Below are 72,089 nucleotides of genomic sequence, written 5' to 3' on the forward strand. Positions count from 1 at the left end.
ACATCTTCCACAATTCCCATATTTTTGCTCCATAAAAACACCATATAACCAAACCACTATAGCCTTTATAGTGCTCGAGAATTCTTTTTCTTCTATTTTCTCTATAAAGCCTCAAACATTATAAGCCATTATAAACCCTATATAGATGAAACACTAAACCCTATCTAACCTCTATATAGCCAAAATTACCCAAGTATAAGCTCTTAGTATTGCTGTTGAAGATAGGCACTATTGTGAAGGATCAAGACTTTGAAGTATTAATCTTTTAGTTCTAGGGTAAATGTACGACTTTTATGAGGGTTAAAGTTATTAGAAGTTCACTTTTATGATAATTCTTTAATCTTAAATCATTTATGTTATATATAAGGTTTTGGGAGAGATCTATTAGCACAAGCAATCTCTTTTTCTTCTCTTATTCCACACTCAAGGTAAGAAATATTAGATAGTTTTAGTTATGACATTTAAGTGATTTGTATGACCTTAACATTTAAGGTACAAGAAGATTAGTGGGGCTGGACCTTGTAAGTGTTCAGAATTGTGTGACGGACCTAAGTGATGTCCGGTAGGCTCAGTTGCCAAAAACTTGTATGATGGGCCTAAGTGATGTCTGGGGCTTGAATGCCAACCTTTATAAGCACTTATTCTTTCTCTTGCCTGATTTGTTATTATGACCTATGTATGACCAATATAATATGTTAATGATTTAGAGTTTGATTATGACTTATGTATGACCAATAGAATATGTTTATGATTTAGAGTTTGATTATGACCTATGAATGACCAATAGAATATGTTTATGAGTTAGAGTTTGTTTATGACCTAGAATGTATTATGATCTTATATGATTAGAATACATTAGTGTTGTTATGAAATCTTGTATGAACTTATGATATGTTTGTTATGACTATGTGCTTATATGATTTCTTGTATGCATTTTCTTTACTGGCTTAGAAGCTCAATCCTTACGATATTATTGTGCAGATAATTGAGGTTAGAATGGTCGGTTGCGAGTGGGACCTTAAGAGCTTAGTGATGTATTCGTGAGGACCATGTTGCCGCTGGAATGATCAAGGGCCTATGACATTATTTATAAAAGCATTTTCTTTTAAGTATTTTTATTTCTTTAAATTTGTATGTTGCTTAGTTAATTGTTAAAGACCTTATTTATTTTGTAAAAACATGGGATCCCTTTGCTTTATAGTATTTTCTTAAATAAAAGAGCAACATTTATGTTTACGATTCAATGTTGTGTTCTCGATAATATTATGAGAAATTAAGGCGTTACAATTTTACAAATACAGGGTCCAAAAAGTCATTTGTCAAAGCACAATGTCCAAATGGGTAATTTGACAAAATATAGGGTCCAAAAAGATATAAACCCTAAATATAATTATTTTATGAGTAATATTTTACTGTATTATTGCCAATGGTATATTGTCAATATTGGATTTCTCATAACATTAATTTCTATGATCGTCAAGTAAGAATTTTTATTATTCAAATACCTTTCAAATATTATGTTCTTCATGGTTATTTTTTTATCGAAACATTGGGATGTGAATGTTTTGACTGTGTTATCTTATGAAACAAAATATATTTAGGTTATCAAAACATATAGGGGATTCTCAATACCTTACCATTTTCTTATCGAATTTTCTTTTATTTAATTTCAAAATCTATTTTCATTCACAAAAAAAAATTATTTCTTTTATTATTGTCATGTTATTTATATCTTAACCGTTTGTTTGTTATCTTTGTTTCTTTGTCTCCTTGTGAAATCGACCGCCCTAGTTACACTACAACAACCTTTTTGTAAAGACAAGTTTGGGCATAAACTGTTAGAATATTTTATATGGACTAACATAATTAAGTGTTGTTCACACAGTGTCGGTATTAGCATGTAATGATAACTATATAATCGGTAATGCATGATATTACCATCAGGCCATAATGGGATGGACATAACGTACTAACATGCTCAGGGCCCATGGACACGCTCTAAAACGTCTTTGGTCAGCCCATTGGGCCAAGACAACTGATTCTCTCACATTGGGCATGTAAGCCCAATTGGCCCATAATTCCTTATATAAAGGGTTGTGCTCTTGATTGATTAAGGTAGAATGAGTGTGGCTATGGTGTAGAGAGAATGATAAAGTAGTGTTCATTACTCCCAAGCTCTCCTTTTCTCTATATGTGTAGATCAAAGAAGTGTAATCAACATGATTATTAGAGATCAAGGCGATAATTGGAGATACGTATATTATTATATTAATGCCCTAAATAAAATGTTTGATCATGGAAATTCATGAGCATGATTTGATATTGATTATTGTTTATTTAATGCTCATTGTGTATTAAGTATAACAATTGGTATCAAAGCCTGGACATTTGATTTTAGGGCTTATTAGAATAATTTTTTTTTTTCAAATCTGATTTACATAAAAAAAATTCGAAATTATATATTATTGGTAGATAAAATCATATTGGAGGATGAGTATTGAGTTTATCAATATTTTAGATTGTATTTTCCGTTTCGTTTACGTTGAAAACACCCAAAACTTCAAGCTTTTTCAAAGCTTGTTAATGGCCGAAAATGACTATTAGATCTACGGGTTTCGGATGTTTATAAGTTTGAATGGGTACTGGAAATAGAAAGAGCATGATAAATGGAGAAAAACCCCTCAAAGGACATTAAAATCGGAGCTCTGGTGGCTAAAATCCAACGGGGTCAGAATTTGGGTTCGAAACGGGTCGAACAGACCCGTCGGAGGTTGAAGACAACCTCAAAACGACGTGTCGTCGTTTTTCTAATTTAGTGTCGTTTTTTTGTTTTTTGTCATTTTCTGAAGTGTTGTCGTTTTTTATGATTTATGTCGTTGTCTGAAAAACTACATGTAGTTTTCTGATAAACTACATGTCGTTTTTGGGCATTTTTCAGCAAAAAAATTTTTTTAACTTTTTGGGCGCGTGAAGATTCCATTTTGGACCAAATTTTCACAATTTTGCTCATTTTAATTTTTCTCATTTAATTGTGTGATTATATTTTGGGTTTGGTCAATTTAAATTGTTAATTGACGCATAATCACATAATTAATTTGAATTAATTTTTTTTTCTCTCACAATTTTATTTTTTATTTATTTCATTGGATGAAGACATAATTATATTCATGCTATAAAAATTATTTGATAGATGATTGACATTTTTTATAATATAATTATGTTAGTGAATAATTAATTGAGTGCTTATGTACTCACCTATCGTGAGTCTAAGCATGTCAATTTTGTTATTCATAAAATTGTGAGAATTGTGATAAATTTATCGTTAATTAATTTAATCTCATACAAGGCCCTTTTTTTATTTGTTTATCATTCCATAATTTTGTTATATATATGCCTTTCGTGATTTTGATAATTTTGTGTGAATTTCATTGTTGTTATTATTATGAATTCTTTCGGGGCATATACTATGGAAAATGTGTAACAAGATATTGGTCATGGTTTGTGCATTTATTATAAAAATTATTGTCAATATTTAATTACTATTTTTGGTAATAAAATTTGCTAGAAATACAAAAATGCGCAATCGGCCTTATTAGATAATTATGAGATTAAATTTTTTCATTGAATGTGTTGTGCTTACCTGTCCTAAGTTTTCACATGTCAATTGTCGAAAATTGTGATTCATGTTAAATACTTTTTTCCCGTATCAATCACAATTAAAAACTAAGATCCATACATGCAATTTAGTCATCTTGTCGATGATTTTACTGTAAAGTAGGATGCTTAGATGGTGAAGGAAACACATTAGATGTCATGAACCACACAATCTTTTCTACCCTATCGGTAGTGGATTAGCTGAATTTGGTTATGATATTTAAAGTAGTTGTCCTTACCTGCGTAAGAGTCATATGTTTTATTTGAACGACTCTAACATGACATGATCGTTTCCGTTGATAGATCATTGAGAAAGCTAAGAAAACGAGCAGATTGCATAATCCTTGTTTTCACATAGTGGCACTGCTCTAAGATATTTTTTTAGTATTAAGCAATCCTAAAACCTCTACCGCTTAGTTATCGGATGGGACTATAATATGTCTTGTCACATCGATCTCTCATTAGAAAATTGGACTAGGCCTCGAAATTGATAAATCTTGAAATCATTTGAATTCAAAGATGCCAAGTTACTGCATGCTCAGTGGGAGTATTGCGATGGGTGTCAGTTGGTTTTAGTAAGGTATATATGTGTCGATCGATCCCTATTGACAAATTTTATGAGGGTGGAATCACTTAGGAATTTTCTTGGGCATCTAAAGTGATATTCCTACGTTTGCTACACAATGTTGAGTTCAGGAGACTAGTACGTTGGTTTTGTGCCTTGAGATAGTTTCGGTGGAACTAATGAATCAATTATTACAATACTTTTATGCTTAAGGATCAAGATAAGGCATAGATCATAAGTTGATAAGTTTTGGATCAATATTGCAATGGATGTATGATTGTCATTGTCTATTCCGAAGATATGATTGTGTTAATTGTGAATGTTTGTAAATATAGTGAATTCAAGATAATGGGTTAATGCATATGTACTCGATATCATATCGTTGTTGCTAGTAAAATTGAGGATAGCTAAGCTATATTTAGGCAACAATTTTGGATTGATTTAAGTCTGAACAAAGTTTTCAGTATAGTGACTTTGATAACTTAGTTACAATTTTGGATGAGAAATGGAAAGAATAGAGGATATAAGTTTTTTGACTTATTCAATCTCAGTACACATATTCATCGCTAATGACTATCATAAGTATTTATCTCAGTCCACAATGATTAATCTATAATGCATACAAATTTTGAGAGATATCGAGTATTTATCACTCTTTTGTTAAGTCTCTCATGCATTATTATCTTGAGCACAGTCTTCTCAAAGTTTTGACTCATCAAAGTTTAAAAGCTTTTATGTTTTAGAAAGCTTTATAGTGGAAAACACCTAAGGGATTAAACCATGCATGCATAATGATATGCAGTCACTTTTTTATGTGTATTGTTTCTCGAAGTGACAAGGACACAACAAGACTGGTAGACAGTCTTAATTGTTGTACTCCATGCATCTTGGTTTGATGGTTGTTATTATATTTGAATGTCTCTCAGGCCAAATTATGTGTAGTATACATATCCTATCGATATGATATCATACATAATTTATTTGATTGTCTATTGCATGCTGGAGATTAATATGGTGTTTGTTGATTATATTGGTCCAAGTGGGAGAGATATTTGAATCTTGTATGGACAAATATAATCACAAACATAATTCCATATTCACAATCATGTTAGTTGTTTTTCGAAAGAGACAATGTGAGATAAGTCTTTCGCTGCAACACTCAAGATACTAAGACTCAATGGATCATATCGTTTTATTCTGAATAGCCTCATGAATGTTGTGATTGAATAAGAATTTACATCTAAGGCTATTTCAGAAGTTCTAATATTATGAGGCAATATAGGACATTGCATTTGAGAATCTTGGATTTTAATCATATGAGAGAAGATGAACATTTAAGTGTTTTATTGAAAATATCAAGTTTAATATGTATGGCTCTTCTAGCTATTATTTTTTATAAGTATATAAAGTTATCTATGTTGGAGTTTTAAGCTGGGATTAGACATGGGTTAAAATTTTATTTAGGGAATAATTGGATTTATCCTTCATTTTGTTGCTTCCGCTGTTATTATTGATGACCTACAATTGGCCAGATTATTGTAAGAAACTCCATATGCGAACAAATAAAGATAAAGGATCGAGACAGTTTGATAAACCTGTGATTCCATACACGAGATAAGTTTAATTACATATACCTCTAAATTTCTAATCGATAGTCATTGGTAGTTCTTAATCCTTATTTGGAGAATTGATATGGTTATTTCATGATTTCCAAGCTATGATCAAGCGTGAAAGTTTAGGCTTAATCCCATAATAATTGGGAGATTTTCTTGATGGTGGTTCATTTTAAGAATAAGTTGTTTGATGGTTAAAGCAAGGTGAATTAAAGCCTATAGCTAGTCTCCACTATAACAGTGAATTTGTTCATTACTATTATTGAGTTGTAAAGTGGTGACTATTTGGAAATCAATATATAAGGATGCAAGAACTAAATTCTTGTTTAAAGGACACCCGAGTTCAATGCATTAAATCCATTTTGAGGCAGAACATTAAGATAGTGATTACTGTAATTCTCAAAATAGTCAATTCAAAACATTATCGTTAGTCAACACTATATGAGAGATCAGTGGGAGCAATGATATGTTTATATTGTCACTTGATATAGTACATTGCTCATATCTTATGATTTTGATCTATTTTGGAGACAAATTAAGCCGTTATTTGATAATATCTGTCAAATGAAGAATTCTTGATAAACCTTGTATGGTCTAAAAATTTAGATTCTTCGTGATGAGATCAACGGTAGACTGAATTGTCTCATATTTTGCATTGACTAACTATTGTAGTGATTAATGTTTCGATTTCATTGAGAATCTTTAAATAGTCTAAACTGTGATGTGTTATGAACGGCCTAAAGTCCATGATATTAGTAATGACGAGAGATCAAATTTGAGATTATCTCACATATATGCTTATTGAAGGCAGCCTAGGGCTTACTCAAGTATACACATTCCTATCGTGATATCTGTTACAGGCATGCTGGATTGGTACTTGAGTTGTCATCCTTATGGTACCAAGGATGTGTTAGCAATCGGCAAACCAGCATTGTGACATATAGTAGTTGGTTTAGTGATATCGATTGGAAAGGCTGCATGGATGATAAAATCCACTTATAAGCATTCATGATTCTAGGAGGAGCTATTTTGTAATTAAATGTCATATGAACACCTACAACTTCCTCTCTCATACAAAGTGAGTATAATGGTAAGGGAAGTTATATGTGATTAGGTGTTGCATGGACATTGACAGCATCCTCGTATGTGAAGGTAGAGTGTGTGGCGTGTTACGAGGACATTGATTGTACATTACAATTGCGATATTTCGTTTCAGTGTTAAGAGTAGTTGACTCTATTGTAAACTTACTGAACTTATGTGATAAATATCGCAATGATATCTATCTCTCGGAACTTGGGGAGTAATATTGCTCCATTAATGATGATGACGTTCCATATGTAGTGAGAAAGTTGTGGAGTCCTCTATTAGTATCATAACACGCACTTACAAACAACATGCTAATGACTACACTGACACGAGTTACCTGAACGTATGTACTAAGAAGTCATTTCTTGTTTGGATTGTTGGGAGCCAAAGATGTATTTGATCAGTGGGAGTCATTGTTTTTCATGTATGATCGACATGTTAAGGATTGATATTGGTTGTTGAATATATACATATTCTGGATAACTCTTTGATGTTGTGTGTACACACTTGTTGATGCAAGCCAGTGGCTTAGTCTCGGTGCTATGTTCGAGTGGATCCAAATCAGTAGTTATCATCATGTTTTATGAATCTCAGATGTCTCATTATGTATTATATTTGTGTCTTGTCGATACAATATGGTGCATAATTAGTTTATAGACATTATTGTTTCTTGAGATTTCTGTGTATTGATACTGTTGCTTAGTGAGCACATATTGGTGTAATTATATAGTCAAAGTGGGAGAATGTTAGAATATTTTATATGGACTAACATAACTAAGTGTTGCTCACACAGTGTCGGTATTAGCATGTAATGATAACTATATAATCGGTAATGCATGATATTACCATCAGGCCATAATGGGATGGACATAACGTACTAACATGCTCGGGGCCCATGGACACGCTCTAAAACGTCTTTGGTCAGCCCATTGGGCCAAGACAACTGATTCTCTCACATTGGCATGTAAGCCCAATTGGCCCATAATTCCTTATATAAAGGGCTGTGCTCTTGATTGATTAAGGTAGAATGAGTGTGGCTATGGTGTAGAGAGAATGATAGAGTAGTGTTCATTACTCTCAAGCTCTCCTTTTCTCTATATGTGTAGATCAAAGAAGTGTAATCAACATGATTATTAGAGATCAAGGCGATAATTGGAGGTACGTATATTATTATATTAATGCCCTAAATAAAATGTTTGATCATGGAAATTCATGAGCATGATTTGATATTGATTATTGTTTATTTAATGCTCATTGTGTATTAAATATAACATAAACATCGTGGACGATACTTTCTTGAAAACAACATGGACAAAATGTTATGCACAGTTACCCTAGATACAAACAACAACTTGCATCTACTTGCTTTTGGGATAATTGATAGCGAAAATCACGACTCTTAGACATGAGAAAACTAAAGGAAGTAATTATGAGACACTCTTGAAGAAATTCAAAATAGAAGATATTCCAAAAGTTTTTATTCTTTTTTTTTTTATGGAATTTGATAGTATTACAAATTTATCAAAAAAGAAGAAGGACAAATAGACCCCTTCAAATTGTGTCTTGTGAACTTTTTGACATTGCATAAATTCCCATTGAATCCTTTAAAACAATTAAAATTCTGTTAATTTTTTTAATAAATCTCTAACAAAGCATTATTTTTAAAGGATATATGAAATTAGTTATCATTGATATAATCAATTTGAGCAGCCATCACTGTTGCAATGTATGCAAGAGTTTTGTTTAATTTTTTATTTGTCACATTATTTGTAAATGATAATGTATGTAAGTAGCTATCACTATTAAAATGTATGCGAGCAGCCATAACAAATATTCTTTCAATTTTCGAATGGAACAAAACAAGAGGGTTTTTTTTTTAATTGTTTCAAATAATTCCCAGAAAATTTGGGGCACAGCTCAGGGTCAATATTTCAAGGGCAAAAAAGTTATTTGTCAAAAAAAAAATTCAAAAATCATTAAAATTAATCAAAAAAAATTTATACAATCATCAATTTTTATCGAATTTATTAGATGATCTTAAAAAATTATCAAAAATGAGAAAGATGCAAGTGAAAGAAGACATGGAGTAAATTATCTAAATTACTGAACACAATTAATTAAATAAGTTATCTATATAAGTGCAAAAAAACTGAAATATTTAATGAAACAAATCTCAATTATTGATCAGTATGTCGAATTAAAGTCAAGGCTTTCAAAATCCAGGACAAAAAAAAAATTAATCATTTCGATCCTTGATTGTGCATAAGGAGTAGAATGAGGAAAAAATCTTGAATTGGATCATCTCAAAAGATGGTAGTAGTGATGATCTTAATGGTTTATGAATTTGGGATATTAATATTTTGTATTAATTTGGTTTAGAAAATAGATAAGAATGGATGTGTATAGAGAAAAAAAGTTTGTGTGAAAAGTAGTAGTGTAGTGTATATGATGAAAAGTAGTGGCTAGAACAAGTGGTAATTGTTGATATGATGTGTAAATGTAGTTGATAATGAAAATGTGGTATTTTGGTTATGTACATATAGAGAATGAGAGAAACCAGTACAGTTAATTACACTACATGTGGTGTTTTTTTTTTTTGCAATTTAATTATTTATATGAGAATTTAATTTTGTTAAGGTTTGTATGGCTTTTATTTATTTTTTTCAAATATATGTTCTAGGAACTTTTTTTGTTGGGGGAATTTTATTTTATTTTTTTATGGAATTTAATAGTATTACAAATTTATCCAAAAAGAACGACAAATAGACCCCTTCAAATTGTGCCATGTGAACTTTTTGGCATTGCATAAATTCCCATTGAATCATTTGAAATAATTAAAATAGACCCTTATGTCATCTTCCATTAAAAAAAACTGAATGAATCTCTAACAAGGCATTATTTTGTAAGGATATATGCGATTAGTTATCATTGTTGTAATGAATTTGAGCAGCTATTACTGCTACAATGTATGCGAGAGTTTCGTTTAATTTTTTAATTGTGACATATTTTTAAGGGAAAATGTATGTAAGTAGCTATTACTACTAAAATGTATGCGAGCAGCCATAACAAATATTCTTTTAACTTTTGAATGGAACATATCAAGAGGGTGTATTTCAATTGTTTCAAATAATTCCAAAAAGTTTGGGGCACAACTCAGAGGGTCAATATTTTAAGGACAAAAAAATTATTTGTCCAAAAATAATTCGATAATCATTAAAATTCATCAATATTTTTATATATATAATCAATTTTTATTGAATTTTTTAGATGATCTTCAAAATTTATCAAAAATGATAAAGACACAAGTGAAAGAAGACGTAGAGTAAATTATCTAAATTACTGAACACAAGTAATTAAATAAGTTATCTATATCAGTGCATAAAAACTGAAATATTTAATGAAACAAATCTCAATTATTGATCAGTATGCAAATTAAAGTGAAGACTTTCAAAATCTTGGACAAAATAAAAATAAAAAAGACTAATCATTTCGATCTATAGTTGTGCATAAGAATGAGTAGAATGAGGAATAGCAAAATCTTGAATTGGATCATCTCAAAAAATGGTAGTAGTGATGATCTTAATGGTTTATGAATTTGGGATATTAATATTTTGTATTAATTTGGTTTAAAAAATAGATAGGAATGGATGGGTGTAGAGAAGAAAAGTTTGTGTTGTAAAGTAGTAGTGTAATGTATATGATGAGAAGTAGTAGCAAGAACAAGTGGTAAGTGTTGATATGATGTGTAAATGTAGTTGATAATGAAAATGAGGTATTTTGGTTATGTACAAATAGAGAATGAGAGAGACTAGTACAGTTAATTACACTACATATGTTTTTTTTTTCAACTTAATTATTTATATGAGAATTTCATTTTGTTAATGTTTGTAGTTTTTTTATTTATCTTTTCAAATATATGTTCCAGGAGTTTTTTTTTTTTTTTTTTTTTGAGAATTTTTTATGGAATTTGATAGTATTACAAATTTATCAAAAAAGATGAAGGACAAGTAGACCTCTTCAAATTATGCCATGTGAATTTTTTCGGCATTGCATAAATTCCCATTGAATCATTTGAAACAATTAAAATAGACCCTTTTGCTATCTTCTGTTACAAAAAATTGAATGAATCTATAACAAGGCATTATTTTTTAAGGATATATGGAATTAGTTATCATTGTTGTAATGAATTTGAGCAGCCATCACTGCTGCAATGTATGCTAGAGTTTCATTTAATTTTTGAATTGTGACATTATTTTTCAAGGATAATGCAAGTATCTATCACTACTAAAATATATGTGAGCAACTATAACAAAGATTCTTTTAATTTTTAAAAGGAACATGTTGACGCGGTTTTTTCGTCAATAGTAGATTTAGAAATCTAATAAAAGTATTAGTGCTTATTTGTAAACTGTAATGAACTTATATGAACTCTTTTGTACACACACAAATTTACGTGGTTCAGTGGTTAAAATTCACCTAATCCACGAGACAATATTATTTATCTTCTCTCACAATTTCTACAAAGTTTCAATATTACTAAAAATGCAGTCCCATTTCCTATCCATTATTCCTGATATTTATAGTAAAATTTCCTGAACATGTTTGGGTAACCGTGTGCATAAATATTGTATTAATATAGATAATTATCATTTACATAGGGATATGATTTCTTAATCAGAATATACTTTTATTATCTCGGACAATAAATGATAAATGTGCAATACAACCTGGGCATTAATGAGCGTATAGAGTGCCTCCGAGTCTCTCGGGATCCTTCAGTATGCATCATGACCAGGTTTCCACAAGCTGAACATATTCAGAGTGCCCTAAAGGGGATCCAGCCACTACATGTCTCGAACTGGACCGTCATCCTAAGAGGCGACCTACCAATTACCTGAATGTCGTGCTATCAAGTCCTAACTCGAGCTGATCACATCATCATTAGCTAGATGTTCTACTCATCTGCTTTTCCCATATGTTCATCTGCCAATTGTATCCCTGGCTGGGTGATTAAACTCATGCTAATTTTTAGGGTACAACATTTTCCCCAAGCTCCTGCTCGTGCTTGACGTCATCACTTTCTGACATGCACAGTAGGGGCTTTTAGGCTTCGGTTATGTAAAATCGTGCATGCCTACTACTCGAGTGTTGAACACGTGGCCGTCTGTAATTGGCGTCTGTTCGGGTTTCGAGGACTGTGACAACTGTCCTGTCAACTTTTTATCGTCGCATGGGTCATTTAATATTGGCCTTTGGATCTCGGCTAACCCAATCGGATGGTCCGAATTAATTCCCAATGTTTACGTATAAATAGGGAGATCAGACCTGAACCTTACAACCTTTGCATTCAAGAACTTTCCTTTTAGAAAGAAAAATCCCAAAACCTTTTCCATAAACCTTCATCGCCCTTCAGTTTCTCAGTAGCTCTCAAGCTTCTGCCTATGGACGCATCAATCATTCTCATCGAACAAACGTATAAACTGTAAGTATTTCCTCATCTGACTTGAATCTTTCATTTCTTTATTTTCCAATGAGCTTTTTACTTCGAAAAACATTTTTTGTTTAGTATCGTTTTGTGTTCTAGCCATGTCTGAGTTTAAATAGGGTTTGGTTTAGACTAAAAGAACGATACTAGACTTGTTTAGAAATAAGGTATATGAAAACTAGGTAAATTTTCTGGGTTTTGCAAGGAAAATATCATTGATGAATAGATTAGGATACATGTTTGGATGTAGAAGCTAAGAGGTTTTTAGGTTTGGTCCTGGGTAGCTTAAGGGTCACGATTCCTTAAGTGGTTTTTCATTAAACCGCTTTCAAAAGAAAAGTAGTGAGCCTGACGAGTCTGACACACGAATCCCGAAGTATCAAGGAATTCCTAAATTCATAGCACGTGGCCTAGGACTACGCGTGGAACCACGCGTTGATGCTAGGACACATCTTAGCTCGTGTAAATTTTGATTTGTCAAAAGTAAACCAATCAAACCCTCAGGTCACTGTACCTTTTTCACCGTAGCTAGTAATTTCCTTAGGTCGCCACTAATAGGCCGCTTTGTCGTCAGGCGAGCTAAATCATGGCCCCACCAAAGAAAAACATCGCGAGCTCCTCTACTCAGAACAAGAATAAAGACAAGCAAATCATGTCCAAATCTCCGATTCCTCGATTCGGCCCAATGGTGGAGAAGAAACTTGTTGTCGACCCCAATGCTTTTTTCAAGGCCGAGCACATCGTGTCTCGAATAACGTCGCAGGGGAAAATGAATAAAATACTGCTGAGCCATGGGATCGAGATGGGAATTGATGGCCTCCTTGCCTGACCTGCATTGGAAGGAGAGAGGAGCTGCGCCCCCCTTCAAGATGACTTTGGGACTTGGAGTGATGAGCACCTGAAGGCAGGTGCTTTCCTCTAATTAGATCAGTACTTCATAGATTTTGTGAACTACATCGAACTGGCTCCGTTCCAGCTCCCCCCGAACTCGTATCAACTTTTGGCGGGGTTGGAAAATCTATTTCTGAGGCATGAGTTGGAGGTCCCAACCCTGGCAGATATTATGTACTTCTTCTACCTCAAGGCCAGTCCTGATCAGTAGGGGTGAGGTGATGACTTTTACTACCTCACTTGCTTCCCCAACTCAGATTCGTCATTGACCTCCCCAGCCACCCAAATGACTATAAAGACCAGTTCTTTATGTCAAATGGGTTCAAGAATTGCGATCACCGATACTTCAACCGCCCTCGTAAGTCTTCTAACTTTATGAATTTTGTACGCGAACTCTCTTATCATTTTCATTGTTTTTTGTTTAATCCTTCTAACTGAGTTCGTTCCTTGTGTAGCTATATTCAAGAGGACAGAGCAGTCTGAGACCCTTGGGGGTCAATACGAGACATTGTCTCGTCTTCCTTCGAAGGAGAGGGACTTTCGTCATGTAGTGAATGGTGCTACCATGGTGGCTTGCAACCCGATCAGCAAAGGCCAGACACCTCCCATTCTTCCTGAGCTCCCCCCTCCTCAAGAAGTTTTGCCCGCCATTGAAGACACCGAGGAGGAGGAGGATGTAGAACCGCTAGTGCGCAAGAGGAGAGTTCCTGAAGATTATCAAGGTCCTGATCCAGGGCAAAGCTGAATCTGGGGCAGCAGCTGGCACTTCCAGCCAAGATAACCCCTATAGAAAACTAGATAGGGCTACTGCCAGTTTTAGGCTAATTCGCTTCAACCCCCAACTCGTTAGTCGCCATCCTACTAACCCAGACCTGAACACAACACTTTGTCAGTGTGTGGATCATCTGGTGATATGCTACCACTATAGCTACCCCAGATGCACCATTGTGGTTGAAAACACCCTCCACTTTAGGTCCTCCATTTTTGAGAAATATGGGGCAAATCGTAGGATATGGCCTTCTTTACGTCGGGGTGTATTCGCCCCCGACTTTATGCAGTCTGTAGATGAGTATAGCTCAGAAGAAGACCTCGAACCCCTTAGGACCCAGGATGTAATAATTCTAGACTCTCCCCCACCTCTGATAGTCCATGAGTTAGAGGTTATACCTAGCTCAGTTCATAACCCTGAGCTTATTGTAGTAGATTCCTCCCCTAACTCGGAGGGTAGGGTTCTTGCTCTTGTTCCTCTCTTTGCATTACTTTGACTAATTATCCCTTGTATCTGAATCTTCTGCTCGTTCCTTTTCAAGTGCCTTCAAAGCTGGCGGGGCTGGAGCTGGGCCTGTGGTGAAAAGGCCTAGATTGTTAAAGAAACATGCCTATGAGATTGGCACTTCCACCGAGTCTCCAATCAAAGACAAAGGTGTCAGCTCCACCCGAGAGCAGCAACAACAAACTCAACCCCAGCTCCGGTGACAATAGTCACAGTTCTCGAGTCTCCTCCTCCTCTCCCTTGACATGTACCTTCTTCGATTCCTCAAGTGATCCAAGGCGAAGATCCCTCCATTCAGATCCCAGTAAAACTACTCGAGCTGACGAGGATCCCCGAAGCATTTCAGGGGACGGTATTTGAGATGGCAATCCATATGGTGGGCCATGCATATAGAGCCAATGTCAAGGATCTGAGGGCCATGGAGGAGCGTACTCCCAAAGATGTACTTGAGTCTGCCGTGGGCATGAACCTCACCGTGAGCCCCTTCTATTCTTCTAGCATTCCTTTTCCTTTCCTTCTCTTTTTTTTTTAACCTTGACTTGCCTTTTCCCTTTGCAGTCCGTCCTGGGTCAACTCCACGGAATTGTTCGGGTTCGAGCTAGGAGTAATGAGCTCCAAGCCACCCTGTCACCTCCCAAGAGAGCGAGGGGTCTGAAAAGGCTGCCCTAACTGCTTCCCAGGAAAGCGAGCGAATTTCCAAGAATCAGGTCGTGGAAGTGAGTCGTCGACTGGACAAGCAACAGGCTGAGAATGATGGCCTCAAAAAGAAGCTTGGTGAGGTCGAGGCCAAAGCCAAGGAGGAGGCCGAGAGGGTGAGGTCAGAGATTGTGGAGTCGTCGAATCAAATGGAGGAGATGCTTTACCAATGTTGGGCTTTCAACCAGGACAGAAACTTCACTTTCATGCAGTCATGGTTTTGGGAACCTTATCTTGCCAAATTCAAGATTTGATTCTCACAAGAACCCTCTGAGACCGCCAAGGCTTCTGATACTGCTGAAGGGGATGGTGACATCCTCCGAGCGAGTCGATGGAGCTCATTGATCTTTTTTCTTTATTTTACATTTTGTAACTAAGTCCCTATGGACTAAAACAATCGCCTTCGGGCTCAGATCGAGGTTTTTTCTTTCCTCGAGATAACTATATGCTTTTGAGTACATATTTAATTTGTGATCTATTCATGTTCCCCTTGGTCTATTATTTTCTCATGTTTTGAATTCTCAGATTCTTGTACAATTGAAATCTTAGGGCTTGTCTTTAGATCGGGAAAGATTTTTGATGGCTCGACTAACTAATTTCAGTTTATATCTTAGTTGTGTCCAAGATTTTTCCCACCTAATTTTGTTATACCTGTTAGGAATCAAGCCTCAGACCTGGTCGTATCCAGGGGTTTTAGTAGGCTTAATAGCATTGTACCTGTTAGGAATCAGGCCTCAGACCTGGTTATATCCAGGGGTTTTAGTCTGCTTAATAGCATTATACCTGTTAGGAATCAGGCCTCGGACCTGATTATATCTAAGGGTTTTGTTTTAGAAATTTCTCAATCTTAGTTCGTGTTCGGAAATTGAAAATCTGAGCATTAAAAATCCTCCGAATAATCAATTTTTCCAAACTCTAAGTTTCAGATTCCATCCGAATACGCTGAACTCTTTTAAAAGCTCTCTTCGGTTATGTGCCCCCCAAGCAACCATAACTTATAAGTGTTCTAGGTTGCTTTTACAAAGTGAGCCCGCGATAATAAAACAATAAAATTGATTACGTAATAATCCAATTGTTATTTAAATGAAATGGATTTTATAGATAAGCCTTACATAAACAGTAATTCCAAAAACATTAACAACAAAATTATTGATAGTACTTTTTGAGGTGTAGGGAATTCTAGGTCCATGGAACTATTTCTCCACTTAATCGGGCTAACTTAAAGGTCCCTTCGCGCAAGATCTCCACAATCTGGTATAATCCTTCCCAGTTCAGCCCTAACACACCGTTCTTGGGATCTTTACTTGCCAAAAACACCCTTCGGAGAACCAAATCACCTAGTTCGAGTCTGCATCCTTTTACCTTTGAATTGAAATAATGAGTGATTTTCTGCTGATAATGGGCGAGCTGTTATTGTGATGCTTCTCGTTTTTCCTCGATTAGATCAAGGGATGCACTGAGTAGCTCGTGCTTCTGATCTCTGTCAAGGGTCTTTTTTCTGTGGGTCGTCACCAGCACCTCAATCAGGAGCATAGCCTGGCATCCAAAGGTCAGAGAAAAAGGGGTATGTCCCGTGGAGGTTCAATGTGAGGTTCTATAAGCCCAGAGTACTTGCGGGAGCTGCTCTGGCCATAGTCCCTTAGCTTCATCTAATCGCTTCTTTAAGCTCGCATTTAGGGTCTTGTTTACGGCCTTAACCTGCCCATTAGCTTGCGGGTATGCTACTGAAAAAAAACTCTTGGTTATGCCGTATTTTTCACACAAGTTTGTGAAAAGATCACAATCAAACTGAGTCCTGTTGTCAAACAGGATCTTTTTTGGGAGCCCAAATCGACATATGATATTTTTTACGAAAAAATCCAGGACTCTCTTCAAGGTGATGGTTGCTAGAGGGTCAACCTCCACCCACTTCATGAAGTAATTGATGGCGACAATAGCATAACGAACACCTCCTTTTCCTATTGGCAAAGAACCAATCAAGTCAATTCCCCATACTGCAAACGACTAAGGGGATGAGATCATGGTTAGCTCAATGGGAGCTTCTCGGGCAACTATGGCGAAGCATTGGCATTTGTCACATTTCTGCACATACGATATCGAGTCCTTTGTCAGCGTGGGCCAAAAATAGCTTTGTCCCAGTACTTTCAAAGCTAGGTTTTGCCTCCCAGCATGGTCTCCGCAGAAGCCTTCGTGTATTTCTTGCAAGATAGTTTGCGCTTCCTCGAGCAGAACACACCGTAGGAGAGGTAGCGAATGCCCTCATCGATATAGAATCCCTTCAAACATAAGATATTGCGGAGCTTAATACAGCAACTTTCTTGCACCCTTTTGATCGTCAGGTAACTTTCTGGTTGTGAGATACTCCACTATGGGGGTTATCCACGTCGTTTTATGTCAATCATTCCAACCTCAATCGTTTCTGCTATTATGCTCGGCATTTCCAAGAATTCCACCAAAACTACATTCAGTGTATCCTCCTCTTTAGTGGTAGCAAGTCAAGCCAAAGCATCAGCATTGGAATTCTACTCGCGGGGTACTTGTTCAACGAAGCTAAACTCAAATTCAGACAACTCGCCCTTAACCTTGGCTAAGTAGGCTGCCATCTTGATACCGCGAGTTTGGTATTCTCCCAATATCTGATTGACTATGAGCTGGGAATCACTATAACATTGGATCGCCTTTACTTTTAGCTCTTTTGCCACCCTTAGCCCTGTCAATAAGGCCTCATATTCGACTTCATTGTTGGATGCTTCGAATCTGAACCTTAGAGTTGTATGGAATCGATGCCTTCAGGTGAGATTAAAATTATCCCAACTCCTGATCCGTTTTCATTAGAGGATCCATCAACGAAGATTTTCTACAATTCCTGCACCAATTCTCTTATTGGCTCGTACTGAAAACCTATGGACTCAGCCACAAAGTCAGCGAGGGCTTGACTCTTGATTGATGTGCGTAGCATATATAATATTTCGAACTGGTTGAGTTCGATGGCCCATTTTAGTAGATGCCCCAACATTTCATGATTTTGGAAAACCTACCAAAAAGGTTGGTCGGTTAAGACACGGATAGTGTGGGACTGAAAATACGATCTGAGCTTCCTTGAAGCCAAAATAAGACAAAACGTGAGCTTTTCTATTAATGGATACTAGGATTCAACTCCGAGAAGTGTTTTACTTACATAATACACTGGTTTTTGCGCCCGATTTTTCTCTCAAACTAACACAACACTGACCGCATTCTCCATCATGTCCAGATACAGAAACAAACATTCCCCAAATGCTGGTTTTGATAGTACGGGGGGTTCAACCAGGTGAGCTTTCACGTCGTGAAATGCATGCTCACATTCTTCGGCCCACTCAAACTTCCTATTTCCTTTGAGCAAGTTGTAAAATGGGAGACACTTGTCAGTGGATTTTGAAACAAAGCGGTTTAAGGCCGCTATAACGCCCTACTAATTAGGATTTGTTACCATGTGTGTTTAAATTAGTGTGAGACTCGCTAAACGAATCATTTGGACTAAAATATGTGATTAAGCCACTAAGGGTTCATGTAATAAAAATTTTGGTCAACGAATAAACATTTCCATTAAAAGAAAAATTTAGTCTTTACATAGGACCCCAAAATACAAGTTTAAAAATTTGTTTACAACTCAGGGACTACAAAATAAGCCGACCTAAGTGGCAAAACAGTGTCCAACCCTAGTTCCCTTACGACACCTCGATCGTGGCGGTCAAGCAGACTGCATATGTACACATTGCCCTTAACGCTCTCCAACTCATGGCTGGCCAAGGTTCTCCTTACCCTTACCTGCACCACAAAGCACCCGTGAGCCAAAAGACGCAGCAAGAAAACACATTAGCAAATTCAGATAGTCCACAGAATATAACAGCATGCTCAATAGTAATAACTAGAACCAAGCATACACACTGTACAAGTAAGTGACCATAGGGTCACGCAAGTGCGTGTCGCACTCCCTTTCATTCCTATGGAATCTGAGCCAGTCAAGTGCATAATGCCCTCCCATTCATTCCATCTGAGCCAGTCAAGTGCATAACTCACTCCCGGGGTGGCCTAGCCATAATGGCCCGCACTTAACGCGCATAATACCCATCACAGCTCATAAGTCGAGCCTTGCAAACCCTCGACTCATAAGTTGAGCCTTGTGAACCCTCGACTTATAACTCGGCCTTGTAAACCCTCGACTTATAAGATGAGTCATGAAATCCCTCGACTTATAAGTTGACCTTGTAAACCCTCGACTTATAAGTCGGCCCTTGTAAACCCCTTGACTTATAAGTCGAGCCATTTTTAATCCCTCGGCTTATAAGTTGGGCCCCTTTTATTCAAGTATACCCTTGACTAACAGGCCAAGCTTTTGGGCATGATATACAGACTTCCGACTTATTAGTCGGGCCTCCCAATCGGGGACAGACATACATATACCACATTTATCAAACACAAATACAACACATTACAACGTACATACACTAGTATACACATGCATAATTATAATTATGTTCATTAGTTGGGCTTGAGCCCTAATCATGTTTACATTTAACAATTGGGTCAAGTCCCAATCATATTACATTCAACAGTTGGGCCAAGCCCCAATCAATTACATTTAACAGTTGGGTCGATCCCCAATCATATTACATTTAATAGCTAGGTCGAGCCCTAATCATAATACATTTGATAGCTGGGTTGATCCCTAATCATAATACATTCAACAATGGAACCAAGCCCTAATCACGTATCTCACGCATCGGGTGCAATTTTCTTACCTTTGGTCCAAGGATAAGTAAATAAGAAAGCAAGCACGACCCCCGAGAACCTCTCCTGAGCATTAGCGATAACCTAGTCACAACCCATAGAGAATATCCTATCAACATTAGATTCCATAATAGAACCCCGGGACCAATCCCGTGCTCTCGGGACCTCTGATTCCCCCACGCGGGGTGGTGAAATCGCCCCCCGAGCCCTTGGGAAAAAACCCTAAAAATTGGATTTTGGGGATCTTGAAATTTGGTCTAGCGCTGCAACGCAACCCCCCCAAGCATCGCGACACACAGCTAGGGCTCCCTGCCCTGGAACACCCCTGCATCGCGGCTCGAAAGAACAGCGTCGCAGCACTTCTTCGCAGACCTAGAAAAACTGGGTTTTTTCTACGTTTTCTCCAAACCCAAACCTTCCAAAATCACCCCAAGGTTTCCCCAAAGTCCCTTGGGTTTGGATTTGAGTTGGTTATTGGGATGTTTGGGATGCATATGTTGCATTTTCTCCAAACCTAAACCTTCCAAAATCACCCCAAAGTCCCAATTGAGTCCCAAAAGCATTATTACACAACATATGCATCCCAAACATCCCAATAACCAACTCAAATCCAAACTCAAACTCAAGCCACTGTACTTATATTGATTCTGGTAGGGAAAGATGCCGAGACATTCTAAGCATTTGAGAGAACGACAAGAGGTTGATGTCCACCTAGACGGAGATCAGCTGAAAGCTTCCATGAGGAACCATCCACCTCCCAAAAATGTGGATGCACCCAAGGAGCCTATGGCTCTTGAAGACGAAAGGGAGACTTCAGCTATCCAGCTTGATGGAGACTGTCCATGGCCAATATCCTCCCCTACAGGTGGAGTGAGAGTGTTTCCTCCCCCAAGGCCACCATCGATGCCGAACTCTGGCCGACTGAATCCGGGTCCTTCAATGTGCAGGCCCGATAAGAGTCCCCGAGTACATTCCATAAGCTCTAGCTCTTGGACTCGATTCTATAAGGATGAGATACGTGAGTTACACCGAAAGAACCAAAGGCATAGAAACCACCTTAGAAAACATGCAAGAGGTGTTAAATGGCATGTTACAGAAAAAATAAAGCATGCCTCTTCCTAAGAGAAAGGAGAAAGGCCATGAGAGGGGAGAGACCACAGTCCCTATGGACGACAGGAGGACTCGAATCTTTACTAGCAATACCCTTTAGCCAAAGTTGCATGAGCATCCCGGACAGGTGAAGCAGCCTAAGAGGCCAGGGTGGAAGAACGATGCTAACCCTCAGAACGAAGTTAAGGTCAGTTCAAGGGAAATACCCCTAGACTTGAGGGAGCTCAACAGGAGAAATTCGGGCAAGAGGACCACACCTCCTGTGGCTCCCCCAGAAGACAAAAGGAAAGGAAAGGCTAACCCATCCGACTTGAGGGACTCCTTTAACAAAAGGAGATAAGGCTTAGACACCGAGATGAGGAGCCTACGGAGCAAGATAATCACCGCATCTAGGGGGGCACGCTTTCGATGATGAGTTTGATTACGAGTCACCCTTCACTAGAGAAATCTAAGTCGTGCGACTCCCAGCCAACTTCAAAGAGCCCCACATGACCCCCTACAAGGGCAATACGGTTCCAAAGTACCATCTTTATGTGTTCAATTACCTAATGAAGTTAAGGGGAATTAATAGTAGAGCTAGATGCCTCTGCTTCGCTATTACATTGAAGAGACCTACATACAAGTGGTTCAATACCCCTCGGCCAAGGTCCATCAGGTCCTGGCAACAACTTTCCGACGAATTTCTCCAGCAACATCACGCGATGCGTGATTACACCATGTCAGGCACCAACCTTGCTAACGTAAAACAAGGAAAGGATGAGAGCCTAAAGAGCTATATCCATAGGTTCAATATGGAGGCAGCTAAAGTAGGAAGCCTGACCCGAGAGGAGTTAAAAATGGCCATTACAGTCAGAGTGCGCTTAGGCAGTAAGCTGTGGGATAACATGCTAAAGAATGAGGTCACTGGCCTAGACGACTTCTACGAACGGGCACAAAAATACATCAGTGTTGATGATGGTCACAAGAGTCTTAATGCTGGAAAAAGCGAGCCATCCCTAAAACCCTCAACCCATGAAGGCCTAAATAGCGCAAAGAGAAAGAAAGCCTACAAAGAGCTGAGAGACAATCATTTGAGGAAACCCAAACATGTGGATGAACATAGGCAGACCCAACACACCTTTTATACTGATCTAACACATACTAGGGAACATATCTTCGTCACAAATAAGAATCAGGTCCCCTTCGGAAGACCCCTACCAATCAAGAGAGATCGATCGAAGAGAGATCCCGGTAAGTATTGTCAGTATCATAAGGACATTGGCCACACCACGGCAGAGTGTAACCATTTGAAAGTGGAAATTGAGGAGCTCATACGCAGGGGGCACCTGGGTAGGTATGTTACAAAAGAGAACCCAAGACCAGAGGGTAGGTCGGCTTCACCACGAGCCCACGAACGAGCCCCAGAGGTACAAGGGGAAGTAAGAAAGGTTTTTGGAGATCCAACATTCAAAGGAGAGTCAGGAAGAGGAAGAAGTACATATGCCAAAGAATTTTTCGCCTACAGCAACCCCTTGGTGCTAACCGTCCATATAGCCAATACAAAGGTGCACCATGTCCTCATGGATAATGGAAGTTTAGTGGATATCTTATATCAACTCGCTTTAGAGAAGATGGGCTTGGGAATCAAGAACTGTAGACCTTGCCACACCTCCTTATATGGATTCACTGGGAGCTCGATACAACCCTTAGGAACAATTGGGTTAGCTCTCATCGTGGGGGAACAACCCAAACAAACCACCGTCATCTCAAACTTCATTGTAGTAGATTGTGCTTCAACTTTCAACGCAGTATTGGGGAGACCCTCCCAGAGAATTGAAAGCGGTGACCTCAATCTACCACCTGTCTGTTATATTCCCAACTCCTGGAGGAATAGCAAGCATAAAGGAAAATAGAAGAAGGCAAAAGAATGTTATAACACCTCTCTCCGCGCCAAGACACTGGGACTGATGGCGATGGTCATCCATAGGAAACCAAACCCACAAGAATTAGACCCTCGAGTTACTGAGGAGATCAGAATCGAAATGGATAAGAGAGAGATAGGTGAGCTATGCCTAAAATATAAAAAATTAGAGGAGACCGTGCGAAAAATGCTAGAAGTTCTCTACTGCATGGCACAAGAAAAATATGATGTACCTTCCACCATGAATATAGGAGAAGAATAGGGAAAGAAGGAAACGACCTTCCCCATTGACGGTGGAAAAATCCAACTTCTAAGGAGTAGTTCCCCATGTCTAAAGCACCATGAAGGTTCCTTGCCACAGGTGCGGTCAAGAAGTGGGGGCACACGCATGATATGAATACCGCCTCCTCGAGGAAGAAGCTGGGGGACGAAAGAGGCATGTCCCAACAAAGATAAGATGGAGTGAAAGGAAAGAAGGTCCTCACAAATTCTTTCATGAAGGAGAGAAAGACCCAAGCTCCGTCCGCCTGCGACCTTCTGAACTCGATAAACAGAAGGAGGAAAGAGCTAGGCAACACGATGAAGAACCTTAGAAACCAGATAGCAGCTGCGCAAAAAAGGAAGCTGAAAGCCAATAAGTCCATGGAAAATCTCCACTTTTGAAGGAGATCCAAGAAGAACCTCTCCCATCTCACGTCAAAAAATCGCGCACGACATCTCGAGGAGAGAAATGCCTCCCGCAACAATGCGCCTTCCCTGACTATGCGACACCCGCTAGGAACCACGTCAATGTGAAGCAAGGCGAAAATGAAAGCCTGAGAAAGTATATATAGTGTTTCAACGCAAAGGTAGCCAAAGTGGGAAGGTTATCTAAGGACGAGTTGAGAATGGCCATCACCGCAGGGGTACATCCGAAGAGCGAAATGTGGGGAAGTATGCTCAAGAGAGAAATAGAGGACATAGGTGACTTCTATGAAAGAGCTTTAGAATGCATCCGAGCAGAGGATGAATGTGACCAGCTAAGGATACGCGCCTGAGAGGGAATATCGGGTAAAGCTCCACTTTTTGTACAATGAATCAAAGAGGTTACCCTAGTTAACTTCCCAACGTAGTTTTAAGTCCTCCCATCAGAGGCAGCTATGAATTAAAGGGGTCACTGATGGACCCAAAACGGGTATGTTCAAAAATTTATACTCGCAAGCGCACGAATCGTATTCATAGAATAGTTTTCGTGTAAGCACGAGATCGAACCCAAAGGAGTTGTCTAAAATAAAAAAAGAAAACTATTTTAAATCAAAAGTAATAAATTCTAACCTAGTTCCAAAGATTGATGAGTTTTAATATTATGAACATAAAATAAAAGATTGAAAAATAAAGCTATTTAAGAGAATGAAAATAAACCAATAATGATTTGACAATAAGTGTTAAAAGAAAAGATTACTAAGATACTAGAATCCACAAAATGTAAGTTTAATAATATTTATTAGTATATTGATTCCCAAGTTTTAGTGATAGTTAAAATAATTTAAACTATCCTTTTTCAAAAAGATTTATAATTTTAAACACAATTTCTTATAAAAAGATAGGATTTTTCTTCACTTTTCAAAATTATAATTTCAAAGCATTTAGTGTAAATCAATCTAATGAAATAACAAATAAATCAATTAACATTATTTATAAGGCAAAACATAATATTTTTGTTCTAAGCATGGATGTGTACAATTTAATGACACATCTTACACAAAGAATATTATGTTTATGCACTAATGAAGAACAAAGTGTAAATATGTTCTAACAATCTAAAATACAAGATATTTAAGATGAAAGAAATATATGAAGAAGAAAAATCCATAGACTTTGTTGCATTACAAGGGAAATCAACATACAACATAAATATTACCTAGTTACAAGTTGCTTCATCATGATCTTAATAATCTTATGAAAAAGATTAGAAGCACATAACTAGAGTAGAAATTACAAAATAAATGACATACATACTTGCAAAATGCTCTTGAAAAACCCAAATGGAAGAGAGAATGGTAGAGAGAAAATGGGAGAAAAAGATAGTAACCAAAAACATTAAGCACCTCAAAAAATGGTCTTCAAAACCCTTATTTATAGCAAAAATGACATTATTAAAATAATCAATTTAAATTAAGTAAATTGATTAAAATAATAATAATATGGTAAATAGGGGTAAATTGTAGGAGTGATGATGATTTTGGGGTAAAAGTGTGTAGACAAGTGGGTAAAAAGGTGGCATTTTAGACAAGGGGACAATAAGCAAATTTATGGGCTCAAGAGGTGGTGTACGGTACACCAGGCGGCTGGGGCAGTGAAGCTTGCTGGCGGGCCTGGAGTTCAATGCTTCATGTGGTTGGGCTTGGGCCAATGCTGAGAGGAGGTGGCTGTGAGGAAATGGGCCTGGCATGATTGGGCTTCTTGATTGATGCAGAGAAGAGGAGACCATGGCTGCTTGGTCACGTGGAAGCTTGCTGGGAGTGGGAAGGATATGTGACTTGGTGGAAGTCATATATGCTGAATGGGGAAGTATCACACGTGAGCTCAACGTGGTGGAGCATGAGGGAGAGAAGCTAGGAGGTGCTGATGGAGGGAGCTTCTAGAGTGGGCTTGGGCCTTGGGCCAGGCTTGGGTTGGCTAAGCAAACTTCAAAAATGCCATTATCCATCTCTTTGTTTTTTTCCACAAAAATGCCACAAATGAAATAATTCTCCTACAAAATAAATTATAAACTAAATTAAAATTAAATATTTTCATTAATAAAATATACCATATAACTCCCATGAAAACATTAATTAAAATTTAATTTACATAACATTCACTTTTCAATAAAATCAAATTTTTAACATTCAAACTAACAATACTAATTTTAACTAATTCAATTACAACATAACACAATAAAATATCTATAAAAACATATAAAAATCTAGAAAATTACAATAAGACTAATAAATGCAAAATTACTTAAAAACTTAATAAATCAATTAATAACTCAAGAACTGAGCAACAATTAGCACATAAAAAGTGGTAAAATAACTCTATTTTGTAGAGTTATCACACCCCCAAACTTAAAGTTTTGCTAGTCCTCAAGTAAAAGAAAAATTAAAATACACCTATTTTTTTTTTTATTGGTGATATAAAAATGATTTTCTCAAAAATTGCACAATGAAAATAAATCTCAGAAATTATTATGAATAAAAGTTAAGCTTATGTAATTAATTAAATTGTCAATTTTGCTTTTAGAAAATAGGTTTTCATTAAAATTATTTTTCACTTAAACTTATAGGAAATAAGAGTGTTTATGAAAAATGTAATTTTTGTTACAAGCAAAATTGACCCTATAATTAAAAACAAAGCTTAAAAATTATTCATATTTTTAAGAGAATTAATTTCACACTCAATCAGAATTTTTATCATTGAAAATGAAAACTATCACCAAATTTTTTTTTTTTTTTAAATATATATATATTTTGAATTTTTATGAAAATGAACAAATAAAAAAAAATTAACAAAACAACAACATATAAATATATATATATTTTTTCAAACAAACATAAATAACATAAATAAAACACAATAAAACTCGATACCCCCAAACTTAATTTAAGCATTGTCCTCAATGTGTCAAAATATAAATATAAATTAAAATTGACAAGAGTGTAAAGTTTAGAATGGTCGTACCTCGATATTGTGCATTGCGAAAAGAGAACAAGATACAACGAACAAAAATTAAATTACACATAAAACAATAATACAAATAAAACACAAGTTATCAAGATCACACAGGAATCAAAGAACATGGTAAACAGGGTCCTCAAGGAGTATCTCATCCACTTCATCAGATTTTAATTCTAAAAATGGTTTTAATTTTTGTCCATTAACTTTAAATATATCACCATTTTTAGGATTTTCAATTTCAATAGCTCCACGTGGAAAAACAATACGAACAATGTAAGGACCGGACCACCTAGAGCGTAACTTTCCCGGGAATAAATGCAAACGAGAGTTGTATAAAAGGACTTTCTGACCTGGATAAAAATCTTTTCTCAAAATATTTTTATCATGGTAAAATTTCATGCGATCCTTATACTTTTTTGAATAGTCATATGCATCATTCCTAATTTCGTCTAGTTCATTTAGTTGAAGTTTTCGTTTCTCACCTGCCTTGTCTAAAGAAAAGTTTAACTGCTTAATTGCCCAAAATGCTCTATGTTCTAACTCAACAGGTAAGTGGCACGCCTTCCCATTCACAAGTCTGTAGGGTGACATGCCAATGGGTGTTTTGTACGCGGTACGATACGCCCATAATGCATCAGTGAGTCTTAAGGACCAATCTTTCCTAGTTGGGTTCACAGTTTTTTCTAAAATGTGCTTAACTTCCCTATTAGACACTTCAACTTGACCACTAGTTTGTGGGTGATATGGTGTTGAGACTTTATGTGTAATGCCATATTATTTCATCAAATGTTCAAATGGCCTATTACAAAAGTGTGTACCATTATCACTAATTATAGCACGTGGTGAACCAAAACGGGAAAATATATTTTCTTTCAAAAAACGAAGCACAACTTTGTGGTCATTAGTGTGGCATGCAATAGCTTCAACCCATTTAGACACATAATCAACTCCAACAAGAATATAAAGATTACCAAAAGAGTTAGGAAATGGTCCCATAAAATCAATGCCCCAAACATCAAATATGTCAATAATAAGAATAGGATTTAAAGGCATCATGTTTCTTTTAGTTAAACTTCCTAACTTTTGGCAACGTTCACAAGCTTTACAATAAACATATGTATCATGAAAGATAGTAGGCCAATAACAACCACATTGTAAAACTTTAGCAGCTGTTTTCTTACCACTAAAATGTCCTCCACATGCATGATCATGACAAAAAGATATGATTTTAGATTGATCACAGTTTGGAATGCATCTTCTAATTATTTGATCAGGGCAGTATTTAAACAAGTAAGGATCATCCCAAATAAAGTTTTTCACCTCAGAATAAAATTTAGATTTATCATGCTTAGACCAATGAGATGGTATTTCTTTAGTGACCAAATAATTAACAATATCAGCATACCAAGGCAATGAAGAAATATGCATCAATTGTTCATCAGGAAAAGTTTCAGTGATAGAAGTGGGATCATGTATAGTTTCAACAACTAGTCTAGATAAATGATCAGCAACAACATTTTCAAATCCTTTTTTATCACGTATTTCTAAGTTGAATTCTTGTAAAAGCAGGATCCAACGGATCAAACGAGACTTAGCATCTTTTTTTGATAAGAGATATTTTAATGCAGCATGATCAGAGTAGACAATAATTTTAGACCCTAACAGATAAGATCTAAATTTCTCCAATGCAAAAACAACAGCAAGCAATTCTTTTTCGGTTGTGGAGTAATTTAATTGAGCATCATTCAAAGTTTTGCTAGCATAGTAAATTACATGAGGTATTTTTTCAAGTCTTTGCCCTAAGATAGCACCTATAGCATAATCAGAAGCATCACACATTATTTCAAAAGGTATTTTCCAATCAGGAGGTCGAATAATGGGTGCAGTAGTCAACAAATTTTTTAATTTTTCAAAGGCAACATGGAAATTATTATCAAAGACAAAAGCATTTTCTTTTCCAAGTAAATGGCATAAAGGCCGAGAAATTTTGCTAAAGTCTTTTATAAATCTTCTATAAAAACCGGCATGGCCTAAGAATGATCTAATTTCTTTCACAATTTTAGGTGGGGGAAGTTTTGAAATAAGATCAACTTTAGCTTTATCAACTTCTATTCCATCAGATGTGATTACATGACCTAAAACAATTCCTTTTTTAACCATAAAATGACATTTTTCCCAGTTAAGCACAAGGTTTTTCTCTTTGCAACGAATTAAAACAAGTGAAAGATGGTCCAAACATTCATCAAAAGAGGAACCAAACACAGAAAAATCATCCATAAATACTTCAAGAAATCTTTCAACCATGTCAGAAAAAATTGAAATCATACACCTTTGAAAGGTCGCAGGTGCATTGCATAATCCAAAGGGCATGCGACGATATGCAAAAGTTCCAAAAGGGCATGTAAAAGTAGTCTTTTCTTGATCTTCTGGGGCGATGGGGATTTGGTTATACCCCGAATACCCATCAAGAAAGCAATAATATGCATGGCCAGCTAATCGTTCAAGCATTTGATCAATAAAAGGTAATGGAAAATGGTCTTTTCTAGTAACGTTATTCAGCTTTCTATAATCTATGCACACTCTCCACCTTGTTTGTACTCTAGTAGGGATTAATTCATTTTTCTCATTTTCAACAACTGTGATCCCAGACTTCTTAGGCACAACTTGAACTGGACTAACCCATTGACTATCAGAAATAGGGTAAATGATACCTACGTCTAACAATTTTATGACCTCTTCTCTAACTACTTCTTTCATATTTGGATTTAATCTTCTTTGACATTCCCGAGAGGTTTTAGCATTCTCTTCTAGATGGATTCTATGCATACATATGGATGGGCTAATTCCTTTAATGTCTCCAATGGTCCAACCTATGGGTTCTTTATGTTTTCTAAGGACATCTAACAACTTATTTTCTTGTTCTTTATCTAAAGCAGATGCTATGATAACAGGTAAGGTTTCAGATTCTCCTAGAAAAGCATATTTTAAATTTTCTGGTAAAGGTTTAAGGTCTAACTTTGGAGGCTCAGAAATTGATTGAACATGATCTAAGGGTGAAAAAGTTTCAACTTTGGTTTCATTTAAGGGCATAGGCTCTAGCAAAGCATTCACATCATCATTAAAGTCATCAACATGCAAGTTCATACCAAAGTATTTTTCACAAAAATCAAATAGGTCATTTCCATTATCTTCACAAATACTATCTATCATGTTAACTTCATGAACTTCTTCACACTCAACAGATTTAACCACATTAAAAACATTCAATTCAACAGTCATATTTCCAAAAGATAATTTCAAAACACCATTACGACAATTTATGATTGCATTAGATGTAGCTAAGAATGGTCTACCTAAAATGATAGGAATTTGAGCATGCATATTTTCCACAGGTTGAGTATCAAGAACAATGAAGTCAACAGGAAAATAAAATTTATCAACTTTTATCAAAACATCCTCTATAATGCCTCTAGGAATTTTCACAGAACGATCGGCTAATTGAAGAGTTATAGAGGTAGGTTTTAGCTCACCAAGACCAAGTTGCTTATAAACAGAATAAGGCAATAAATTCACACTAGCACCCAAATCAAGTAAAGCTTTGTTAATAAAATGATCACCAATAATGCATGAAATTGTGGGACACCCAGGATCTTTATATTTAACAAGACTCTTATATTGGATAATGGAACTAGCTTGTTCAGTTAAAAACGCCTTTTTAGGAACATTAGTGTTTCTTTTAACAGTACAAAGATCCTTTAAAAATTTAGAGTAGGCAGGAATTTGTTTAATGGCATCTAAGAAAGGGATATTGATACTAACTTGTTTAAAAACTTCTAAGATGTCATTGTATTGGCCGCCTTTTTTAATTGGAAGTAATCTTTGTGGGAATGGGGCTTTTGGAATGAAAGGATGGATTGGAGTTTCCTTGTTTGAAAAGTCATTGGCATTAGAACTAGAAGGCTGACTCTTTTCTTTTTCTTTTTCGTTTTCAACCTCGGGTATGTAATCGGGTTTGACAATTTTCTTTCCAGACCTAAGAGTTGAAATTGATTTGACTTCTCCATTATGACTAGACTTTCCTATCTCATATTGACCTTTTGGATTAGGGATAGGTTGACTAGGGAATGTTCCTTTCTCTCTATCAGCTAAAGCAGTGGCGAGTTGTCCTACTTGTGTCTCGAGTTTGGTAATTGATTGAGATTGATTTTGTAGGATTTGTTGAGTGGATTGCATAAATTGTTGTAAAGTATCTTCTAAGGAAGGTTTTCTTTGTTGCGGATATGGTTGATTTTGTGGGGCATGAGCTTGGTTTTGTGTGTTGTATTGGTGCCCTTGATTCATTTGGGGTTGGTTTTGTCTCCATGAAAAGTTTGGATGGTTTCTCCAATTTGGATTGTAGGTGGACGAAAATGGGCTATCATTTGGTTTCCCATAAGAATGAAGAGCATTGGCTTCCTCAGAAAAGGCTTCTTGGTAGGAAGGGCATGATTGGGCATTATGGCAAGGACTAGAACATATAGAACAAACATCTTTTCTAAGTTGAATTGGAGAGTTTATAGTTTGGCTTATGGCTAAAGCTTCTACTTTTCTCGCTAATTTGTCTAAGGATGTTCTTAATTCTAATTCTTCTTTTACTTCATACCTTCCTCCTCTTTTTGGTGAATTAGTTGACCTAGACCTAGGATCAAAATAATTCCATTGTTGTGAATTGACAGATAAATCTTCAAGGGCGTCCCACGCCTCTTGTCCTTGAAATTTTAAAAAATTTCCAGTATGCATAGATTGAATCATTTGACGATTAGAGGGAGTCAAACCATCATAAAAATATTTTACAAGTCTCCATTTTTCAAAACCATGATGAGGACATTTTAATAATAAATCTTTAAATCTTTCCCAACATTCATAAAACTCTTCATTATCTTTTTGAAAAAACTCGGAGATTTCTCTCCTTAGACTATCAGTTTTAGACATAGGAAAAAATTTCAGTAAGAATTTATTATAAAGTTGATCCCATGTAGTTATAGACCCCGTGGGAAGGGAATTTAACCAAACTTTTGATTTGTCTTTTAATGAAAAAGGAAACAATCTTAGTTTGACTGACTCATCAGAAAAATTTTGAAATTTAAATGTTGAGCAAATTTCTAAGAAATCTTTGAAATGCATGTAAGGATCCTCTCTATCTAACCCATAAAAAGATGGCAATAATTGAATGATTGCGGGTTTAAGCTCAAAATGAGTAGCAGAAGTAGTAGGTAAAACAATGCATGAAGGAGCATTAGATGAAATAGGTGCAAAATATTCAAGCAAAGTTTTTTCAGGCACAACATTTTCATCAATAGGATTAGCAATAGGTTCCATGATGCTCAAATTTTTACTAACACTTTCAAGTTCAAACAAAGATAAACGTCTTTTTACTAATCGTTTTTTAGAGTTACGTTCCCAATGATGCATACAATTTTCACAAACAAGGCAACAAGGAAAATCTCAAACAAGCAATTTTCTGATGTGGAAGATCAGTTAAAACCGCAACCACAGAGCATACTTAGAATTTTTAGAGATTTCACAACAATATAATTCTTATGGTTTACTTGTCCCCAGGCCTATTTGATTCCACTTACTCGCGCACTACTAACAACTCCCCGAGGTTAATTAGTAGAGGCGGATGGGAATTTTGTTCAAATTTCCTTTAAGCAAAAATTGCTTATGGTGAAAGGACAAGATTTAGGTTTCTCTTTTTTTTTTTTCAAGTATTTTTCACAATATTACACTAAAATATTTAAAGAAGACAAAGAAAAATAAGGCAAAAATTAAATAAGACTAAAATTTAGGCAAGAGTAGGGAGGCATAGCATGCCATCAACCATAACAAAATTAAGGTAAAAACTAGGAGGCACAAGTGCCATCAACTTAAACATAAGATAGAGGGCTAGGAGGCAAAATTGCCATCAACTAGTAATTTGCGGAAATTAAATAAAATAAAAATTACAATAATATAAATAAAGAAAATTACAACAAATGTTAGGAGGCACAAGTGCCGTCAACTAACAAAGATATAAAAGAAATAAAATTACAACAAAATTATACCAAAATTAGGAGGCACAAGTGCCATCGACTATAAAAATTAAAAGGATAGATAGGAGGCACAAGTGCCGTCAACTAAAAAAACAATAAATATAGAAATAGAAGTATATTTTTTTTTTGTATGGGTGGTTGAACCGTCCCAAATTTCTTTTTATCTTTTTTTTTTTAGTTTTTTATAGATATATATTTTTTTCGTTTTTATTTTTATTTTTTAAGTGCAAAAATTAAAATAACTAGTAGAAGAATTTACTAACCTTGAGATAATTTTCGTTTCTTTTCTCTTGCAACTCCCCGGCAACGACGCCAAAAACTTGATTGACCCAAAACGGGTATGTTTAAAAATTTATACTCACAAGTGCACGAATCGTATTCATAGAATAGTTTTCGTGTAAGCACGAGATCGAACCCAAAGGAGTTGTCTAAAATAAAAAAAGAAAACTATTTTAAATCAAAAGTAATAAATTCTAACCTAGTTCCAAAGATTGATGAGTTTTAATATTATGAACATAAAATAAAAGATTGAAAAATAAAGCTATTTAAGAGAATGAAAATAAACCAATAATGATTTGACAATAAGTGTTAAAAGAAAAGATTACTAAGATACTAGAATCCACAAAATGTAAGTTTAATAATATTTATTAGTATATTGATTCCCAAGTTTTAGTGATAGTTAAAATAATTTAAACTATCCTTTTTCAAAAAGATTTATAATTTTAAACACAATTTCTTATAAAAAGATAGGATTTTTCTTCACTTTTCAAAATTATAATTTCAAAGCATTTAGTGTAAATCAATCTAATGAAATAACAAATAAATCAATGAACATTATTTATAAGGCAAAACATAATATTTTTGTTCTAAGCATGGATGTGTACAATTTAATGACACATCTTACACAAAGAATATTATGTTTATGCACTAATGAAGAACAAAGTGTAAATATGTTCTAACAATCTAAAATACAAGATATTTAAGATGAAAGAAATATATGAAGAAGAAAAATCCATAGACTTTGTTGCATTACAAGGGAAATCAACATACAACATAAATATTACCTAGTTACAAGTTGCTTCATCATGATCTTAATAATCTTATGAAAAAAATTAGAAGCACATAACTAGAGTAGAAATTACAAAATAAATGACATACATACTTGCAAAATGCTCTTGAAAAACCCAAATGGAAGAGAGAATGGTAGAGAGAAAATGGGAGAAAAAGATGGTAACCAAAAACATTAAGCACCCCAAAAAATGGTCTTCAAAACCCTTATTTATAGCAAAAATGACATTATTAAAATAATCAATTTAAATTAAGTAAATTGATTAAAATAATAATAATATGGTAAATAGGGGTAAATTGTAGGAGTGATGATGATTTTGGGGTAAAAGTGTGTAGACAAGTGGGTAAAAAGGTGGCATTTTAGACAAGGGGACAATAAGCAAATTTATGGGCTCAAGAGGTGGTGTACGGTACACCAGGCGGCTGGGGCAGTGAAGCTTGCTGGCGGGCCTGGAGTTCAATGCTTCACGTGGTTGGGCTTGGGCTAATGCTGAGAGGAGGTGGCTGTGAGGAAATGGGCCTGGCATGATTGGGCTTCTTGATTGATGCAGAGAAGAGGAGACCATGGCTGCTTGGTCACGTGGAAGCTTGCTGGGAGTGGGAAGGATATGTGACTTGGTGGAAGTCATATATGCTGAATGGGGAAGTATCACACGTGAGCTCAACGTGGTGGAGCATGAGGGAGAGAAGCTAGGAGGTGCTGATGGAGGGAGCTTCTAGCGTGGGCTTGGGCCTTGGGCCAGGCTTGGGTTGGCTAAGCAAACTTCAAAAATGCCATTATCCATCTCTTTGTTTTTTTCCACAAAAATGCCACAAATGAAATAATTCTCCTACAAAATAAATTATAAACTAAATTAAAATTAAATATTTTCATTAATAAAATATACCATATAACTCCCATGAAAACATTAATTAAAATTTAATTTACATAACATTCACTTTTCAATAAAATCAAATTTTTAACATTCAAACTAACAATACTAATTTTAACTAATTCAATTACAACATAACACAATAAAATATCTATAAAAACATATAAAAATATAGAAAATTACAATAAGACTAATAAATGTAAAATTACTTAAAAACTTAATAAATCAATTAATAACTCAAGAACTGAGCAACAATTAGCTCATAAAAAGTGGTAAAATAACTCTATTTTGCAGAGTTATCAGTCACCTAGTTGCCCTGGTACGAAGTAGACACATTGTTGCCATGAATACTTATGTACTCTACTCATTCTTAATGAATATATTTCTTATTGGCGCGTCACACTCCTCATTTACGCGAGCATATATCTGCCTATTGTATACCCATTGCCAATTGAAATTATCAAAGTACATGAGAAAAATGATCAAAGTGTCCGACGAGATGAATCTCGCCAACCGCTTGGGGGGCAGAGTGTTGGAGATGTGCCTTGAAAGCATATGTAGTAAACATTGTTTTCATGAAATAAATAAATAAATTGAATTTGTTATGCATATATTTTATAGACTATATTATTCTATGATAATATTATGTAAATATCAGGAAAATTCCTAAGTTCATGTATGTAATCTCAAACACGTATTAGTACGAGAGGATTGTGTTTGAGATAAATGAACTTGAATAGTTCGTAGTAAAATAAAGTTATGGAATCTTTAGATTAATTACTGCAAGTACGGTCCACTAGTATTATGAATACATGTGATCAAGATCCGGATCACTAGTGTGGTAGGACACTTTAGTGGAGGTGCTTTATATATTAGAGAATATATAGAACTGGACCAGATATGTTTATTAATACTTAGTTAAATACCGTTTCGAAGTATTAATTAAATATATCAACTGATGATCATATACAAATAGATCTTAATCCTGAGGTTACTATGAACTCCTGTTTATGTTATATGAGTTCTTTGATTCACTTGTTAGGGTCTGTCAGAATGATCAGGCTAAAAACTTTTGTTTTGGGAACTCATTAATATAGATGGCTGGGGACATAGTATACAGATATGGAATCTATACCTTCTCGCAAGAGATTGAATGATGGTTCTCTTAAGGGTTGACTTTTGGGACTGAAAGGTTATTGAGCTCAAATTCATAATTTAGTTATGAATTAACCTTCACTAGTAGAGTCAATGGTACTTAAGGAAACAAGAGATAATTAAAAGGGTAAAACGTTAATTTTCTTCCCGATTAATTATGAACCATTATTAGAGGGTCAAGTTGTATGCAATGATTATATCAATGGACGCTTTATGATTATAAAGTACTCAGTAAATGAAATGTCTATAATTACAAGAGTGTAGTCTCATATTTATAGTGGAATAATCATGAGATTAATAAATTAAGATTATTTAATTAAAGAGTTTAATTAATAATCTCAAATTTATTGGAGCTTGGAATTATAGGTCCATAGGTCCCCATAGCGGCTCTATCAACACTGTTCAAGGTAAGAGTTGATATGAAGGGAAAATAGTTTAAAGACATATTTAAGAAGAAACTTGTTCTTCAGGCCAAATATGCAATTATATGATAATAGTGATTAATTAATTAATTACAAATTAGTTGTAGTTAACAAAATTAATTAATATTTAATTATTGTATAATTTTCGAAATTATACTAAATAATTAAATTTAATTTCGAAATTTAATTAAATAATTAATTAATTGTAATTTTTGAAATTATGATTAATTAAATATTTATTTTTGAAAATTTTGGATTTAATTAATTGGTAGAATTAATTAAATATCTTTATTTGAGTGGGAGAAAATAATCTGATAAGTTCTAATTGGATTTGAATTTAAAAGATTGATATTTATTCAAATAATTAATTATATTTGATAATTAATTAAAAAGATAGTTCATTTGAATTCAAATTTGAATTAGCTATCAGGTTGTTAGATCTTATCTGACAAAGAAATTTGAATAAATAATTAAATAAAATTTGTAAAACAAATATCCCTAGAAATTAGGAAGCTACACGTTCACACACAGTCCAGGACTGTGTGTGGCGTGTAGCACCAGTGTTTTTCAGGGATGGGATTTTCAATTTTATTTATTTAATTAATTAATTAATGGATAATTCGAAAATTGGTTTTTGGATTTTTTCATTAATGGAATAATTAATTAATTAAAAAGTAAATTGTAAAATGGTTACAGATTTATTTTTAAATTTTGAATATTTTCTGTTAAGTAAGACTGGTCAGATTATTATTCAAAATAAGAGAAGTGAGTGTGAGACAACTCAGAACATTCGCTATGTGAAAAATAGAACGATAGTTTTCTCTCTCCCTGAAAATAAAGAACCAATTCTCAGGCCTATTCTCTTGATCTCATGAGTTGAGTAGATCAAGAAGAATCACAAATAAACTATCCTTCATTCTCTAAGTGCCCACACATTTCTTGAGGTGTAGAGAACGCTTTGGAAGATCTTGGTGTGAGTACGTGGGAGCGGCTTGGATAGGAAGATCGTTCTAAATACGAAAAGATAGCAAGGACACTTGATAGGCTTCAAGAGGTATGATTTCTATTAGTATCTTGTTTATGATTAATGTATGTATATTAATGGATCCGCATATTTAAAGGTAGTTTAAATATGTTACAAAAATTTTGTTGTACATTGGGCCAACCACACCACATTTCCGCTGCGTATTAGGAAACTCGTTCCTAACACAGAGTATATAGCAAAAAATAACTAAATAAATAAAATAAAGAAAAAAACCTTGCAAGGCACCTCTTGAGTTCATGAGGGTTAGAAACCCTTATAGATATCAAGGGAGCCAAAAGGTCATATAGGGATAACCTCACAGCAAAGGCTAGACACCTCCGCGAGGGGTATGGTCTCAATGAGGACATCTGCTGATAAACCTAGAGCACCTCTTGAATTCATAGGATTAGCTACCCTTATGGATGTCAAGGGAACCAAAAGGTTCTACAAGGACAACCTCATGATAGGCTAACACCTCCACCAGGGGTAAGACCTCAAGGGGGACATCCACCAATAAACCTAGAGCGGCCACCAAGCCGTCTAGCCGAAAAGTGTCCGACAAGAGACGCTTGTGAAAAAAAATCAAAAGGTTTCACAAGGATAACCCCCTAATAAAGGCTGATACCTCCACGAGGAGAAAGGCCTCAGGTAGAGCATCCACCAATAAGCCTAGAGTGGCCACCAAGCCATCTAGCCAAAAAGGGTCCTAAAAGAGACCCTTGTAAAAATAGTACTATGCATAATGACGAGAAGGACGCTCCTCGCAATAAATAACAAGCGCGCGCGAAAATATATAAAAGGATAGCAAGAACCCAAAGAGTCAACATATCCTTACTAATACATTCAAGATGCACCGAAGAGACTATTACTACCGGTCCAGATAAAACATCAGCAAGCTATCACAAAAAAGAGACCTATCGAACCCATTTTGCTCCTGCATATAGAAGCGGGCTCAAAAGGACCTCGACACCATCGGAGCATAGTAAGTGTAGCATCATAATAAGTCTACAAGGGCACCTAAAGACCTCCTCATAGACTAGGGAGCAAGTGTGGATGCCAAAAATCCACAAGGAAAAATATATGATCCCATGCTAAAATAAGTAAGGGTCTGTAAGAATTGACCCACCAAGCAACATGTGGACGCCAAAAAATTCCCACTCTTAAAAGACCTTCATTGCATGTCCCCCAAGGCATCAGATAAGCATAGGAAACAAAAGATTACAATCTGGCATCAAGCGCACCCCGTCCGAGGTCACCTGACACCTTACTCAAAGTGTCATGCGTCATCAACAAGCCAGCTCGCACCAAGGAAAAGTAGCACCAAAGGAGATGGCCTCTCGCATGGGTTGTGGCCTCAAATTGATGGTAGCACCTCGCGCCTAAAGGGGCCTCGCGCTAGGAGGGTGCCTCACGCTTGGAAGGACCTTGCGCCTGGGAAGGGCCTTGTGCCTGGAGTGGCCTCGCGCCAGGAGGGTGCCTCATCCCTGGAGGAGCCTTACGCCTGAGAGGGCACCTCGCGCCTGGAAGGGTGCTTCGCGCCACGAGTGTCTTGTGCATGGGGACTGAAGTGAGACCCTCGTCGCAGGAATCATGTCTCATAGCATACGTCGCAGGCCTCGTTGAAGAGGCCTTATATCCCTCCCTAAGATAAGCACCACCAACAGGGCACCTCCTTCCTTGTGGATCTCACAAGATGCAGAGTCAAGGACCTCTTGAACATGCATTCGAGGAAGGTTAGAGAAGACCTCATGACAATTCAGTATTAAGTCAAAAGAGGTGGGAACAACGAAGTGTGTCATCCATGATAACATATAAGAAGTCCAATACTTGAAGCTCATAGGAGCAATGTATCTTGGGAGGGTGAGAACCTCCTTATGACTCAAAGAGCTCGTACAGGTATGGACACAACATCCACGCCAGACAAGTAGTGGTAGTACAACAATGGTGCATAGTAAGGACTCCCCAAGCACTCCTATGAGGTTTGTACCCGGCAAGTAGTGGAGGTACGACATGGTACCATGGCAGGAGTACTTTTGCAGACCCTTGACACATAATGGAGCCGACCACCACTCCTCCAACACCACTACCACCTGCAGCCTATATATGCAGCTCCTGGACTCTTCGGGACCACAATGTACCAAGAGTCATTAGAGCTCACCTATAAATATGACCTCATTTCATCATTGAAGGGGATTGGCAAATTTTTGTAACCCCAAATCATTAAAAGAGAAATACACAAGTTTTCCTCCATTGTTTTTCTATAACTTTTGTATATGTTCTTCTAAGTTCACTTGAGTTTTCCAACCTAAGTTCGTTGACGAGTTTTTACCGTCAACAGCGGTGATCCATGTCCTGTCATTGGGCAGCCATCTTGGCTACTGCGATGGTGTTCATAGCGCACAAGCGTGCAATCTCTTCTTTTAGGGTGGCGACGTCCCCCTGAACTGCTTCAGGCTCTTGGGGGACGTGGTTGCCATTGCCCTCTTCTAAGTTCTCACGATGGTCTTCCTTAACGTTCCTCAGAGGAGGAGGAGTTGGTGGGGTCGTAAAGGCCATTTTCTTTGGTTGTACTGTGTAGGTGCCATGACCACCGAGGGAGTGGGTAACCTTGGGTGGTAGGTGACGAGATCTCACTCTGAGACTCACACTCTCAATGAAAGCACCAAAATGTTGACTCTTTTTTTTGTCAACTTACACGGAGCAATGAATGAAGAGTTGTTTTGTGTGTAAAATCTGGAGTGGAATCTTGGCTGTGAATAGTGAACCAAAGAATGAGAAATAAATGTGGTAATAAATGAAAGAAACAAAGGTTTATAATGGTTTGACTTTAAAAAGATGATGATGAACTTTGAACCCTCAAGAACAAGTACACCAAGTTTGATCTTGTTCTTTGGGCGGTTACAGCAATGGAGAGTGAGAGCTCTATTGAAGAAGATGAATAGTTACTGACTTAATGAGCCAACTAGCTAGATTCGGCCAAATCCATATTGATTTGACTCAATCCCCTTCTTGCATCTTGATTTGCACTATTTATAGCCGCGGAGAAGAGAAGAGCTGACGATGAACTTATTTCCCGATCAGGCTAATTTTTGGTACACTTGGATGAATGCAGGTTTCTATCTCACCAAAAATGGTATTCCAACGTGTCTTGTTCATTTAAAGGTTGAAGGTGCACTCTTGTGCTGGAGTAGACTTGTTGGTGAGATCCATTTTCGCCTAAGAGCTGAGGGAATAACGGGGGTCATCCTTCCTAGGTGAGTAACGGTGACTGTGGTGTCTTCCCACTTCACCACTTGTTTTGACACGTCATCAGCCTCGCAAGCCGCTACATGGTAATGCCAAAATTTGGGTATAACACATACTCTCGGGCTTCTTTTCTTGCGTTGCCTGCATGAGCCCTTGTTGTACCAAAACATCTTTCGCCATGCTCTGCCATATACTAAAATTGTTCTTTCCATCAAAAGCTCAATCTCAAATTTTGTGGAAGACATCATCTTTGACATATTTGGGGAAGATCTGAACCTTGACTTTGGTACCTCTTGTTGGGAAAAAAAAAAGACAAACTTCCCAAGCGTAGCAGAAACAATGAAGAAGCAAATAAATTTACTCAGTTTGGTAAAATTACCAAACCCACAAAGAGAGATCTATTTCACTTCAAACTTCAATATTACATACTCAAACTCTCTCAATCTCTCTACCAAAAACCCAATATACCCTTTGCTTCTCACTCGCACACTCTCTACACTTCAAACTCACTCTCACTTCTCTTCGAAAACCACTCTCTTCTAAACTAACTGTCTCACATACACAAAATACATTTATAGAGTTGTAAAACCTGGGCACCAAGACAACTTGCCCAACAAGACACTCATTTTACACAAATTAATAATTACCTAAAATTAGCTACTCCATAATGAACTTAACTTGGATCCTACATAAATCTTGATAATAGTTAAACTTTGTAACTCTCTTTAAAACTAAAAGAGAGAAAAATGGTGTTTGGGAAAACTTTATGCCCTATCCCATAAGCATAAAGTACTGAGTATCATATTAATAAATTGAATCTCATTACACGAGTAATACAAAGCTAACATTCTAACAGTATGCCAGCTGGCTAACAACCATATAACTAACCAACGCCTATTGTGTTACCTGACATAACAACATTACAACTGCCTGAACTATCACTAACAAACTCTTGATACTCAATAATAGTTGACTGACTGACTGACTGCATACATGGTGTCTGGTCTTGTAACAGTTGAATAAAGTAAACTGCCAATTAAACTTTGAAATTTTAATTCATCTGCTTTTGGTGAGTCGTTTTCTTTCTTGAATGCTTTATTGTTGTCTAATGGAGTTGGTAATGTCTTACAACCTTCCATTTTGAATTTCTTCAAGCGTGTCTCCTACTCTTTGTATCAGACAGACAGGCATGCTAACATTACTTGTAAATTGAAGTTTGTCTTTTCAAATGCCTACCATAGTGCTTGCTACTATCACATCAGTATGAGTATGAGTATGGTTGCAAAATTCAAGACTGATCACTGTCACCAAGAAATGTAGTTAGTGGCCTATGCTTTCTTGAAGTCTAAGTTTCATTGTCACTTTGACAAAATCAAGGGTAAAGATATGGACGTCAGTATAATATAATGACATGAGGATCTATATGGAGTAACTCATATTTTTATAAGTGGTTTAATATTTTCAAACACTTTCTATATAAGACACTATACTTTAATACATGTTAAGACGATAGCTATATTGGCTCACTAATCTCAAACCGCAGAATTAGGTCAATGTGGAGGAGTAGATAGCTTTCAAGGAGGTGCTAAGAGTACCATACCAAAGTTCTTTCATTAGATGTAGTGTACTAAAAGCTTAATTATCTTTCGTGACACTGCCGCATAAATCCATTTACAGCGAATGAATTTCAATATTTTCCCATCCTTAGAAACAAGTATTGGTGTAGAATTCTTTGCCACATTTACTACTTATACTAGGATAATCCATCATTTTTGGTCAGAAACTATTAGTTGTATTGTATTGTATTTTTACTTCACTTCACTTGGGACTTTACTTAGATTGTATTCATTTTCACATTATAATAAGAAAATAGACCCAGTTTGGTCTCATCAAATGGGAAGTTTGGTCTCATCAAATGGGAAGTGGACTTTATATATGCATGGGTTTCCATAGAAACTGAGGTAAATTTATGTGTAAATTATTTTATACGTTTTAGATTTCATTCCTAAGATTTTCTGAAACATGTTTATTTGTCTTCTCTTCTAAATGGAAGATGAAATGTATTGGAATAACTATTATTAATATTAATAGCTTTCTGAGAGTTTAGGACTAATATATATTATAGTGTAATATTTTCAATAGTTGTTTCTTTTTTTGGCGCGTAGCGATTGTGCTCACTATTGTGCACACAGTGGATGAAGCACAATTATAACCCTCTAACATGACACTTCTATTTATTTGCAGATAACAAATGTCAATGACCGTCTGGCGGCATTAAGTATTTGATCTGAAATGGCGACTATGCAGAGTGCTTTGTTTCCTTGTAGTTCTCTACTTAATGACACTTCTTCGTTTTGTAAGCTCAATGAAGTCCGTCTACTCAATTTCAAAGATCAATCTTCTATAAGTTCATCCAGAAGTTTTAGTGGCAACTCAACCTCAAAGCCAAATACACTACAGGCCCAGATTTCCCTTAGTGCGGATAATACCAGAAGCATTTGTCATCATCCCAGAGTCGAGACTCGGACCGATTTCGACATATGTCATTGCCTTCTTTCTTTCCTGAACAACGAACTTATTTATGATTGCAGGCAGATACATGCTGCAGCTGTAAAGCTTAATGCTTTTGAAGTGGACTGTGTTATTGGGAACAAGCTAGCTGTTTTGTACTGTAAGAAGAAGGAGTTATTTGGTTGTGCCCGCCAGTTGTTTGATGAAATTCCCAAACGAACCAGACCAGGTTATTTGGCGTTAATTAACACATATTGCTGGTTAGAACAATGGGAAGATTTTTTTTGGCTCCTAGGATTGATGGTTAGTGAAGGGTTGTTTCCTGATAAGTATCTTGTACCTACTGTTCTTAAAGCCTGTTCAGCATTGAAGTTGTCAAGGAAAGGTAAAATGCTTCATGGGTACATCACAAGGAAGGATTTAAATTCAGATATTTTTGTTGGGAATTCACTTATTGATTTTTATGCAAATTGTGGGGAATTGAGATCTTCCAGCAGTGTTTTTTATGCCATGAGAGAGAAAGACGTAGTATCGTGGACTACCCTTGTTTCAGCTTACCTGGACGTAGGCCTTTTAGATTATGCCACTGAGGTTTTTCATTCTATGCAGTTGAATGGGGTGAAGCCTGACTTGATATCTTGGAATGCACTTGTATCTGGGTTTGCACGGAATGGAGAGATTGATTTGGCTCTACAGTATTTGGAAGAAATGCAAGAAATGGGAGTGAAGCCAAGGGTTAACACTTGGAATGGAATCATTTCTGGTTGTGTTCAAAACAAGTATTTTGAAGATGCATTAGATGCATTCTACAGTATGTTGTGGTATCCTGAAACCCCAAATTCTGTTACAATTGCAAGCATTTTACCAGCTTGTGCAGGATTAGAAAATCTTAATTTAGGAGAGGTGTTTCATGGATATGCTCTTAGACATCAGCTTTGTGGAAACATTCATGTGGAGGGTTCATTAATCGATATGTACTTAAAATGTGGAAGAACCGACAATGCAACTAAAATTTTTTATAAGGCAGAAAACAAAAACACAACCATGTGGAATGAAATGATAGCAGCATTTGTAAATGTGGGGAATATGAAGAAGGCAATGGAGCTTCTCAGGCTGATGCAAAATGATGGTCCAAAACCTGATGTCATATCATTTAATACTATGCTTGCTGGCCACGCAAGAGTTGGACAAAAATATGAGGCATATAAATTGCTGTCTGAAATGGTCCAGATGGGTTTAAGTCCAAATGTTGTTTCCTGTAATATTTTAATTTCTGGTTTTCAACAATCTGGGCAAAGTTATGTAGCTCTGAAGTTGTTTCAGGACATGCAATCTTCATCAAATGGTAGCTTCTTCAGTGACATGTTCCCTCAGTCTGCTCGACCAAACTCAATAACTACCACCAGTGCTCTGACAGCTTGTGCTTACCTAAATCTAAAACGTCAAGGAAAGGAAATCCATGGATACACATTGAGGATTGGATTTGAGTGCAATACCTATGTCTCCTGTGCATTGGTTCATATGTATTCAAAATGCGGTGATATTGTTTCAGCAACCAAAGTTTTCAAGAAAATAGATGATAGAAACACAAGATGTTGGAATGCTTTTATTGCAGGGCATGTCAACAATATGCATCCTGGTGTTGCTTTTACACTTTTCAGCGAAATGCTAGCAGAAGGTGTTGAACCTAACCCAATGACACTCATGATACTTCTCATTGCTAGTGGTGATATGGCAACTTTGAGAACTGGAAAAGAACTACATGGTTATGTCTTAAGGCGTCTGTTTCAGAAATCAAATAATCATCTTGCTGATGCCCTGATAGGCATGTATGCGAAGTGTGGTGTTATTATTGAGGCCAAATCGGTGTTTAACTCTGAAGTTAAAGATGTTGCTCTGCGGAATTCCATGATGCCTGCTTATTAATTTATTCATATACTAAATCAGATGGTCAATAAACAATACAGAATAGATCGGTAAAAATTATTTACAATATATCGGTATATATATTAATTGATGCGTGTAATATATTTTAGATCTTTTAATACAGGCATAGAAAGAGAACAAATGTGGAAAAATAGTCATAATAATTTACTTATATAGAGCTGGAAGTTTAACCAAGAACTAGCTATACTTTTGTAATATTATTATATAAATTTTGGGGGTATGAAGGTTCAGCTACAAAACTAAGTGTTTAAGTGCTGTTTCTTCCATACCTTGTGATTGTAGTTACTAATGCTATATATCTAATATTGGGCAGTATATGAACTTTCCAAGAAAGAAGTAAAGTTGGCACACCTGAAAGACCCCTCACTGATTTAAGTCATTTGAGCTACAGAGGATACTGGACGAGAGTACTTTTAGACATTTTGAAAAAGCACAAGGGCAATATTTCTATCAAGGTATGCATTTCTGAATCATTATGTTACTTCAGGATATTGCTTATGCTTTTTTTTTTTTTTTTGAGCTTGTTGAAGGTCATTTTGGCCATTTAACTTTAACAAGTGTTCACTATGATAAAATACATATATATTTTCATTCTGAAGTTTTGGGCTTAGTGTGTAGCTTGACGATTTTGTTTCCAAATTTTGTCAGGAGCCGAGTGGCATGGTAGCCATAAATTGACGACCCTACAAGGCCTAGAAATTGGAATTGATCCAGTATAGAAAGGTGCAGATCCTAAAGTTCTGGATCGTCGTCTAAAAGCAGCGCGTCGTGGGGGTCTCGAGGTTGATGTTACCAAGTTGATCTGGACCCCATACAAAGAGCAAGGTTGACTGACTTCTCTTCTCTTCTCTTCGACAATAAGGTTCCTTTCCAGATAAAAAAAAGACACTTGAGTTGAGTGGTCACTTACTTCTTCTGCTTGTATAATATAAAACCATCATTAGTGGACTCCATCTCCAGACTCTATATATAGACTAAGGTTCTTTCTTTAGCAGCATGAAACAGAAAATGGTCCATTGTTTCCTAATCCTACCCTAGGGTCTTAATTACTCTTGATACCACCATATGTTTCTGATTTATCTTTGACATGTTAATAATATTAGTTATTCACGACCTCGCAATCAGATTCCTTCATTTGCTACTTGATTGTAAAAGGTCTTGAAGAAAAGTTTGCGTGTGTAGAAATGAGATTTGAGAGAAAGAATATGAGTAATGAAAAATGTGATCCCAGTGACTGAAGTTCACCGAGGCTTAACTTCATATATATAGACATGAGCTACCGAAAGAGTAAGAAGCTACAAGAAGCTTCTGCAACAGAAAGTTGTTCCAGTAATCGGAAGGTTGTTACAACTCCATAACTAACTTATAAACTGTCTAACTGAATACAGCTCAAGAGCTAACTAAAAACAGTTGAAGGAAAATATACTATCCATGCTCCGAAGAGGTATCTCAAATATGTAGCACTTGCAACGACTACAACTATGTTATCATCATCAATCACACATCATTTGAATATTGATGTATTTATGAATTAGATATATCTTAATAGATCAAGTTGTGCCACTTCAAATGCTACTGAGATAAGAAATGGGACATAGTATTAGACATTTGTTCTAAGATATGAAGAAAAATGGTACGAAATATGATGTGGTGAATTAGATCAAATCATCAAATGCATTGCAAACTCTGGTTAAGTAGGACCAAAACCTGTAAAAAAAAAAAGCTCTCTTGAAGTTGCTAACGCTTTTTGAGGGGACGCGGGAACCGAGTTTAACCTCTTGATTCTCCCTTAATAAAGGAAAAAGAAAAGAAAACGGTTGAACAGTAATTGGTTAAAGTCACAGACAGACCTCATTAGTAGTAGTAATGATAATAAAGTCACTGGACAATGGAAAGAGTAATAGGTCCTTGCTTTTACTTGGCTCTGTGGTTCTTGTCTCCTAGTGAGTGAGGAAAACCAAACGACAATTCTACACTAAAATAAAAATATACATCTCAAACGCCGTGGCAGTGGACAATTCTATTGAATGGGCTGTCTGATATAGGTCCAACAACAGAAAGGACTTAGACTTGTACAAACATGGCACGTGCTGTTGCTCCCTACAGTTTCCTTTCCAAATGTTGTTCATTTATCACCCCCAAAATCCCAAACTAAATGACCCCAACAATTTCATTCCATGAATTGCATGTTTAGAGTTACAGAAAAGAAAAGAAAAAAAAAGGTGCTTTCTATTGAAAATGTAAAGTCTCCCATTAACTTCAAGAAAAGAATATTATGAACAATAGCATTCATTCATTGCTTCATATTACATGATATCATGACCAGAATTAACAACTATCAATATGTATATGTCTCTTGAAACACTGAGTCAAACAATTTTTATAAAAAATTTATAAACCCATAACATTTTAGACAACCATTTACAAACCAATATTACCCTTTGTTTTTCCTATCTATTAAACTCCGTCACTAAATATATAGATATATATATATATATCTATCACCTTCACTTTCTGGTAATAATAATACTAAAACTTAAACTGTTGTGGGTTGAAGATGATGTTTGGGATGGTGAATCTGTTGGAGCTGTAATCCTCTCAATGCGGCACCGCCGGATCTTCTCTTCCACAAACTCTCCGACTCACCTTGTTGACCTCCCGCCGGCCGTTTAATCACCGGCAACGGCGGATCCATTGCCATGATGTCGATCTCAGAAACACAATTCTCACTCTTAGCTTCACTTCTGCACAACCCATTTCCGCCACTGATGACCTGACCTCGCCTCCGGCCTCGGCCTCGACCGCCGTCGCAAGCAACGGAGACGGAGACGACGGAGGGATTGATGACGGCGGTAGTGGCGGCGGCGACGAGATTTTTGCTGGAGAAAAACTTCTTCAGCTTGGAGTACTTGACGACGTGGCTATTGTTGTCGTTTTTGTTGTGCTTAGAAGTGGTGATTAGTGTCGTATGAGTGAGTAATGATCTAGTTGGAAAGCCGATTACCCTGTTGTTCCGCTTGACCTGGCCGATGCAACTGATTCTAGGGGATAAAGGGTCGTCTCCGGAAGAGGACACCGGCGACGGCGACGGTGACCGGCGGTTGACGCACCTGATGGGAAGGGGAAGGCCGACGTCTTTGATAGAAGGCTTCGAGCATAACATTGGTAAGAATGTGTTCTTTTGAGGATGGAAACGATGGCATTCTGGACCCATTAACTCCTTTACTGAAGATTAAAACGAACAAGAACAAAAATCTACGGATTGGGTTTGTGAGAAGAAGTTATTTGGGTTTTCAGAAGAAAATATTCGAGAGGGAGAGAGAGTTGGGTCAATAAGGTGAAGAGGGCAAAGAGCCAAAGACTTCGTCTGGGTCTTTTATTGTGTTCTTTCCGGGCGAAAAGCGTGTTTGATTTTTTCTAAAATGAGTTACTTTTTATTTTATTGTTAGGCCGGAAAATTTTGTCACATATGATTAAAAAAATGAAGATTATAAGATTGAATTGTTTCTGCTTTTAGTAAGTGTGAAATCAGTCATAAAATTAAGGAAGGAATGGTGTGTGTGGCCGAGACAGAAGTAAAGACCAAAAGGTCGACCATTAAATTGGTTAATTTGACTTATTTATTTCAATTTTTATTTAGTTAAAGGGTGGCACATTTTATTGGGAATTGAATCGTTGTAAGAGGAGGTAGGGTGTTGGAAAAAAATTGCAACCCACATAAACGGGTCACACCGCATCTTATCATGCGACTTTAAATTTTGTGTAGCATGGTATGAGTTGTATTTTTCCCAAATTGTGCAGCTCAGGTTTGAGTTGGAATTTTGTCATTTTAATTTGAGATTTAATTCTGTTTGTGTAGTTCAAATTTTAGTTGTATTATTAAAATTTAAAATTTTGGCTGTATTATTTAAGTTTAGTATTAAACTATTTATGTTTGTCATGGATGTAGAATGTTGCTAAATATGAATGGAATCATACAAGGGAAGGTCATATACAGTGCAGGTATAATTTAAAAAATTGTTCAAATTACATATCCAATATGATTCATTAAAATTGTCTCAAACCCCTAATATGACAGTAAAAGAAATAGAAAGGCAGCATGCGTAAATGAAGGAAAGCTCAAATGTCTTTAATAATGAGGTGAGCCAACCATTTAATGACAAGTCCACAAGCTTCTCTTCTCTTGCAATTATAGGCTGACCCTCTTCCTGTCTCCATCTAAAGGCTAAATTAAAAGCTCCTTATCTTCAAAGCAATCCATCTCACCATTTTTAGTTGACTCAACTCTTAATTATTATTAGCAAGCTGGTGTTGCCATTAGTTTAGCTAAGTAAATACAATATGGGGTTAATTCAGTCCAAAAATGAACAGGTCGAATAGTGCTAAACGGCTTTACCTTTTATAAAATAAGAAGTTTCCTCAACCAAAACTAATGTTGGGTGATGTAATAACCATCAATATAATATGAAATATTTATAATGTATGTATAAATACAAGATACTATAAAGTATTCTAGTGTATTTCTAATTATTCGTGATAAAATTATAAATTTATTTATTAATTGTGTAATATATGATGGGTGCTTTTGGTATGATTTTAGAAGTATAAATAAAAAAAATATTCTTAAAAAGAAAACAAAAAAACCGAAGTACAAGCTAAACTGCTTAACAATATCATGAAGCTTTTTCTTCAGGGTAAATAATATCATGAAGTCTTGAGCACATTAATCTGCCCTTTTCAAGTAAACTAGGTTATGTTTGTTTACTGTTTACGATAAGAATTAGTTATCTTAAACCTGTCTCTTTTTTCTAATTTTTTTATTACTATTATTATAAGAAGTGCTAAAGAAACTCTCTAGTCCACTCTATTTTGTACTTTCTCCATCACTTGATGACATGTGTCATCTTTTAAACAATATTAATTTTAATAAAATAATTCGACATTATATTTCAACTTTATTACAATTATGTTACCATCTAACACTTATTTTAGTTGTGTTTTATAAAAATTTTGTTTTTGAATTTTTTAAACACAAAAAGAGAAATATAATTTTATTTTTGTTTCTTTAATTTTAAAAATTAAAAATATATTTGGTAACTATTTTTGTTTTTTGTTTTTAAAAATAAAAAATAATTAACGCATTTGATAACTTTTATTTTTATTTTTTGTTTAACAATATGAGGTGTTGATTTGAAGGAGAGAAGAAAAAAAAGAAAAGAAAAATTGAAAACTGTTTAAAAAAAATTTAAAAGTAAAAAAATTATGTTTTCAAAATTTAATAAATTTTAATTAAAATTTTAAAAAATAATAAATAAAAATAGAGTTACCAAACACATTTTATGTTTAATTGTCAAGTTTTTAATTAATTAAATAAAAAACCATTTGTTTAAGTGTTACCCAAACAACACATTTATTTGTAAAAAACAAATTAAAGTGTTAAATACACTATATATGTCACTCTCTTTTGCATTCTCTTAATTCAATGAATGACATGTGAATTTTAATTATGATTTTAAAAAATATTAAAATATAAAAAATAGAATAATATCTACATGTCATTTATTGATTTAAGAGAGTGTAAAAGAAAGCTTCCTTAGCACTTCTCAAAAATATAATAAAAAAATTAATAATAACTAATACAAAGACGATAATTTATTTTCTAATTAATTTGTGGGGTTTATATAAGAAAAAAAATATTTATGTGGAAAAAAATATTATTATATTAAAATAAATTATTCTCTAAAAAAATAATATATTAATTTAAAATTAACTAACTAATAGCTATCTACAATAAGAAGTTTTCACTAGAAAAAAAATATATCATTAACACTACAATTTTTAATAGGAAATCACATTGCTTTGGATATTTAAACTCGTTATTATCCAATATATTATTGTTAAGCAGTTTGCACTATTTATTAATTCCAAATAAAAAATAAATAACATATTTATAGAAATTTATTTTTAAAAAATGACAACAAATTCAAATTCTTTTTATTGTTGATATTAAAATATTTATAAAAAAAAACAAAATTTACCCCATATATATAAATTCTATAATTGTTATAAATGAAATAAGTGGTAGATGGTAGTATAATTGTAATAAAGTTGAAATGTAATGTACAGTTGTTTTATAAAAATTAACCTTATTTGAAAGATGACCCATGTTATTAAATGAGAGAGAGTAATAGAGTCTCCTTAACACTCTTTGATTATTAACATCCCATTTAATATGCTCGCTCTTTGATCATTATATGAGCTCTTTATTTCTTCAATTGTTTTTTGGACTTAAAAGCTTGGTGGAGTATGCTCTATGACTTATCATTAGGATTGGGCAAATTAATTTATTTGAGTTATATATTAATTAGGGTTTGGGTATGTTTTTATTTATTGGAAATACATGTATTTATTTCTTTCAAAGCAGTCAAAAGTGTCTGAAGAAATCATATGTATTAATGGATAACATATTATTATGTGGAACCACGTCTTCCCAGAATAATGCAATGAATCAGTGGAATCACTATAATAATAATAATAATAATAATAATAAATTAGGTTAATTTACATTGGAAATCGCTTTCACTTCGTGGCGTTTGCGTCTCTATTGGTAAACCCAGTCATCGTAATTAATTGTATATTTATATATATTAAAGAATAATAATTTCAGCTCAACCTTAATTAATACTATATATTAATTAATACCCTCTAATTTATATAAAATTACACTATCTATCTTGACCATAGTTTCTTCGGTGTTAGGATCATTTGTGATTAAAAAAATTAATAATTTCCCGAACAATTAATCGAAGTTTGACAACATTAAAATAAAAATTAGTATTTGTTTTGAGTAATTAAGTGTCCTTAAAAAATGTAGAGAGACATAAGATGAATATAATATTAAACTCAAGTGTATAAAATGATTTATTTTATCCTTAAAATACATGTGTGACTCATGAAAATTATTAACTTTACCTCCTAAAAATTTGAACCAAACATACTAAGTGTTTTAAATTCTCATTCTCACATTCACTTTATTATGTACTAAACACTCCAAAAGTGTATAGTAGTTTTCTATTATCTTTCTTTCTTCCAACTCTATTTTAAAGTTATATGTAAGCCAAGGTTTTATCATGGTAATTTAGATATATACTAGATACAAATAATGAGTAATATACACATTTGTTTAGTTTTATTTATAGAATTTATTAATTATTTTTATTAAATTTATATTAATGTTATATAAATTTTGAAATAAATATCATATTTTAATTAAATAATTTATTTATTTTTGTTTAAGTTTATGTTTATTTTAGTTTTCGAATTTGGAACTGACAACAATAGATTATATATTATATGTTTAATGTAATATTAAATATTATACGTGATTTTAAATTTAAGTTTTTTGCTAGTTTTTTTTAAAAAGCAATTTGTTACTAATTCACAGTAGATTATATTATATGTTTAATATGATATTATTAAAACAAGTGAGTTTAAGTTTAATTAAATTTTATTTAAGTTATAAAACGTATGATTTTATTATTTTTAAATAATTATCATTGTAAAATATCTAAAAAATATCATATTTTAATTTTTTTTAATTATTTATTATTTTAAAATAATTATCATTGTAAAATATCTCAAAAATATCATATTTTAATTTTTTTAATTATTTATTTTATTTTAATTAAGTTTAAGTGTTTACAAACTACCGTTAAATATGAGAATATTCTGTTAAAGTTAACATTAAAAAAATAAAAAACTGTTAAAACTAAAAGTTTCGGTTATCTACACACTTATTATATAAAAGATATATATATATTTATACTAGAAACAACCAACGTGCAATATGCACGTTTTCTTAGTTTTATATATATAATTTATTAATTATTTTTATTAAATTTATATTATTGTCATATAAACTTTAAGTAAATATCTTATTTTAATTAAATAATTTATTTATTTTTGTTTAAGTTTATGTTTGTTCTAGTTTTTGAATTTAAGAATGACAACAAAAAATTATATATTATATGTTTAATATAATATTAAATATTATACGTGGATTTTAAATTTAAGTTTCTTGCTTGTTTTTTTTTTAAAAAAAAATTGTTACTAATTGGCAATAGATTATTATTATAATAGGTAAGTTTAAGTTTAATTAAATTTTATTTAAGTAATGAAACGTATGATTTTATTATTTTTAAATAATTATTATTGTAAAATATCAAAAAAAATATCTTATTTTAATTTGTTTAATTATTTATTATTTTTAAATAATTATCATTGTAAAATATCTCAAAAATATATTATTTCAATTTGTTTAATTATTTATTATTTTAAATAATTATCATTGTAAAATATCTCAAAAATATATTTTTTTTAATTTTTTTTAATTATTTAAGTTTAAATCATGTTTACAAACTAACGTTAAATATAATAATATTCTATTAAATATAAGAATATTCCGTTAAAGTTAACATTAAAAAAAATAAAAAATCATTAAAACTAAGAATTTCTGTTATCTACATACTTATTATATAAAATAAATATTAGGTAGATGTAACATGTAATACATGTTTGCTTAGTTTTAAAGTTGTAAATATTGTCTATAATTTTAATAAAAAATGGTTTACTATTTTTTAAAAATAATATATATATATATATATATTTATAATAGAATGAATTATAGTTCTATAGTATATATAAATATTTATATCAATAATATTTGCATATATAACATCAAGTCACAACGCTGACATAGATATATATTTACACGGCTACATGACATAGATACAAAATATAATAATATTTAAAAAGAAATTAATAATATAAATAAAATAAGAATAGAAAAAGACATAGTGCAGACAATCGTATACATGCATCAACTATTTTTAGCTTTTAATGTATCTCACAATATCCTTTGGTGAATTTGATGAAGAAAAGAGCTATAATCACTTTGTTGACGCGGTTCTTCGGCAACAGATAATTAATAGAATAAAGAGTGGGATTAGTGCTAAACAATGAACCGTAATAGATGAATGATCTCAAAATAAAATGATAACACGAATATTTTTTTAGGTGGTTCAAAGGTTAAAATCATTCTAGTCCACCAACCACTATTATTGATATCTTTATGATATTCTTTACAGGGTATTTCTTTGTAGATTAGAATCCAACCCTTTGCAACTCCCAGGGTCTCCATCTTTATAGGGAGAGGGCACCTGGGGGTTGGCAAGGTAGGTCATCCCGTGACCTTCTTACCAATCATGTCACTTCTGTGACATTCATGATTAATTCCTAAAACCTGACAATGAAGTGTGGTCTAATCAATAGGTAAGGGGGATAATGGGCCGCACGGCCCAACCCAGTCATGGGTGCCTGAACACGCACGTTTATGCTGCGTGTCCGAGAATTCAGGGATGGATCAGACACGTGATGTCTGATATATGCACGTTTACATTGCGTTGTTGACTTTATAAGGGGTCAGAGGTGCCAACTCAAGCTCGCACCTCGAGCTTGATGTACTCTCAGCTCGTGGTGTCCATACTTCTGACCCGACTCCTTAGTAATCTCATTAAGCCTTTGGTTACCTCGAGCTAAAGAGGTAGGACCTGGTAACAGCAGCTCCGGGTACGTGGCATCCACGTGGCTGATATAATTATGCCCTTTCTCAGCTCGCTAATAGCCCGTGGATATTTAGGGCGTACATTTTCCCCCTAAGCCCCTGCTCGTGGCACACGACGTCACCTGGGGCCACAGTGGCGGCTTTTAGGCTTCTTTGTGGACTCTTCACATTCTGAACCGCATTAAATGGCCTAGCCTATATTCGGCCGTCGTTTCGTCTTTCAAGTAGTGATCCTCGTATCCTACATCACGGCGATCCAACGGCCCTCCTCCTTTGGCCTTTTACATATATAAAAGGGCTGGCCACCTTTCGCATGGGCTACCCATTCATTTGAAAATTTTCTCATTTTCTTCTTTCTTCTTAGTCTCAAAATCCTTCCTTTCTTCCGATCATTGTTCCTAGCGTTCCAGAAATTCAGACACAGGCGCCCCTTCGAGACTCCGGTACCAACGATCCCAATAGGAGTTCAACCCAGGCGACCCTTTCAGTCTCATCATAGCAAAACATTTCTGTAAGTCCTCCGTTTGTGCATGTTTTAAATGTTTTCCTTCGCTGTTGCTTAGGTAAACTTTCTCTTTAATCGCATGCAGTAGGTTGCTTGCTTTTTTTGCTGGTATTTTATGCGCAAGTTTTTATCCTAGGGGTATCGGCCGTAGGAAAAACCGTTTAGGAATTGACTCATAGGATACACTTTCTGAGGTGATTTCTGGGTAAAAAAAAATTTATGCTTGTTTGGAATAACCAGTTCTTAGGGTGCAAAAACCGGGTAGCTTAGGGGACACGTTTCACAGGCGATTTGGCCTACTGTTGCCTACTGAAACTTTCCTTCCAAGGCAAACTTTTGCTCTGACCCTCTTGACACACGGATTCCGAGTAATTGGGGACCCGTTGGGAGTACAGACACGTGTTCATAGAACCGCATGGTCTCACTCGCCAAGAAAAGGAAACACTTCATGCTAGATTCTTTCTTACACTTAGGTCGCCTTTTCTAAATTTTCTTCTTTGTTCGTTAGGTGATCAGATGGGACCTAAGAAGAGCGCACCCAAGAAAAGTGCGGGCAGCTCGTCTTCCCAGCAATCCAACAAAGGAAAGGAGGTGGCCACGGACTCCCCGATCCCCAACTTCGGTCCAACTGTGGAGAAAGAGGTCGAGGTGGGGCCCGACGCCTTTTTCGAGGCCGAGAGGATCGCCTCGAAGGTCACCACCCAAGGGAAAGTCAACAAAATCTTGCTTTCCCATAATATTGAGATAGGGAGGGGCACCCTGGACGCCCGACCTCCCCTTGAAGGCGAGCGGAGCTGCGCGTCGCTTGATGAGGAGTACGCCACCTAGAGCGACGAGCATCTCAAGGCTAGGGCCTTCCTCCCACTGGACCAGTACTTCGCAGATTTTTTAAATTACGTGAAGCTGGCTCCCTTCCAGCTCCCCCCTAACTCATATCGTTTGTTAGCGAGGTTGAAGTATCTATTCCTAAAGCAAGAATGGGAGGTCCCCACGCCGGCGGACATCCTCTACTTCTTCTGCCTCAAAGCCAGCCCGAAGCAGCGAGGGCGAGGCGACGGGTTCTACTACCTGACCCGTTTTCCAAATTCGGCTGCGGTCATCGAGCTGCCCAGCCACCCCAACGACTTTAAGGACCAGTTCTTTATGTCAAAGGGGTTTCGCAACTGCGAGCACCATTATTTCAACCGTCCTCGTAAGTACCTTCTACCCTCAGCTCGTAAGTTGATTGCTGATTAGTCTCTTTTTATTCGTTCCTGACTTAGAAACTATCATGCAGCTATTTTTGCGAGGACGACCAAGTCAGTGACCCTTGGGGGTCAATATGAGACCTTGGCGGGGCTCCCCCCAAGTGAAAAGGATTATCGCTAGCTCGTGTCCGACGAGACGATGCTGGCGTGCAAGTTAATCTCTCTGGGCCAGACTTTGGCCTTGAGGAGACCGCGGAGCCTCCCTCTTGCTCGCAAGATGGCGCCCATCCCCGAGGATGAGGACGAGGTGCCCCTTGTGCGGCGGAAGCAGGCTCTGGAGTTCGCCCAAGAAGTAAATGTGGAGAGGGCCCAATCCGGGGCAGCAGCCAACCCCTCCGGCCAAGGTATTCCTTATCTATTTAGGGATTTAGATAGGGCCACTGCCAACCTACGGCTTGCTAGGTACTATAGTTGTAGATAATGCCTTAGCTTTTAGGTCGGGCTTTTTCGAGGAGTACGGGACCAATCTTAGGTCGTGGCCCTCCCTCCTAGAAGGTGTAGTAGCTCCGGGTCTTAGGCAGTACGTAGAAGAGTCCAGTCCCGAGGCATATTCAGACCCAGATTGTAACGACCCAAATTCGCTAATAAGGCTTAAGGGCCTTGATTAGTGTGCCTGGAGGACATAATGGGAATTATGTGTGACTTTGATGAGTAAACGCATGATTATGATTTAAAGCATGTTAAATGACTATTTGAATATTTGAGATGCATGACTATGTGTATTAGTATGCATATAGGCCCTGATTAGGTTAGAAGGTCATAATCGTAATTTTGGCCATTATGGGCATAACTGTTTTGATATATGTGATAATTGTGGAGACCATATTATTATGTGGATATATCCATGATCTATGACTCGAGACGATCCTAGTGAGCAAAGTAGCGAAAAAGTCATGTCGGGGATTTATTGTAGAGTCCAAGAACTTTACTTAGCTAGTTAGATAGTAGTATTATAGTAATTATAGTATTATCTTTATGACTGTGGATTTTTCGTTCAGACCGGGATTTATTTGGACACTCATAGTAGTACTTGTAGATTTTCTAAGTTTAACCCATAGTGTAGGAATATTAATTTTATTCTAAGGTTTGATTAATATGACTGATATTGAGGATAATATTTATTATACTATAAGGTTTAGATAAGAAGCAATAGGAAAATAGCACATGTTATGTATGGGTTTAATAATGATTAAGTATTTTGAGGATTTAATTTATTAAGGTTAAAATTTGAATACTCTAAGGTCAGTCATCAGCTTTGAAAACGTTTAAGGGCTTAGTCAAGGCTGTTTACTCAATTCAAATTAAGCTTAAAATGTGTAATTTCGTGTTTAAATAATCAGCGTATGCCGATATATCGCAGCTATAGGGGGCGATATATCGCAGCACGAAGATACGAAAAACACGAAACGATGCACGACTGCCTCGGGCATACTGGCCCAGCCGATATATCGCCTACAAGGGGCAATATATCGCCCCTCTCAGCATATTTTGAAAGTTTTTGAAATCATTTTCCATTCAACCCTTCAACCTTTTGATAAGTCCAACATCTTTTTGAACGAGTCTTCAGCCTCTGCTGAACGATAATTCAAATTATTTTCACTTAAAAGCCATTATTTTTATTCAAGTTAAATGAAGATCTCTTCATTCCTAAACTCTATAAATAGGACCTAGTACCCAGCCATTATTCATCTTTTACTTTAAGTTCAGAGGCTGCAAGTTGCTAGGTGAGTGTGAGAGTGTAAGCACTTGGGTTGGGAAACATAAGCTTGATCATCATAAGCTTATCAAAACACTTGGGAAGTAAGATTTTATAGCATTTCGGTTCAAGGTTTAGATCGGTCTTATAAGTCTTCAAGGTATCCCAAACTCTAGTTCGTTTCTGTACTTTTTCTTTAAAAGTTCTCATAGTCTTCTACTCATTCTAACCTTATTCTTATTTTGGTTAGGAAATCTAAGTTTTTGAGCAAAAGGTTTTGATAAGTATATTTTTAAAAGTATAGTTCCTTCATCTCTTTCATCTCATTCATCTCTTTTTCTTCAATAGACTCACCCTTTCATAAATGGTTTTTAGGAGTGTTCCTAAGTCCCAACTCTGTCCTCATATCCCGGTAACTTTGGTAAGGAAAATAGGATAGAATTTATATGTTATATGCTTTTTATATGTTATCTTATGTTTTTATGTTATGAAATATGTTATGTTATGTATGTTTGTAAGCTTGGGCATATGACCCATATAACTAACAAGCCCCAAATGGATTATGGGCATATGACCTGCTTAGCTAGTAGGACCCCACTAATCTAATGGGCATATGACTTGTTTAGTCTATGGGACCCCAAGTAATAATGGCCATTATAGTATGTGTATGATATAAGTGTTATGTTATGTTATGTTTTTATGTTTCTTATGGAATTTATGTATATGAACTATGTGTTAGATTTTTCCTTGCTGGGCATTAGGCTCATTCCTTTTTGTTTATATGTGCAGGAAAATAGTCTTAGTGGCGGGAAATGTTCTTGGAAGCTTGGAGAATGTGTATTGAGGTCGAATGGATTCAAGAGCTGAGCGTTACGATTCGAGGATGTAGTTTTGTTTTTATGGTTTTTACATGTATTTTTCCGCACTTGTTATGTAATCCCTTTTTATTTTAAATTATGTTTTGTTTTGTTTTTAAAACAATGGGATCCCATATCCTAACCTAAATTTTATGTAAGTTTAACTCTTATTTTTACAAGTTTCTTAATAAAGTTATGGTATTTTCACTTGTAAGTTTTATTAAGGATTAGTAAGTATAGTTTTCGTTAATGGTCCAAAAGTCTAGAGTAGTTAGGTCATTACAATTATACCCAGCTCGGGGTGAGCCTAGGGGTATAAATGGGAATTTAGTGAGTATATTGGGGTCTATTTTGACATTGATGAATATTATTGGTGATTAATTAGGTATCGGGAATCAAGCGGTAAATATTAGAGACACTCGAAGAGTTAGCGGGAATTGGGGTGAAATGACTAAAATGCCCTAAGAGGATTAAAGGGTTAGAATTAAAAGAGAGGGCATAATAGTCATTTGGCTTACAGGAGTTAAGTGTTACTAAGGCTTTATGTTAGTGGAAGTTGTAGAAAGGTATAGAAGTCGGAAAAGAAAAGAAGGAAAAGGAAGAAAAAGGAAAGGGAGAAAACAGAGCTGGTTTTCTCTAAGGTCAGTTTATGCTTTCTTCATCAATTTCTTGTGAATTTTTGGAGCAAAGCTCAGGGAGGAGATAGGTTAGGCTGAGCATCAAGAATCCTAAGCTAGGCTTGGAGAATTGGCAGAGGTTTAGCAAGAACACCCCAACACTTAAGGTAAGGTTTTGTAGTTTCTTCAGTTTCTGGTTTTGGTTTTTGAACTATGGTGTATAAGTTGAGTTTGATGGGAACTTTAGGGAATTCAGACCAAAGGTTGAGGGAGATCAAGCTAAGGAGGTGTAGAGGTTGTATTGAAATCAAAACCCCAATAAAGGTATGAATTCTAAGCTTCTAACTCTGATGTTTTGACTGGTTTCTGCTGAATTTATGAGCTTAGGATCAGCTATGGTGAATTTTGGGATTAGGGATGCATGTGATTGGGTTTTGAGTATTTGGGGTGCTTGGGATGAGTGGAGTATGTTCATAAGGTTGTTTTTGAGTTTGGTGAAGGTTTGGAAAAGGTTTGGTTGAGTTTGGCTCGAGGAAATCGCAGGAGGGAAAACTGAGGTGGTGCCTGTCTGTGACTAGCGCTACAGCGCTAGCCTTTGGGCGCTGTAGCGCTAGGCCATGCATGCTGAGGGGATTTTTCTTCTGTTTGTAGCGCTGTAGCGCCCTCCAATGAGCGTTGTAGCGCTACCCTGTCTTCTGAAAGGGATTTTAGGGTTATTCGCAAGGGTTTTTGACCAAGGGTTTGGGGTTTGATTCCACCACCTTGTTTGGTGGAACTAAGACTTCCCGGGGGCTCGGGATAAGCCCCGAGGCTTGGTTTTGGACTTGAGGTTTGATGATGACTTTGGCCTATGGTTGTGTATAGGTGAGCGCTAGGGCTCGAAAGGGATCGTGCTCAAGGAGTCGAGTGATCAAAGCTAGCGAATCGAAAGGTAAGAAAACCACACCCGGTTATATATTTGTGATGGGACTAAGTGGTCCCGATATTTGTATTATGTCAATGATGGTATCATGCCATGGGACGTGTGTTAGCGGCCTAAGAGTGTCGTACACAATATTTGCGCACAGGGCGCGGCTTGGCCACTGGTAGCCGAGGACAGCTTAATATTCACTGAGCTCGGTTTAAGCGGGCCGGAGTCAGTGGGATAACGGAGGGAGCGGCCTGAGGGCGCTAGCCCTAGTTATCATTTGTGAACTGTATATGATATGAGTTGATATGTTTAGTATGTGGAATACTTGATTATACTGAATGATTATATGGTTGAGATTATGTGATGTAGTATGAGATATTGATTTGTCTGTTGATTACTTATGCTCTGTTGTTGTGTTTTCTTGCTGGGCCTTGGCTCACGGGTGCTACATGGTGCAGGTAAAGGCAAGGGCAAGTTGGACCAATCCTGAGATGGAGAGCTGCGGGGTTGAATGTACATAGCCAGCTGTTCGATCGCCATGGTCGAGGAGTGGATCAAGACAGGGATTGCCTAACTGTCTGTTTTGCCTTAATATGGCTTGATATTGTACTTAAACCTTATGACTTTTGTAAACGGTCTTTAAACTTATTATTTTTGGGATCCCGTGTAAGCAGATAGTGTTTCTTAATGAAAAATGTGACTTTTGAGACCGAAACATTTTAACCCTAGTTCCTTTATAGATTCAACAACACGTTTTTAATTAAATGACTTAATTAGCAAGTCTAGCACTTGATAAACACACAGTGTACTGGTCTTGGCTATCCAGGGCGTTACACAGATCCTCTTCTAGCTCGCGAAGTCGTTACCTTAGACTCCTCCGCCGAAGCTCCGGGGCCGGAGGTCGTGACCATAGATTCCTCCTCTAGCTCGGAGGGTAGGACCCATTTCAATACATACTTAAGACCTGCTTTCTTTTCTTTTGTTGTTTTGCACAAATATTTTTACATGTATATTAATGCTTTGCTGTCTTTGCTTCAACAAAGGAGATGTCTCAGTCCGGGAACAAGGATTTGCGAGCCATGTTCCCTGGAGGGAACCCTTCCTTCGGGGCTTTCGGGCCCATGGTGAAGAGGCTTCGGACGGCGAAGAAAGCCATCGAGACTACCTCCAAGTCTCCTGTAAAGGGGAAAAATCAAGCCCCGCCTGCCCAGGAGAAGTGCCTCCGCCCCCTCCTGCAATGGAGAAGATGCCCCCGCCTCCTCCGCGAGCTCCCGTCTCTATTCGGGAACCTGAGGTGCCCCTTGGGACCTTATCAACTACGACCCCCGAGGTGCGCGTCCCGGTCAACCCCCGGGCCTTGGAGAAAATCCCCGATGTCTTCAGGGGGACGGTCTACGAGACCGCGACCTACATGGTGGATCATTGTTACAATGCCACCTCGAGGGATCTGCAGGAGATCGAGACAAGGAGTCCCGAGAATGTGATGGAGTCTTCATTGGGGATGACCCTCATGGTAAGTTGGCCTTGCCACTGGTACTCCCTGTTTGTTTGTATTATTAATTTTCCTAAGGCACTTGCCTTATTATCTTTTGGTCTGGCAGGGGGCTCTGGCTCTCCACCGGAGCATATCTCGGTCCCGGGCCAAGATCGAGGAGATCAAGGGCGAGCACCAGGCTGCTCAAGTCGCTCTCGCGATGGCTCAACAACAGGAAAGGGACGCCAAGGCGGCCCTAGCAACTACTCGAGAAAACGAGAGGGTCGCCCAGGCCGAGCTGGAGGCATCCCGAACCAAGCTACAGGAGGACGATTCCACCAAGGCCACCCTAGCCGCTGCGAAGATCGAGCTCGATGAGGCCAAGGCTGCCCGGGCCGCACTAAACGCCGCGAAGGTTGAGGCCGAAGAGGCCAAGGCTGCCCTGGCGACGGAGAGGGCAGCTTCCAGCTCCTCCATGGAGGATATGCTGTACCACTGCTGGGTCTTCAATCAAGAAGGTGACTTCTCCTTTCTGGGGCCGGACGCGTGGGAGTCCTTGTAACGCCCTGGCTACCCCAGAACAGTTACGGTGAACGGTGGACCGGAAATTTGACTCGTTACCTGAGTCCTTTGGTCAAAAATGTGCTCTAAGTGTAATTAACAGGTTAAGGTATAAAACCAATAAAAAGGAAATGGAGATTTTATTACAAACTGCTCTACAGAGCTAAACAAAACATTTGCAAGTGGTTCTCAGTACAAAATGGTCATTACAGTTTTAAATTTACAATCCCGCCGACCTAAACGGCAAAAGTAGGGTAAACCCCCTAGTTCCTCTGAGAACACCTTGACCGTGGTGGTTAAGCGGCCGCATATGTACACACCACCACATCAGCTCTCCACTCAAGGCTAGGTGAGCTTCTCTTTCCCTTTACCTGCACCACATAGCACCCATGAGCCAAAGCCCAGCAAGAAAACATAACACTTCTCATAAACATTATCAAATGATTATCATTATAATCATACTGAACATAAAGCTTTCAATAAGCAAATGAAAAACACATGATTTTAGTGGGAGAGTGGCTGTTAAGTAAGCCACTAGCCTCCAAGTTCTCTTTTTCTAACGGGAGAGTGGCTGTTAAGTAAGCCACTAGCCTCCAAGCTCTGTTTTCTAGCGGGAGAGTGGCTGTTAAGTAAGCCACTAGCCTCCAAGCTCTGTTTGTTCATCGACCCTCAGGGTCGGTCAGGCATTAATGCTCCTTGAGTCATTCAATGCTAGTAGTTGATTAGATCTAATCTTCGTTGGCTTGCGTGACTCACGCTAAGGCCGTTCTGACAGATAAGTCAGCGCTTCCTGACCTATGTCCAGTAACACTGCCGAGCCTGACAAATAATTCACAGCCTCACAGCTGATACTAACACTTTTGTCAATTCTGTATTCAATCCATGTCCATATTTATACAATCAACATGCTTTACAGATATCCATGCATGTCACACTTTGGGTGTAGTTTTCTTACCTTTGTTTCGAGCTAGAAATAATATAAGAACAACCCTGAGAACGATCGACTTTTTGGTCCTTTAGCGGTTACCTGGTCATAAGCAAATTATGGGATTCCATCAATAAAATGAATAATAAAAGGTTCCCAAACCAAAACCTAACCTCCGGGACCTTAAACACTACTCAACTGGGTAGTAGGTTCAATCCCGAGGCCTTAGGCTTGAATCCCCATGCTAAAAAGCTCACTTTGGCCAAAAATGCCTTAAGGGCCACGGCCCGCCCCTCAAACAGAGGCGCCTAAACCCAGCAGCTCCCAAGGGCCGCGGCTCACCCCTGCCATGCCGCGGCGCAAGCTCCACTTCAGCCAAAACCCCTGTTTTTCTTCCCTTGCGTTTTCTCTTGGAACCTACCCTTCAAACCCAATTTAAACACCACCCAAACCTCTCTCAAACACCCATTTAAACCACCAAACATCACCCATAACTATCCCTCATCATAACCCAAGTAAAACATCCCAAGAACTTCCCTTGATTCCAACAATCCACCATAAAAGCACAAGCTGAAATCTAACACTAAAACAGAGATAAACCAGCAAGTTAATGGACAAAGCTTACCTCAAACCTGGAATTGAACCCTCTCCAATGGCTGAACCAAGTCTATAACTTAAGCCCCTTGATTTCCTAGCTTAGTTCCACCCCTTGAGCTCAAAATCTCCAAAGAAGAAACAAGGAAAATGAAGGTACGGGAAGGAGGAGAAGTAAACTCTGTTTTTGGTTCTGTTTTTACAGCCATCCAAGCTCATATATATCCAAATCCCAAATGATCATTATACCCCTAGGTCCTTTAAAGCTTCTAAAACCAACTCAAGGGCAATTTTGGCACTTTCCACTAATCCCGTTAATCATAACTAACGCTTCCCAATTCCCGTTAATCTCAATATCCTCAAACACCAATATTTCACCTCCCGTTACCCTTTAATGCCTGGTAACACTCTAATCATTAAAACACCCCGAGACTCACCCCGAGCCCCGAGCTTAAGCCCGTTATGACCAAACCGACATTAAACATTCCTTGATCGTCTCATGCCAAATGGCTTGAACAAACCCACATCATAATGTGGTCTCAAATTATATCACCAACATGCGAATAAATAACCAATTTACCCTCAACGGGCCAAATTACCATCACACCCCTGTAATAAGAAATATGGACTCACATATGCATGCATTTCACATCATATCATAATATAATCAATATATACATGCATTTAATCAATTAATAACATAATTAAGCAAGTATGGCCCTCCCGGCCTACTGTTCACGCCGTTAAACTCAACGGAGAATTCGGGGCATTACAGTCCTTCTTGGAGAAGTTCAAGACTCACCTTCAACAAGAGGCGCCCTCCGAGACCGGGGAGACTTCCACTGCCACCGAGCAGGAGGGCGAGGGGGGGACCTTATCAGAGTGGCCCGGCGGGGCATAGGAATTTTCTTTTTCTTTTTATCCTTTACACATTTTTTTGTAACTTTCTATTATGAGTCTTTCTGACCTCGAGACAATCAATTTCTTCAACTTTTATTTTAATTGATTTACATATTTTTGCCTATATCTTGTTTCTCTTCTATGCATTTGGTAATAATCTTAGTTTTTGTTGGTGTTGTGATTGGTATCTTATGCTTTTCTAGAAAAAAACATGCTAATCAATCTTGAACCAACTTCTTAGACAAGTTATGGTTGTATCCAGGACATTAATTTAAAAACTTAGTTCGCGTTAATTTTTTATCGATATCTCGTGCTTTTTAGGAAAAACATCGATCAATCAATTTGAATTAACTTCTAAGTTTTTTAGGGCCTGGTTGAATCCAGGTCATTAATTTTGAAAACTTAGTTCAGGTTAATCCTTTATTGATATCTCGTGCTCTTTAAGAAAAACATCGATCAATCAATTTGAATTAACTTCTAACTTTTTAGGACGACCTGGTTATATCCAGGATATAACTTAGTTCGCGTTAATCCTTTATTGATATCTCGTGCTTTTTAAGAAAAACATCGATCAATCGATTTGAATTAACTTCTAAGTTTTTTAGGGCCTGGTTGAATCCAGGACATTAATTTTGAAAACTTAGTTCGGGTTAATCCTTTATTGATATCTCGTTTTCTTTAAGAAAAACATCGATCAATCAATTTGAATTAACTTCTAAGTTTTTAGGATGACCTGGTTATATCCAGGATATAACTTAGTTCACGTTAATCCTTTATCGATATCTCGTGCTTTTTAAGAAAAACATCGATCAATCGATTTGAATTAACTTCTAAGTTTTTTAGGGTGACCTGGTTATATCCAGGACATATGCCCCCCAAGTAATTAGGAAAGGGTCTTTCATGGTTACTTGACATTACATCCACAAATATACACAATAATGAAAAGAAAAAAAAGATTTAATTCTCATTACTTAATTAACAAAAGATAGCCTTTCTGATTAAGCCTTACAAAGGTATCATTGATAATATTTCTTCAAATGGATAGCGTTCCAAGTTCATGGGACTCCTTCTCCATTAAGCCGAGCTAACTTGTAGGTTCCTTCTTTTATGACCTCGGTTATTTGGCAGGGCCCTTCCCAGTTCGGCCCCAATACTCCATCTTTAGGATCCTTACTGGCTAGGAAGACTCTTCTGAGGACCAGGTCGCCAATGCCAAAGGCGTGTTTTCTGACCATTGAGTTGAAATAACGAGTGATCTTTTGCTGATAATGCGCGAGCTGTAGCTGTGAATCTTCTTGTCTTTCATCAATCAGGTCGAGGGACGCGCATAGCAATTCGTGATTGCGGTCCTGGTCAAATTCCTGGACTCTATGCGAGGCTACCTTTACTTCGACAGGAAGGACTGCCTCACTCCTGAAAGCCAGGGAGAAAGGAGTATGACCCGTCGGCATTCGATGTAAGGTCCGGTATGCCCACAGTACCTGGGGGAGCTGTTCTGGCCAGACTCCCTTGGCTTCGTCAAGTCTTTTCTTAAGGCTTACCTTAAGCATTTTATTGACGGCCTCGACCTACCCATTCGCCTGGGATAGGCCACGGAGGAGAAGCTTTTTACAATGTCGTGCCTCTCATAGAATTCGGTGAAGAGGTCACTGTCGAACTGCGTTCCATTATCTGATACGATCTTCTTTGGCAGCCCGAATCGGCAGATAATGCTTTTGACCACGAAGTCAAGGACTCTTTTTGAAGTGATTGTTGTCAGGGGCTCTGCTTCTGCCCACTTGGTGAAGTAGTCAATAGCCACCACCACATAACGAACCCCTCCCTTTCCAGTAGGGAGGGTGCCAACCAAGTCAATTCCCCAGACCGCGAATGGCCACGGGGACGAGATCATCTTCAGCTTGACTGGGGGAGCTCGGGCAACTGTGGCGAATCGCTGGAATTCGTCACATTTTTTGACGTAGGAGATCGAGTCCTTTGACAGAGTGGGCCAATAATATCCTTGCCTCAAGATCTTCAGGGCCAAGCTTTGCCCCCCAGTGTGATCTCCGCAAAAACCCTCGTGCATTTCCTGCAAAATGGTCTTCACTTCGCCTGGCAGAACACATCGTAGGAGAGGTAGAGAGTGTCCACGCCGGTATAATATCCCATCTACCACTGTATACCTTGGAGCCTGGTAAAGTACCTGCCTTGCGTCATTACGTTCTTCAGGTAACTTTCCTGCTGTGAGATATTCGAGGATGGAGGTCATCCAGGTCGGTCTGGCGTCGATCATCTCGACCTCCGCCCCGACTTCCTCTATGCTTGGTTTCTCCAAGAACTCTACCGGCACTAACCCTCGAGTCTTCGCCTCCCTGGAGGTAGCGAGCTTTGCGAGTGCGTCCACGCTGGCATTCTGCTCCCGAGGTATCTGCTCGATTGAGCCACGCTCGAATGCAGACAGCTCGCTCTTTACCTTGGCCAGGTAAGCAGCCATCTTGGTTCCCCGTGCTTGGTATTCACCTAGCACTTGGTTTACCATGAACTGGGAATCGCTATAACATTGAACAGAGCTGGCCTTCAGCTCCTGGGCCACCCTTAGCCCGGCCAGTAAAGCTTCGTATTCAGCCTTGTTGTTGGACGCTTTGAATCTGAATCTCAACGCCGAGTGGAATCGATGTCCTTCTGGGGATATCAAAATGACTCTACCCCAGAGCCATTCTCGTTAGATGAGCCATCTACGAAGACCTTCCATGTGGACTAAGGAGGCCTGGGTTGAATCTTCCACAGGATCTTCTTGGAATCCTATGCATTCTGCCACAAAATCAGCCAGGGCCTAGCTTTTTATTGCAGTTCGCGGTGTGTACAAAATCTCGAGCTGGCTGAGCTCAATAGCCCACCTCAACAGACGTCCCGATGCTTCAGGTTTTTGCAAAACCTGCCTTAAAGGTTGATCGGTTATGACATATATTGAGTGGGACTGGAAATACAGCCTGAGCTTTCGGGAGGCCATAATGAGACAGAAAGCCATCTTTTCCATCAACGGATACCGGGACTCAACTCCGAGAAGCCTCTTGCTGATGTAATAGACTGGCTTCTGAGACCGGTCTTCTTCTCAGACTAATACGGCACTAGCTGCATCTTCTGTGATAGCTAGGTAAAGGAAAAGAGGCTCTCCTGCCATTGGTTTGGACAATACGGGTGGTTCGGCTAAATGTGCTTTCAGGTCGAGGAAGGAACGCTCGCACTCCTCGGTCCATTCGAACTTCTTATTCCCCCAGAGCAGGTTGTAGAATGGCAGACACTTGTCGGTAGATTTAGAGATAAACTGATTAAGGGCCGCCACCCTTCCTGTCAGGCTTTGAACGTCCTTTCGCGACCGAGGTGAGGGAAGCTCGAGCAACGACCTGATCTTATCGGGGTTTGCCTCGATTCCTCTGGTATTGACAATGAAACCCAGGAATTTCCCTGATGCGACCCCGAAAGTGCACTTCTGCGGGTTAAGCCTCATGTCGTATTCTCTTAGTATCTTAAAGCATTCCTCCAGGTCGGAAACATGGTTATCGGAAGTTTTTGACTTGACCAGCATGTCATCAACGTACACTTCCATGTTCTTCCCGATCTGGTTGGAAAACATCCTGTTTACCAACCTCTGGTATGTAGCTCCGACGTTCTTCAGCCCGAATGGCATGACCTTGTAACAATAAATGTTAGTTGGGGTCATGAAGCTAGTGTGCTCCTGGTTCGCTGGATTCATGGCGATCTGATTATAGCCCGAATATGCATCCATAAAGGACATGAGCTCATGCCCCACCGTGGCGTCTACCAATTGGTCGATCCTTGGCAAGGGGAAACAGTCTTTGGGGCAAGCTTTGTTCAAATCGGAGAAGTCAATGCAGGTCCGCCATTTCCCGTTGGGCTTCGGGACCAACACAGGATTGGCGACCCAGACCGGGAACTTAGCCTCACGGATAAAGCCGCAGTTTAATAGCCGGGCTACTTCCTCTTCTAGGGCTTCAGCTCGGGTTGTTCCCAGGCGCCTTTGTTTCTGGGATTTCGCAAGCACGCTCTTATCCAAGTGGAGGGTGTGCATGATGACACTCAGACTGATCCCCACCATGTCCTCATGAGACCATGCGAACACGTCCAGGTTCTCCTGCAGGAACTTAATCAGCTTCACCTTCCTTTCGTCACATAGATTTTTCCCGAGCTTTACCATCCGCGAGGGATTCTGTGGATCGATATTTACCTCCTCGAGCTCTTCGATAGCTTGGAGCTCGGATTTATCCTCACCTATTCTGGGGTCGACATCATCACCTAAGATGATATTTTCCCCTTCGGCATTCTGAGGTTTTTCAATCTCAGGACTAGGCACGAGTTCCTGAGATTCATCATTTCCACCTTGGACGGTCATCGTTAACTGCCCAAGTTTTAATTTTCCCTTCATAGAAATGTTGTAGCATTCCCTGGCAGCAAGTTGATCGCCACGGACCGTGCATATCCCCGTGGAATAGGGGAATTTTAGCGCGAGGTGGCGGATGGAGGTAACGGCTTCAAACGCTATTAGTGTAGGTCGACCCAAAATGGCATTGTACGCGGTGGGACCATCGATGACCACAAACTCGAGGAGTTTCGAGACTGTCCGAGGTCCCTCTCCCAAGGTGATCACCAACTTGATCGTTCCTATTGCCGCCGATCCTTCTCTAGAGAATTTGTAAAGCATCATGGAGGTGGCTTTCAGCTCGGTGACAGACAAACCCATCTTTTCCAGCGTGGACCGGAACAGTAGGTTTATCGAGCTCCCATTATCGATCAGCACTCTCCTAACCCTCTGATTAGCGAGCTGCACGGCTACGACCAGAGGGTCGTTATGAGGGAACTGGACGTGGTTGGCATCTTCTTCAGTAAATATGATTGGTTGCCTCTCCAATCGTTGCTGCTTTGGTAGATGCTGCTCAGGGACGAACTCCACTCCATTGTGAGCCTTAAGTTCATTGACATATCTTTTTTGGGCACCTCTGCTCGTGCCAGCCAGATGGGGACCTCCAGAGATCGTGGAGATCTCTCCTCCTATCACGGGATGAGGGACGTCCTGATCTATCCGAGATCCGGGCTGACTTACGGGACTTCCGGAGCAGGATGACCGGCGGGAACTCTATTCCACGCATACTGAGCCAAGGGTCCGGCTCTGATGAGAGTCTCGATCTCATCCTTCAGGTGTCTACAATCATCAGTATTGTGGCCAATGTCGTTGTGGAACCGACAAAACTTGGAAGGGTCTCGCTTACCCTTCTGGTGCTTTAACGGTTCCGGATTCTTCCAGGGGAGGCGAGCAGAATTTGCTAGGAAGATGTTCTCTCTAGAGTGGGTGAGCTCGGTATAAATCGTGTAGACCGACTTGAGTTTTTCTACGGACTTGTTCTTGTTTGGGCCATGCTGATTGCCCTCGCTGCTCCCCTTTCTCTTGCCTCCACCAAACTAATTATTCTGTGTAACGGTTTGGGTCGCTGTCACGACCTCCGTTCCCACTCCAGCGGGCTGTTCAGGGGCCTGGCTGGTTCCCGCGGCTGATGCTCGCGCCTCCTCCAGATTTATCCATCCCTGGGCCCTATTTAGGAATTCATTTACGGTGCTGACTCCCTTCCTTTGTATCTCTTCCCAGAGTCCTCCTCCGACGAGGATCCCAGTCCTCAAGGCCATGAGCTTGGAGCTGTCATCTGCGTCTCTGGCCCGAGCAGCGACGTTCACGAATCTGCTCAGGTAAGCCTTCAGAGGCTCATCAGGTTGCTGCCTTATGTTTGCCAGGGTATCGGTGTAACGCCCTACTTCCTTAGAGCCGTTACTAAGTGAGTTTTAAGACAAAACAGTGTGCAATGAACTCGCTAACCGAGGTTTTGAAACAAAGGTGTGACTAATTAAAAGTTAAGGCTGTAATCTTAGAAAAACGCGTTGTTTCAATAAAACTTCTAGTATTAAACATTTGGGATCCCAAAAATAAGGTTTGAAAACTATTTACTTCTTAAAATAAGTTTACAATTGATCAGTTATAAAAATCATAGATTATTACAGCCATTTTCGAATAAACCCCCAACCAAAGCAGTCGGGCAGGTCAAACATGTACGCATCGCTTCACGCTCTCCGTACTCATGGTTGGTTGACTCAGACATTGCCCTTACCTGCAACACAGAGCACCCGTGAGCCGAAGCCCAGCAAGAAAACTCATGTAGTACATAACATATGCAATCTATACAGTTTATCATATCAGATAATCCACAGATAAACAAGTCAACCATTAGACTAAGCAAACATGGCCATGCCGCCCCAGAACCCTTGCCGCAGCCTGGGGTCTCGGTCCTCACCGCAAGGATCTCACACATATCCTATGGGTCCCACCCAGACCATAAGCATCCCATGTGCTAAGTGTTACTTCCGGCCCCGCTGCCGTTCTCGGCCTTGCCGCCCTCGGCCATAGCCGTTCATTTCACTATAATCACATATATAGCATAAATCAAACAACATTCAAACAAATATCAATTCATTTAAATCTGCACCCTAACATGTAATGCAATATAGGGTCATGCCCTGCAATCATCACATCATGCAACATGCAATATAGGGCCGTGCCCCGCAATCACACTATGGGCCCATGCCCCATCCTACGGGTGTTATAGTTTTCTTACCTGTATTCCGAGCTTTCCGATGCACCAAGGCCACAAGCACGGTCCTCTAGCACGAGCCTCTCCGAAATCCTTTAAGTGGAGAATCCACCCTTTGCTTCCTTGAATCCATCTCCAAGTCTCCAAAAATCAGCTCCTTCCCCTCTTCTTCTTCTTCTTCTTCTTCTAGCTTTTTCCCTCTCCTTTTTCTTCTCTTCAATTTATCAAAGCATCAAATGACCAAGCCCCCAAACCGTGTACCCCTTAATACCCAGCTGCAATATATCACTTTCCCAGCCAAATGACCATTTTACCCCTTCATCAAAACCCTTTGCTAACTACACCTCAAGGGCACTCTAGTCCTTTCTCCTATATTGCAATTCTACCATTTCTTTCACCTAACTTGTTACTCTCAGCAGTAACTAATGGTTACCCAGGTTACTAAATCTCCAATAACCATTACCCGCTAAATCTTAACTTAGCCATAAAA

The 72,089-nt window shown here is 37.4% G+C and overlaps 3 protein-coding genes and 1 non-coding gene across 5 annotated transcripts; 3 read left to right on the top strand and 1 right to left on the bottom strand.

Annotated features, from left to right (window-relative positions):
- Positions 1 to 21,935: 21,935 nt before the first annotated feature.
- LOC133805719 (uncharacterized) lies at positions 21,936 to 23,036 on the top strand. The gene has a single exon (XM_062243881.1). It carries the CDS (start codon positions 21,936 to 21,938, stop codon positions 23,034 to 23,036), a length of 1,101 nt encoding a protein of 366 aa, XP_062099865.1.
- Positions 23,037 to 31,592: 8,556 nt separating this feature from the next.
- LOC133807597 (small nucleolar RNA R71) lies at positions 31,593 to 31,699 on the top strand. Its single transcript, XR_009879500.1, has one exon. It is a non-coding gene; the product is annotated as a small nucleolar RNA R71 (small nucleolar RNA).
- Positions 31,700 to 42,780: 11,081 nt separating this feature from the next.
- Positions 42,781 to 46,873, top strand: LOC133807408 (pentatricopeptide repeat-containing protein At1g19720-like). 2 transcript variants are annotated; one of them, XM_062245727.1, is made up of 3 exons: positions 42,781 to 44,790; positions 45,373 to 45,514; positions 45,708 to 46,873. In XM_062245727.1, the coding sequence occupies exons 1-2, from the start codon at positions 42,894 to 42,896 to the stop codon at positions 45,432 to 45,434; spliced, it is 1,959 nt and encodes a 652-aa protein (XP_062101711.1). In that variant the 5' UTR covers positions 42,781 to 42,893; the 3' UTR covers positions 45,435 to 45,514; positions 45,708 to 46,873. The 2 variants fall into 2 exon arrangements, with proteins under 2 accessions (XP_062101711.1, XP_062101710.1); XM_062245726.1 differs by lacking the exon at positions 45,708 to 46,873 and having other exon boundaries at positions 42,787 to 45,088; positions 45,373 to 45,511.
- Positions 46,874 to 47,317: 444 nt separating this feature from the next.
- On the bottom strand, positions 47,318 to 48,496 carry LOC133807410 (uncharacterized). Its single transcript, XM_062245728.1, has one exon. The coding sequence runs from the start codon at positions 48,271 to 48,273 to the stop codon at positions 47,596 to 47,598; it is 678 nt and encodes a 225-aa protein (XP_062101712.1). The 5' UTR covers positions 48,274 to 48,496; the 3' UTR covers positions 47,318 to 47,595.
- Positions 48,497 to 72,089: the final 23,593 nt, after the last annotated feature.

Source organism: Humulus lupulus, chromosome X (genome assembly GCF_963169125.1).
Source record: "Humulus lupulus chromosome X, drHumLupu1.1, whole genome shotgun sequence".
NCBI lineage: Eukaryota > Viridiplantae > Streptophyta > Magnoliopsida > Rosales > Cannabaceae > Humulus > Humulus lupulus.

What these genes read in the sequence shown, in the direction of transcription:
- LOC133805719 (XM_062243881.1), top strand. Translation starts at nt 21,936, where the DNA reads ATGGAGGCAGCTAAAGTAGGAAGCCTGACCCGAGAGGAGTTAAAAATG.
- LOC133807408 (XM_062245726.1), top strand. Translation starts at nt 42,894, where the DNA reads ATGGCGACTATGCAGAGTGCTTTGTTTCCTTGTAGTTCTCTACTTAAT.
- LOC133807410 (XM_062245728.1), bottom strand. Translation starts at nt 48,273, where the DNA reads ATGGGTCCAGAATGCCATCGTTTCCATCCTCAAAAGAACACATTCTTA.